Source organism: Eubalaena glacialis, chromosome 5 (genome assembly GCF_028564815.1).
Source record: "Eubalaena glacialis isolate mEubGla1 chromosome 5, mEubGla1.1.hap2.+ XY, whole genome shotgun sequence".
Classification (NCBI taxonomy): domain Eukaryota; kingdom Metazoa; phylum Chordata; class Mammalia; order Artiodactyla; family Balaenidae; genus Eubalaena; species Eubalaena glacialis.
Window position 1 is genome coordinate 93368298 of NC_083720.1, and position 72089 is coordinate 93440386.

Here is a 72089-nt window from a genome sequence, read left to right on the forward strand (position 1 = left end):
ATGGAACAGGATAGAAAGCCCAGAGATAAGCCCACGCACATATGGTCACCTTATCTTTGATAAAGGAGGCAAGCATATACAGTGGAGAAAAGACAGCCTCTTCAATAAGTGGTGCTGGGAAAATTGGACAGGTACATGTAAAAGTATGAAATTAGAACACTCCCTAACACCATACACAAAAATAAACTCAAAATGGATTAAAGACCTAAGTGTAAGGCCAGACACTATCAAACTCTTAGAGGAAAACATAGGCAGAACACTGTATGACATAAGTCACAGCAAGATCCTTTTTGACCCAGGTCCTAGAGAAATGGAAATAAAAACACAAATAAACAAATGGGACCTAATGAAACTTAAAAGCTTTTGCACAGCAAAGGAAACCATAAACAAGACCAAAAGACAACCCTCAGAATGGGAGAAAATATTTGCAAATGAAGCAACAGACAAAGGATTAATCTCCAAGATTTACAAGCAGCTCATGCAGCTCAATAACAAAAAAACAAACAACCCAATCCAAAAATGGGCAGAAGACCTAAATAGACATTTCTCCAAAGAAGAGATACAGATTGCCAACAGACACATGAAAGAATGCTCAACATCATTAATCATTAGAGAAATGCAAATCAAAACTACAATGAGGTATCATCTCACACCGGTCAGAATGGCCATCATCAAAAAATCTAGAAACAATAAATGCTGGAGAGGGTGTGGAGAAAAGGGAACACTCTTGCACTGTTGGTGGGAATGTAAATTGATACAGCCACTATGGAGAACAGTATGGAGGTTCCTTAAAAAACTAAAAATAGAACTACCATATGACCCAGCAATCCCACTACTGGGCATATACCCTGAGAAAACCATAATTCAGAAAGAGTCATGTACCAAAATATTCATTGCAGCTCTGTTTACAATAGCCAGGACATGGAAGCAACCTAGGTGTCCATCATCGGATGAATGGATAAAGAAGATGTGGCACATATATACAATGGAATATTACTCAGCCATAAAAAGAAATGAAATGGAGGTGTTTGTAATGAGGTGGATGGAGTTAGAGTCTGTCATACAGAGTGAAGTAAGTCAGAAAGAGAAAAACAAATACAGTATGCTAACACATATATATGGAATCTAAGGGAAAAAAAAAAAAAAGAGGTCATGAAGAACCTAGTGGCAAGATGGGAATAAAGACACAGACCTACTAGAGAATGGACTTGAGGATATGGGGAGGGGGAGGGGTGAGATGTGACAGGGTGAGAGAGTGTCATGGACATATATACACTACCAAATGTAAAATAGATAACTAGTGGGAAGCAGCCGCATAGCACAGGGAGATCAGCTCGGTGCTTTGTGACCACCTAGAGGGGTGGGATAGGGAGGGTGGGAGGGAGGGAGATGCAAGAGGGAAGAGATATGGCAACATATGTATATGTGTAACTGATTCACTTTGTTGTAAAGCAGAAGCTAGCACACCATTGTAAAGCAATTATACTTCAATAAAGATGTTTAAAAAAAAAAAAAAAAAAAAAGTACTCTGAAAAGTATTGTTGCCATGGAGATAGATTCCTATCATATCTATCTTTTCAACTAAAGCCTGACTGGAATATTTTTAGCCGTGGAGAGTAAAGTCTGTTTATTAAAAGTTGTTAATAATTTGTGCAAACAAGTTTCTGTGGGTTTAAAGCAACTGTGAATCACACGTATCCATGTTGGCTAGAATTTATTTTTCACATCTGAGCTTCTAGATCTTTTCGCTGCGTGAGTTGTTTCCTTGCAGAGCTAATTACTAAAGGAAGCAAGACAGGGTGAGAAGAGAGAGTCAAGCCAAGTGAGAAAAAAAGGAAAAAAAAAAAAGACAGGTTAAGCATTTTTCTTGGGATCAGAGAAATTTCAAACCCTGTTTTTTTCCCCTTCTCTGAGAAAAACTAATTTCACTGTCTTAAGAGAGATGCTTAAGAAAAGAACTGGGTTTCTCAGCAAATCATGACTGGTACCCAGTCCTGCAGCTGTAAAGGGGGCCTTGGACCAGCTCGGTGGTTTCCATGATGCACCTGGAAGAGTTTGGGGGGCTCCAAGCACAGGCCTTAGAGGCAACCTGGGGTCTCCACCCCCCAGCTTTTATTTGTTATATGCATTAACCCACATAAGAGTTTGCTAGAAAGAAGTAGGATTTGGGGCAGGGCGTTATTGTTTAAGAATTGAAAAACGGGACTGGTTAATGGTGGCTTTAATAATAAGGTGTATTGTATTGATGTATTGCCCCATCAATACTTTATATCAACATTCATCACTTCTAGTCCTCACAACAGCTTTGCTGGGGAGACAATTATTATTTCCTTCCTATAGAGGAGATCAACGACCACACACACAGTCCCTCTCCCTTCTCATCTTTTAGTCAAAATGTCACAAGCCATAGGTAAGTGAATTACAAGGAAGCCACCTCCATGACCAGCACTTCTATTTTCCCACATAGTTTCAATATTTTTCTCAATTCCAAACTTCTTATGTATTTGCTGCTTCTCTCTCTCAGGAAACTTAGGATACAGAGAACGAGTCCCTAGATTAACTCCCCTCACTAAAGGTAAATCAGTGACGTAAGACAAACCCTGCATACACAGACTCTCCCATTTACTCAACATTCGTTCTTTCCAAAAAGCCTTCTGCAGAGCAGGTACTGGAGATACAGCAGCAATCAAAACCGGGGCAAGCCCTGTTCTCGCGGGGTTTCTGATCTGTGCCCCTGGAGCACTAGCCCCAGTCTTTTCAACATCACATCAAGAGCCTTAATGCTGACTTCCAAGAGCAAAAATGGTCACTTCCAAAGGTCTCCACCATGCTCTCCTCAGCAGGCCCTTTGGTTCTCCTTGCAAAGGGTTGCAACTGTCGTGACACTTATTGAGCCATTGTTTGTGTGGTTCAGTCACCAAACAGCCTTGCCCTCCAAAACAGAGTTCAGAAGCAAAACGGAGGTTTGAAGTCATTGGATTTGTCAAATCTTGGGAAGGGGACATAGGAACCGTGACAGTGACAACGTTTCTTAGAACCTCCCCCCATCTCCCAGCTGCTTCTCTCACTTCCTGTGTGCCGCGCTTCTCTTACCAACGCTCCCTGGAAAACTCCTACCTCAGTTCAATCCCATCTCATCCCACTTCTCCTGTCCTATGTCCTCTGGATTCTTTATCACAAAGCCCAAACTACCAGCTTAGCAAGGCAAGAACCTCCCCGGAGACAGGAGAGGCAGGCAAGAGAGAGAGAAATGTCAGGCACATCCATGAATTAATCACGTCACCACACCATGATTGTACAGACGATTCCTGCCCATCTGCCTTAGTGGGACACATTCTGGAGAGAAGCATTTCCATCAGTCTCATCTATATTTTTTTCCTCCTGGGTAATAGACAGATAGATATATAGATATCTATATATATATCTATATCTATATGATATGTATGGATATAATATATATAGATATTTATCTATTTATATATTCCAGGAGGAGAAACATATGTTTATATTTAATATATTTTATCAAATATATTAATAATAATAATATAATTATCTATAGTTATATTTAAATACCCAAAATGTTTCTCTATATATCTACATCTAGGTCTATATTGCTCTGTATCTCTATATCTAGATCTCTCTCTATATATATATAAAAATATAGATATACAGAAATTTATAAAATATGTAGAAATAGATATATATATAGAAAGAGAGAGAAATATGTATCTATAAACATAGATATATAAAGAATCTACTTCCAAATGTTATTCAAAGATCACTCCTTACACACACCCACACACACAGACACACAGCTCTGGTAAACAACCATGACATGAGATACCACCTCTTGAGATGCCATCTCTTTTCCAGCTTAAAGGCATCATCTGCCAGCTCTGCGGTGCTGAGCACTTCATTTATGAAATGGCCTCAGTACATCATAAAATAACAGTTAAAACGTGAATGGCCTGAAAGCTCTTCCCCAGTTCTAACGACAAAGAATTCTGAAAGCCACGTCAAAGTTCCAGGATGGAAAGAAATTTTTTTTTAAGATAAATTAATTCACTCTGGGCCCTATTTGTTAGAGATGGTCCAGATATGACAGATCCATAGTTGTGGCACCTTTAAATCTGGAAGGGTTATTAACAATATTGAAACCAGTCCCCTCAACTTACAGATAAGGAAACAGAAGACAAGAGAAGTAAAGGGCCTTCCTCAAGGTCACACTACTAGTAAGGGGAAAGCCAACACTCAAATCTAGTCCAGTGATCTTTAAACAACCATAAAATGTTACCTCGCAGCTCCAGGCTCATCTAGAATTAGTGTCACCTTTAGTGACAAGGTGGTCTTTCTTTGGCTAGTTGGTTGCATCTTATGAAGCATCCTAAAAAGGATATGAATAGTGTCTCATTATGCATAATAGGCAACATTGCCTAAATTAATTGAACAAAGGTTTTCCCCAGTAACATGTCTATCATGAGACCTTGCCCACCCCCTTCACTTTCCAAGTCTGGATCCTTCTATATCTAGGTGCCTGGATCATAGTAGAAGCCAACTTTACTGATTGTACTCAGATTCAGCTTGGCTAAGCCAAGAGCTAAGTGTCAGTTTTAATACTGGGAGGGAGGTCCAAGAGGGAGGGGATATATGTATACATACAGCTGATTCACTTCATTGTACAGCAGAAACTAACACAATATTGTAGAGCAATTATACTCCAAGAACAAAAATTGTTTTTAATTTAAAAAAATTTTTTTAAATAAATAAATGTAGCTTAAACAACAGACCTTCAAATGGGAAACATGATATTGTATAGCGTCTACTTTTGTAACTCACAAAAGCTATAATCTTGAAGTTCGAATGCAATTGTACCTTGATGTAAAAAATTGAAAACAGAAAGATTAGTCCAAAATTGTCTATTTCACTAAAATTTACTTAAACCAATTACTTTCAATTGTGTCTGTCTTAATGGAACATAGGAAAACAATTTTTAGACCTAGCCCCACCACCAATAATCATGTGACTTGGGACAATCCAATCCTCTATGGTCCCACTTTCTTTTCTGTACATGAAGGGAAAAGAAGACTAGAGTTGATGATCTCTCAGTTCCCTTCTAGCCCTAAAATGCTATGTCTTGAGGTCCTTAACCCTCCATACTCTGCAGGGGGAAAAAAGTGAGACTTCGTATGTACTCAAACGCTTAAATGTAAAACCTAACTCTGAGCATAAATCCTGAGGATATGAGTGTTTGTCCTATGATAAATGTGTTGTAAATTCCTGAAATCTATACCCCTCTTATCACAAACAGTAGGTAAGTTATATGTGTTCAAATAGTATAAGCCACCAGAAAAGAAGAAATAATGTGTGTAGCGAAACAGCTACCTGCCTTCAGGAAAGAGCATGGCAAACGCTCTTCCTCCACTGCTAGGCTCACTGACTCTCAAGGAAAAGCCCTCAGAGGCTCCATCAGCATCTCCTGAAGTTCTTGCTAACATGCAGAATCCTTACATCCCCCGTCCTTCACCTAAAAATCAAAATGGTGGCTACAGTGGGGAGCAGGGGAGGTTGTGTTAGCTCAAGTAGCCATAATAAAATATCACATACCAGGTGGCTTAAACAACAGAAATCTATTTTCTCACAGTTCTGAATGCTGGGAAGTCCATGATCAAAGCGCCAGCCAATTTGGTTTCTGGTGAGAGACAGCTCTCTTCCCAGCTTGCAGATGGCTGCCTTCTCACTGTGTCCTCACATGACCTTTCCTTGATTTGTGCATGTAGACAGAGATCTCTCTCTCTTTTCCTCTTCTTATAAAACTACCAATCCTATCAGACTAGGAACACATCTTATGACTGCATTTACCCTTAATTAGTTACCTCCTGAAAGCCCTATCTCCAAATACAGTCTGGGTCGAAGTTGAGGCTTCAACATACGAATTTGTGGAGGACATAATTAAGTCCAGTTCACAGCGAGGAAGAGTCTGCAGTTTTAACAAATTCTCCAGATTATTCTTTTGCACACTAACATTTGAGAACCACTGGCTAGGCTCCAAGAAGAATTATCTTACCTTCAAACTGCAAAATTTGAGATCACCTATCCTTTCTTATTTTCAGATCATGATGAATAAAGGAAGCGAAACGAGAAAGGAGAGAGACAGAGGCGAAGAGAGACAGAGGCAAAGGCAGGACAGAAATAGAAAGAGAACACACCAAGTTAAAATGAGATTTAGCTAGAGCTTGTCATTCAAAAACTTATGAACAAACTAAAGACCCCACAATGATGAGGATAGGTCAAGCGGTCACAGGTGTCAAATGAAAGAGCTTCCACGGCCAAACCTAGAACAATTTAAGCAACAAAATAAGCAGTAGTGTTAGATTATAACCCAAAGTATGAAATAAATATCCATGAATCCATCCTAATATAAATGATTAAATAATTTAAAAAATGAATTAATAGGGGGAGAATAGACAAATATCTCATGCAGAAGAATTTCAAATAATTTATGTAGATACTCCACCCTCAAGTTAGTGGAGCATAGCTTCTCACCCCTTACGTGTAGAATACACATAATGACTTCCTTCCAAAGACTATATTATGGAAAACGTGAAAAAAGGAGTAACTTAACATGAGGAAACCTGGGAAAACATTACCTCAGCCAGATGATCAAGGTCAACATCAGCAGTGATAAGTTATGTTGATGGTATGTACCATGGATGCGATGTGATGAAAATGGTACTTTACTTCTGTGTTTTTCGTCTGACAACACATGATCCCAGTCTAATCATGAGAAAAATATCAGACATATCCCAGCTGAGGGACATTCTACAAAATACCTTATTCCTCAAGACTTCCCAGTTCAAAAACAAGGAAAGGCTGAAAAACTGTCACAACCAAGAGAAGCCTAAGGAAACTTGATGATACAATATAATGTGATATCCTGGATGGGAACTTAGGACAAAGAAACAAAAAGAACACTAAGCAAAAGCTAAGGAAATCTGAATCAAACATGGATTTTAGTTTATAGTAATATATTAATATTGGTTCATTAATCATAACAGTCATACCATACTAATATAAGATGTTAATAATAGGAGAAACTGAGTGTGGAGTAAATGAGAATTCTCTGTTCCATCTTCACAATTTCTCTGTGAATCTTTATTTCATTCTAAAAAATAAAGTTTATTTTTAAAAGTGACTTAAATGAATCAGACTCTAAATGTGAAGAAATTTTAAGAATATTTTAATTTATTAATTTTTACCTAATTCTTAAAGAACTCTTTCAATAAGAATAAAGTAAGAATTCTACATCAAAAGGGAAAGTTAAAAAGCTTATGAGTAACTGTAATGCCTCTTCAACCTCAAAAGCAGAAAAGGATAATAAATTGCAAAAATCAGATAAAAGTATTTCCTTTATAGTAGATGCCATATTGCAAGTGTATTTAAAATTAGCAAGGCATAACTTTTATTTCCTTGACATTTGTCTTCCAAAGAGTTGACAGTGCTTGAGTGTCTATTAAAAACTGATTCATGTGAAATTTTTATCAAACCAAATTTACTGTGAAATTACTGCCCAGATAAGACTTTATTTTGATCTTATTGAGTTATTTCCTTATTATTGAGCCCTTAGTTAGAGCTTCCAAATATAGCAAATGCCTGAGAAAGTAAATTTTAAAATTACAATTACAATACACTAATGGAATTACATATTGTCTTCCTTTGCCCCGTTACGGCACACAATAGGCATCTAGTAAAAAATCGATTGAAAGAATGAAATTACTTCTTATTGCTTCATTCAGTACACTAAGTTTGTCTCTTGACTATCTCACGGGTGTGATCATCAGTTGGTTTGTTAGCTTAGATTTCTTCTAAATGCATCATCTCACAGCATAATCCTCACTGGAATACCTGATTATTATAGATAGAGATCTCTGTGCATTCTGGATTAGCATAGTTTTGTGTGTGTGTGTGTTCGTTAAATCCAGAAGTTGGAGAGAAAAGCTGCTACAGCATGTAAATTTCCCTGCATTGTCTTACAACTGCTACTCACTTAATGTTACATTATTAAAGATAGAAATGGAACTCCCTCCTCTCTACTGTCTATCCGTGCAAATCCAACCAACATCAGTGAGCTTTTGCTGCATAGCAAACCAACTCAAAGCTTAATGATTGAATACAACAACCATTTCATTTAGCTCATGATTCTGTGGGTTATCGGAGCTCAGTGAGGACTTTCTTCACATCAAATTTTATCCTACAGGAAGTTAATCCAGGCTTTTTCACATGGAGGATTCCCAAACAAGAAAGAGCAAATTTAATGAACAAGAATTTCTGAAGCCTCTGTTTTCTAGCGCCCCATTGGCCAAAGCAAGTCCCATAGGTAAATCTATATGTAAGGGTGGAGAACAGATCCCACCTCTTGATAGAAGGAACTGCTGAATAGTGTGGCCATTTTGTTTTCATCTACCACAGTCCATTCCCAATGCAAAATACACTGAACTCCCCATAACTGTTCCCAAAGTCTGATCCAACGCGCTATCAGTCTCAGGATCTAATACCTTGCAATTTGTATCCTGTTCAAATGTAGATGAAATTCTGGAGTGTGGCATCTTGGGTGCACATTTCCCTCATTCAGAGACCTTTAAACTTACAAGAAGATAACTGCTTTTGACACACTTAACATGCAATGAAAACACAGGTACAAAATAACCATAACAGGACTCTCTTTCAAAAATGGAAGAAACAGGACAACACGGCAGTCACTTTTCCATAGCAAATCTGAAATCCAGCTGAGTGTACATCGTCAGATATCCCTCCTGTGGGGAAAAGGAATGATCCCTGGTTAGAAGGCAACTCTGCTCCCAGGGAGTGCTTACTTTGTCCATTGTTTATGTCTCTTGTTTCCAGTCCCTACACCCTTTCCTCCATCACTTGAGATGTCCTTCATTCTCCACATGAAATTATACATTTGCAACTAAGCAGATTTCTCAGACTGCTTCCTTCCTACTTATAAAAATTTTTTTATAATTTTTTTATTTTGAACTATCTCTGTCCATTTTAGTCCAAATTTGCCTAGTATAGGGTTTCAGCAAAGACTACTAGAAGAAACAATGTTTACATTGAGACTTGAAGAATGATGAGAATTTTATCCAGCAAAGGAGAGGGTGAGCAGTAAAAGGAGAATATTATAAGCAAAAGAAATAATTTCTGCCTGTGAATCATAGGACCACAGGCAAGTTCCTTGAGCTCAGATTCTGAACCTAATCCCTTCTCTGCACCTAGGTAATAGTACCGATACCATAGAGTTCTTATAGGTATAAGAACAAATAGGAACAAATTAGATTTTATTTGTAAAGTGCTTAATACTGTATCTAGGAAATTAGTAAGTACTAGTAAGTACTTCATAAATATTTTCTAGTGATGATAACAGTCTGGAGCCAGACTCCCTGCGTTAGATCCTGGATTTGCCACTTAACTAGGTGTGTGATCTTGGGCAAGACATTCACCTTGTGTCCTTCAGCTTCCTCTGCCGGAAAAGACTAAGTACTTGTGCGTAAGGGTGTTGGGAGCATTCCATGAGTTCCTATGTGAAGCATTAGAACAATTCCTGACACATAATATGTACTATATGAATGTTAGCTTATATTAGGAATAAAGAAACCCTGCAAGAGTCCAATTAGGCATTTAGAAATCATTCTATGACTTATAAGAAAACTGAGACTAGAAAAGTATAAGTACCTGCCCGAGTTCATTTAGCTAACAAATTCCATGGTCTGAAACTCAAACATGCAATTTCTGGTTCCAGCCTCACCCCATAATGCTTCCCTAAGCTCCAATAAAAATTGCCTTCATGGAACCTCAAGAAACAGCCTTTGGCTACTTGACATAGTAATATTACCATTGGTAATATTATCCCTTGGTCTTTTCCGTGAAGATGAATTTCCTGAGAAGTTTCTGAGCTGTGGAGAAATAGGTAGGAATTCTCGTCACTCTGAATGACTTGCGTCAGAATACTTCAACCATAGCACTAAGCAAATTATGCTTATTAACAGGAAAGGAGTCTCAGATTTGAATACGAACAATAAGATGTGCAGAGAAAAATGCACTGGTCCTTGAAGCACTCTTCATCTTTTAAAAACAAAATGAGAGCATTTCAACTTACAGAATAAATTGTCAAGATACCCTAGGTAATTAGAGTCTCCAGTGTCAAAATGCTGATGGGAAAATATCACCACAAAGCTGAGATGCACACCCAGGTCTATCTGACTCCAAATCCCTTTTCTTGTCCACCACACCACTACCACCAACGTATGCTGCCACCAGAAGTCATTTGCAATTGCTCTTTTATGAGCTCCTGGGAAGGGGAAAAAGGAGGTAGAGGAAGGGCTGGTGAAAAAGCACTAAACTGCACAGAAACTAAAGGTTCAGGGATGGCTTTAGGATTCACCTGGTATATCTCTGAAAGGGAACAATGGTTTACACTTTCATAGACCAAAGAATTTTGTTTTTGAAAAACAATGTCACTGGGGCCAAACAAATCCTTAATATTCAACCTTATCTCTCTATTTTCTTTTGGTTTGGTTTCCGTGGCAACCTATATTTATTGGGCAATTCTGTGTGTATTTGCTGAAGGCAGGTGATTGCTTTTGCTCAGCTTAGTGGGGAAAACAGTCTAGAGAGAGGTCATTTAGAAGGAAGAATCTTATTTTGTGGGAACTCTTAGTCTTTAAAAATAACAGTTAATTTCTTAAACTTTGTGGTAGGCATTATCTGAAAGATGAGTGAAATTAAAATTGATTATAAGAAGAAGCGGAGGAGGAGGAAGAAGGGGAGAGAGAGAAAAAGAGAGAGTAGATGAGAGGGAGGATGTGAGGGAAGGAGGAAGGGAATAAACACAAGCGTGGTGTGGGGATAGTCTCTGAGGACCCTAGCTAAATTCTAGCCATTTCCACTGCTTGCCTTCATACTCCGAGGGTGTTTTGTCTCCTCTCTCCATCTCTCTCATCCTTCTGCACCCTGCCTTCTACCCCTGTCACTGCAGTGAAGCGGAAGAGAGAGGCTGGCAGGCTTGCAAGGAAGCCATGTGCCAAAGCCACCACCGCCACCTGGATGTCAGCTCCACAGATCTAGAAACACTACTTTCCCACATCACGTGCCTCCAATTCTCTGTCTCTCTGTCCGGAGGCTTTCTCCAACATAGCAGAGGATTTCTCTACCTGTGAGCAGGACAACCCAAAAGTATAGGGCATTTAACCCTCAACCAGTGAGGGGCAGATGTCTGTAAATAGAAAGTCCATCTTGACACAAGCCTTGGTGGGACACTTCTGAGGGGCATTCCACATGGTTCCTCAGTGGATCCAAGTGGGATTAATCCCATTGTCCACAGCAGCAATTCTCTCACTAACATGCCCTTCTGGAGCTTCTCATGCTTCTCTGCCTCATTTTCCCCTCTTGTTCACTTGTATATCCTGGAACTATTTCCCAAATAAATAGCTGTTCCCATGTGCTCATCTCAAAGTCTGCTTTCATGTGAAGGGAAAATAAAACACTAGGGTATCCCTGTCTTGACATTAGCTTTCTGTGAAATAGTATTAATAATTCAATTCAATTAATAGTAGTAATTATAATATTAATAATTAAAGCCAAAGAAAGTTGATGTTTTTGAGGGTTGCCACTGCCCCCGACGCCCCATTCTGAGTTCCATCAGGGAAACGGAACCTCCCTAGGTTTCCGTGTAGAAGGGTTCTAACACCCAGCATATGACAAATCATCATCCAGCTTGGATCACAGAGCTTCAAAATATTTTATTATTCTGCACACATCGCACAAGAATAATTACACTTTCTGTAGCAGGCAACACTGAGTTCTGTGTTTGTGAAGAATTCTGTTTCCTTGACTTCTTTTAAATAAGCTGAAGAAAGAGATAAAGGAAAACACCTACTGAAGTACCCCTGTTGTGCTTTTTTTCTGGTGACTTAAACCTGAGTAAGTATAAGAAAAAAAATGGAGGAAAATGTCTTTAAAAATATGTTTGGCTAACATTTCTTTTATAATACAAGTACTGATTGTAATTGTTGCTTAAACATTCCTAGGTATCCACATTTTGAAATTTCCAATAGCATAAACATAATTTATCTCTTGGAATTAATTGCTGATACAGTTTTTGGAGTTGTATCGTTTATTTAGTTTCCTAATGTAGAATTTCAGAGTACTTCAGACACCAATAGCCGACAGGTCCTGAGGACGAGTGAGCTTACAGAAGTGCCAACTAGATGTTATTATAAGATACACATTCTCAGGGTCCAGTAACACTAGCAAACAGACAAGAATAGACTATTCGCACGTTATGTTCCGGCATCAACGCTCAGCTGCCAAAGTTGATCACATGGGAACAGGTTTTCTTTGCAGAAAAAAATGCCTCGAAGCATAGAAAATTCTTTGAAGAAGAACAGATGCCCAAATATAGCACCCATATTCATCAACCATAACAAAAAAATGTATAAACCAAGATTCCTACACCAAAGAAACATAGTTATACTCTTTTTTGCTGACAGTCATTATTAAAATATGTAAATTATTTGGCGGTCAAAAGAAATCTGCTCTTCCTACCATATACTGAGTTCTGTGAATGCTCATCTTGAGTTTCATGCTGCAAGACAGTGGTATAGGTTGAAAGTCTAATGACAATGTCCTCTGGATAACATAAATTCTTGGATAAGCCTTGTTTTAAATTCAATGCTATGAAAGATTATATACACTACAACATAAGCTGGTGACCATGAGGTCACTATTTGTCCACCGATGAGGTCCCAGAACTAAGGTACTTGGCACTTAGTAGGTACTTAATAAATATTTTTGAATGAATGAATGACAGCAATGCCCCAATATATTTAAGCTCTCATAATAGAGTATTGCAAAATATACTAAAACGAAGGTCTCATTAAAGCCATAGTTTGGTCTTAAAACCATGAGCGCTGAAATATGTCCTGGACTTCCTTCACAGAATTTTGCACAAACCAGGGCCTTATCCAAATAGCAAGTTATTTGACCCAGAACAATTTACTCTACTCTCTATGTAACCTGCCTACTGCATGGGCAATAATACAGAGTGGAAAACGTAAAAGCCCAAATAATCCACTTCAGGAAAGAAAAGAAAAGCTCTCCTCCATCTCAGCCCATCGCTTAAGAATATAACAGTATTGGAATCAGGAACATCTCACCTCACAGCTCACATGCCCATATATTTTACCCTGTCATGCAAAGGACATTCTAGAACAAGGTACAAAGCCTTGATTCCAACCCTTCTCACATTCCCTTGTAGCAACACCCACTAGCCCCTCCACTGCTAGAGCTTTCCAAGAAATTCTGTAGAATTTGACAAGGATCCAAGAAATACCTGGCTTTACCCAGGATTTGGGCAGAGACCTTTCTTTCTCAGAGCCAGTCAGCGGATGTAATTTCCTTCAGGAGCCTTCCCTGATTTCTTCTAAGCTGGCTAAGTCACCCTCCTCTCTGAGATCTTAACATAATGTTTCATAAAGGATGCCATTTCTGCTTTAAGAAACTGTTGTCCACAACCTCATGATGCACCAGAGTTGGTCAGGATCTTGGTTCCAGGTTACAGAAATCCAAATAGAACTAGCTTAAGCCAAATGAGGAATTTATTATAAAGATACTAACAGGTCTCATGGAGGCTGCACACAGGAATGGAATGAATCTAAACTTTGAGAATGCACGGGGTACGAACTCAGACTATCGGGAAACTCACCTCTCACCTCTGTTCTTTTCTCACCAGCTTCTTTCGCTTTTCTCGTCCACACGGAGCAAAACATGACTGCCAATAGTGTCAAAATGCACGTCTGTATATCCCATGAACCCAAAGAAGAGTAACTTTATTTCAAGTTCCCAGTTTCCCTGGGAATGACTCCAATCGGCCCAATTTCATCAAGTGCCCGCCTTAGACCAACCAAACGCAGCTGGAGGTGGGAGCTGAGGTTAGAAAATACGGCCAGGCTGGTGCGCAGACAATCTCATAGGTGTCTACCACACTTCCAAATTCTTTAGTTTCGAAGGAAAACACGTGGTCAGAGTAGACTATTTCAAACGTATTAATGATAGTTGCTATAATATATAAGTTTTTTTAAGGCAATAATGTTCAAATTTATTTCTATTAATAATTCATGGTAACAATAGAAAATTCCTAAGTAAACATATCTGCTTTGTTTTAAAAATAAATTTATTTTATTACATGATAATACTGACAGTTTACATAAACAAGGTCATTTAACGTATGCAAAACAATTATAAAATACATTTTGAAAAGATACGAAAATCTCTGAAGTACTTTCTTGGTAGTTCGGTCTACCAAATTTCAAGAGACACCATTAATATTTTAGCATCAAAAGAAAATTCCCAAGCTTGAATTGTCTTGACAGAATCCACTGGTCAACCAACCTCTGTTTGTGTGTTTCAAGCACTCTTAGTATCAAGGAAGACTGAGAAAGAGAAAGAGCATGAAGGAGCTCAGAGGAGGCTTTTGAAAATAAAGTGTATCCAACACGGATTGGTTGAAACTGATCCTATTTCAAGAATGGTCACTCTCAGGAGAAAAAACGGATTTAGAAAATTATCCGTTGTTTCAGTTAGCTCTCATTGATATTTGAGCTATTTCTGTGTTATACATAAGCACAGCCTCAGTCTCACTTGAAACATGACATGTGATAAAAGGTAATATACAACTTCACCTTTTCTCTGAATTCTCTGATTCACTTTGGGTATGGAGTCTACACTGCAAAGTAAAATTTACAAAGATTCTGGAAAAGCTGCTTTGCTGACAGGCACAACAGCCAAAGTGTAGCAATTTGAGGACATCTCATCAGTTTTTATAAATGATCCACCCAGCCGATGTAGGAAATTCCATATTCTATGGAATATTGGCTCAATGTGCATTCTGCTTTTTCAGGCTTAAAAAGAATCTTTATTAACTGTAATCTGGAGTTGAAGGAGCATTTGGCAAGATGATCCCAAGTTATATATGACTATGGTCATAATTTGATTGCACCAAAATTCACCTGAGAGCAATCACGGGTATTGTTTTCTTAGAAGAACAAATGAGGATATGGTCACAGCCAGTGTCTGCTTGGGCTCTGCTGTACTGTCACTGACCATTTACCCGGGGATACATAGCCTCTTCCAGTGCTATTATCTATCCTTTAGCAAGCATAGACACTTATCTGGGGCTTAAAGACTGTCAGGCATTTACTTCCCATCTCTGCTCATTACCTTAGCTATGGGGCAAATCTGTTTGCTTTAGAAATGTAAGAATGTATGCATATCACTGAGAATTTATAAAGGAGCGAAGAAGCATAATGAAAGTCAAGATTACGGAAAGCATGATGGTAACAATAACGTATATCCAGGACTCTGCATTCTGAGTTTCTGCAGGAAAATGCACCAGTGTCTCAGAGTCATGGCAAAACACAGTTTAGTGTTAAGTCTTGGGTTATATTGTGAGTTAGGTTGCAACAACTCCAATGAAAAAAAATGATGGTTAACAGCACAAACTTTGAACTTGGGTAAATCTTGGTTCCAGTTTCAGCTCTACCTATTCCTAACTGTAAAACTGGGTTAGATTATTTAACTTCTTAGGGCTTGTTTCTATACATGAGAAATAAGGATCATAGATTCTTAAAAGAATTAAGGAAATAATGTATTTCAAACTCTTAGCACATAGTAAGTTTTGGATAAATGGTAGCTTTATTATTAATTCAATTCCTCAGATCTAAACTCCTTCCTACTCTTCTTTTTTGTTTAACTAGTAATCCCAGTGACAAAACTTAAGTGGAAGTTTATTAAAATTTCCCTTCTTAACTGGGTGCTTTTCCCAAATACTATATAATAATAAAATTACGTATTATTATTATAAAAACAATAGTAAACAACACAAATTAACATTACAAACAAAAAGTAAATACATTATTTAAAATTCATTTTGCTAGCTGTTTTCCTGAGACACAGTCTGTCCATTTTCAAATGAGTAAGGTATTTTGTAGCTTGCCACCAGCCTGGAGGTACCTTCATAGACTGCAGGAAAAAGGAAAAAGAGAGCAAGCCATTGAAAGGAAATGTACTACGTAATTACAAAAAATATCTAGAGCCAGCATTTTTGTTTTCAATTCATTCGTGTCATTCTGGTAATAAGTTAGGAGAATATTATAATTTCTTGATAAGCATTTACTATACCCTATTAATCTGCTGGGAGTTCCTGGGAAAGGAGATTCTTTGTACTGTGGGGCGAGCTATAGAAAGTCACCTTTCTCGCTTGCTGGATGGGAACAAGAAAGCATGTGGCCTTGATTGCTACTGGCCTCTTCTATGACCTAAGAGGAATTAGCCAAAGATGAAGCCAACTCTTCAACTGGTGAACAGAAAGACAGAAATAATTGTTCTGTGCATGGGAACTCTGGTACCAGGAAGTGTGAATACTACCTTCCCTCTGGACTGCCGGTGCATGCGATCCAATACATTTCCTTTATTTTAAACCAGTTTGGCTGTGCTTGATGCCTTACAGACAAAACTACCCTGTCTGACTGAGCTAGTTATGCTCCGTTTGCCCCCCTGAGTCTTCCTCTGCTCTGCTCTGCGCTCCGGGGGGGGGGCTGACCTACAGATTGCATCACAAGGGCTCCCTTGCCCTCTGGATTATCACTGAGTTTGGCTAGTGGGAGGCACCTGCCAAAGATCTGAAGGCAAGAGGAGAGAAGGTTTGGGGGCATTTTTCTCCACTTCCTGCGTCCTTCATTGTTTAGGTGCCGGCTGTGGCTATTTCCATCCACAGCTACAGCTCCTGCCTGCTGGGGTCTTCCAGCACAGCCAGCTTCTCAATGCCAAGGTAACTCTTCCCCAGCATTACAGCCTCCTGCAATTGCCAGACTCTGGGAGCCTCAACGTTCCTATGGGCGCCCTCATCCCTGCCCTCCCAGCCCTTTCATCGAAATGTCCTTATTGGATCATCCGAGAGGATTTGTGATTCCTGCTGGAATCCCAAATGATAGAATATTTAAAAGAGCTTAGAACAGTGCTTGGCATGTGGTAAATGCTCAATAAATGCAGTTATTAAAATATTGCTTTTGCTATTTCCTTTCAATGTGAGATGTCTAAACGAAAATTCTTCTTGTGATATATTGGAAAAATATATCAAATATCTTGTAATATTTTATAAGAATATAAAATAACGACCACAGCCATGCAGAACTAGAAAGCAGACTGATCTTAGTACATTAGAAAAAGTATAGAAAAGTCCACACTCTATCTCTGTGGTAGAGTGGCATCCAAAAGAAAGATATGAGAAAGTCTTTTATTTGGCTTCAGATTCTATGAAAAAAAAAAGTCAATTTATTTTTAGATGTTTTTAAACATAATCAAAGTCCAAACAATGATTTACTTGATGCAGTTAAGCCCTACTTCACCAGGTAAATGTCACCTGTTCCCCATCTACCAAGTTTATCACACTTACCATTAAGCAATACTAGTCTCTTGAATGTCATCATTTATAGGAGTTATATCTTTACCCAGGGTTTCCATTTCTTCTTCCTTCTTTATTCTTTCTCGATGTTTCCGAAGAGGACTTGGAAAACAAAGTGTTAGAAATTAGTGCGGTCCTATTAGTTAATGCAATCACAAAATTAATCAAGAGAGCCTATGATCTTATTTCTAGACTGTTAAAAATGTATAGGTTCCTTTTTAAAAAAAAAAATTTAGGTTCTCTCTTTATCCATCCCTTTCTCCAGGCTCACATGATAGCTACAATAGCATCAGTGTGGATAGGGTATAGTTATAGGTACATAGGAAGAATATGGTACCTAATTGTTGATAGATCTTGGTGAGCGCAAGAAAATCTTTCAGGCCAAGTCATTTTACAAAATAGACTGATAAGCATTATTTAATGTGTAAATGAGAAATAGTACAAAATGGAAACAGACATAAGAAAACCAAGAGAGTGAGGGTAGCCTCTGGATATGTTAATTAAGTTTCTAGATATACTAATTAAGAAGTGTGTTAGATATTCTGGGCTGCAGTCCAGTTTTCTTACAGTAAAATTAATGTAATAAAATAGGGCATTTCCCAGCTCTGCCCCAAACTTGGCCTTATAAAAACTCTTTTTTGCCATAAAGTAGGTAAAATCTTAAAAAATACCTTTCAATTTTATAGCTAGGAGGAATCCTACAGATTATTTGGTTTAATCCTCTGTCTTACAGAAAATAAAATTAAAGTTTAAAGAGGTTAAGAAATTTGTCCAAGGTCTCAAAGATGTTTAATGACAGAGCTGGGACAAAAATCACTCTAGACTGCCGATAGCTATGCTAATGCCTTTCTACCCAGAATGTTCTAAAGAAAGGAATCATGCCACACCCTCCTCTAATAAGTACCACAACCCGAGGGTAAATGTAACAATTTAGGAGGCTTCTCAAGACAAGAAGGTAGCATTTTAGAAAATGCCTTTTTAGCATGCTCTGTGGGAGTCCTGGCCTGATAAAAAATTTGATGAGTTTCCAAAACTAACTTAAGAATTATACCAAGCCATTCTGTCTCAGAGAAAAAACAAGGTTTTTCTTAATTACCAAAGATGAGGTATATAATGAAAAGTAAAGACAGGAGGAAAGTGCAGTCATCTTTCATAAATAAAATTCATTATTTTAATGTGACCAAGAAAAAAATATTTTTGTTTGTTTCCATCTTTCAAAGTTGTGTCACGGTACAGTTTAAGAAAATAAAAGTATTGTTTAGCCTATTAATAAACCCACATAAAATATGATGGACTTTAGGACTAAATAATGGACTTCCTAAATTGAGATATAACTGATATATAGCATTGTATTTATTTCAGGTATGACTTGATATTTGGTTATATTACAAAACGATCACCACAATAAGTTTAGTTAACATCCATCACCACACAGAGTTACAAAAGTTTTCTTTCTTGTGATGAGAATTTTAAGATCTCCTCTCTAAGCAACTCTCAAATATACAATACTATATTATTAACTATAGTCACCATTAGTACATTACATCCCCAGGGCCTATTTATCTTACAACTAGAAGTCTGTACATTTAGGTCACCTTCATTCATTTTGCCCACCTCCTTTTTTTTTAATTAGGAGATTTATAAAAATTTTATTTTAAATTACAATAATTATGCTCAGAAAATGACAAAAATTATATGTCCTGTGTTTATTATAAATGCTTCTAAATAAATGATGGCAAACTGTGAAAAGTGATTTAAATCAAAGCAAAAAGGAAAGAGAAAAGGTAGGAAGGAGGGAAGGAAGGAAAGAAGATAGGAAAGATAAAAGTTTTCAGATTCCCTTAAAATTAAATTTAAAAGTACTTACTGACAGCATGTGCAGACACCGACCACCAAAATGATAAAAATTACCATAACTGCTATCAAACAAATCACCAAAATCTGCCCTCTATCTCCTCTTAGGTAAAACAAGTCAACTCTCTCACATCTCGCCCCAGCGTAGCCTTCATCACAGCTATAAAAGTGAAACAAGAAGAAGGCAACAAGGTCAAAAGTGAAAGACTTTTAAGAATCTTTACTGTTTCCTTTTTGAAGAAACTAACACTGTATTCATTACTTGGAATTAATAAAGGGTGTAGTTCCTTAAAAAATGTTAAGTTGTACAACCACTGTGTTCATGAGAAATTTCATTCTTTGCTGAAAACCTGTCATCCCTTGAACATCATTAATAATATGCCTAATATCAATAAACAGGGATGATAACAATTTACTAAGATCTGTCTTGAAAGGAAGGGGGTGATAAAATTCCCTACACAGCACTCCCAAGTGTTTAAATACCCCCAGGACAGGGAATTCGAAAAGCCCCAGGATTTCCCATTTCATCATAGGACAATACAAAGCGTTTCAGTGTGCCCAAATTCTCCTATTATAAATTATTTTTAAAGTATATGGTTTTATATGATCAAACATGGAACACATAGAAAGCTCCATAAATGTTATTCTACAGGATTTCTCTCCCCCCAACTCCTAGCCCCTGGCCTCTCTTTTTAACTTCCATGCATCCGTTCTGGTTCTACTGCTTTCAGGAGTAGCAGCTAGGTAACACTCTTCCCTTCACCACCTCCCCAACTGCATTGCCTCAAAATACAATAGGTCTCCTCCTCTCTAGTTCCTTTATCTGACCCTCTGAGGCCACATATTCAGAACTGTAAACCATTCCCTCCACTCTCCTCTAAATGCCCCTTTTTCCTATGGCCCTAGTAAAGTGCCGTGACCAGAAATCAACAGACTCTCCAAATGACACTATTTCCCCTCTCATTCTTCCAACTCCATCAACACAGTCCTGAATTCACCTCAACTTAGCAAATGACCCACGTCAGAAGGTGCAGATACAGAGCCATCTGACCGAGCCGAGATTTGTCCAAGCAACACTCAACCCCTTAAAGCTCAGTGATTTAGGGACCATCCATAGTATTCTCTGAATTGTGTAAGATGCGTAAAAGATGACTAAGAAGTTTGTCTGAGGCTATTTTAAAACCAAAATTATATGTTGTAACATCAACACCTTTGCACTAACAAATATTCTTCCTTTTTCTTCTCCTCAGACTCATTCAAAACACAAAGAGATACTGGTCATATACATAATTATTGAAATCTCAGAAAGATGAAGCTCTACTTCTTACAAAGATTCCTGTGCAACCTCATTTTGTGTTTGTTTGTTTGTTTGTTTTACGAAAGGATCTATTGCCAGGCCACTCCAGAGTTTATGTTTGATAAGAGCTAAGGCAGTTAATTCCCACAAAGCTTTATTTCTCAAGTAAGGAGATCCCTTACTGGCAATATTGTAGCTGACACAATGCTTAAAAAAAAAAAGCCTCGCTCAGTCACAACCTCAATTGAAAGGTGAGGCTCAATGCAAGCAAAGGAGAAAAAACACCTAATGCCATCTATTGCAAAATGACCCCAGGATGTATGAGGGAAAATTGCTTCCTGCAAGATAGCTAGGCTCTTCATTGCAAGGTCAAAATAACAGGAAGAGAGCTTAGAAATATCTTGAAATATCAAAAATCTTTTGCACATGGGACTGGAACTGGGGGGGAAAAATCACTTTTAATTGCATGTGTGGGAGGGAGGTCTTTAGTTTTTTTTTTTTTTAAGGTTATAATTAAAATCTACAAATAGAGTATCTTCCAGTTAGCAGAAATGTTTCTCTAACAAATTTACTAAATACAGCATTTTTAAACAATAACTGTGCCCATAAAATACATAGCAATTACTTGCTGCTCTTTTAGAAAGTTTTTCTAATTATAAGCTCTGGGTTCAGTTGCTTACCCATGCTTTAAATGAATTTCTCAGTAAGCAGTCCTTCCTGTAAGTTATAACCCAATGAAGCCATGTAGCTGGTCAGACCCTTACACAGCCAGTTACAGTGGCTCTCATATTGTTTCACTGCTCATCAAATTAATAACATATCAGCTGATGGTCATTTCAATGGGAAAGAGGCAAAGGGTGAAAGATGCTAGTAGAAGTTTAATAAATGCTGAGCAAATGAATAAATGAGTTTTTATTTAATAAACATCTTATAAATTAAAATTAAAAATAACATTTAAAGATGCTATGACCCTTGAGGACTCTGAAAAATCAGGATTTGGGATCGCTATTCTGAAATAATCACCAGACACTGTTCTAAGAGATGTATAAGTATTAACTCAATTGATCCTTATAACAACCTTTGAAGTAGGTGCTATTATTAACCCCATTTGACAGGTGGAGAAACTGAGGTAAAGAGAAAATAAGTGAGTGGGGTTGGATTCAAATGCAGGAAGTCTGGCTCCCAGTTCATGTGCCCACCCACATGTAACACTGCCTAAATGAATTGTGCCATGTAAATAAATCAAAGTTATGTACCTGGAAACAAACCATCTCCATTCCAAGAAAATACTGAGAAGACTAAGAAGGGACTTGAGATATTTGAAACACACTTTGGTTTTTTATGTCAAGATAGGAGTCCACAAACTCCTATGATCCCAAGCAAAAGGAGATATTTCTGGTTTCCCAAGATAGCGTAACCACCAATGACAAGACAGCTTTGCTTGATCTGTGCTACACCAAGTCACCTAAAAGGTCAGGCCTAGGATGTATACCTCCCATTCACTTGAATGGTACAATTTATGGAACATTTACTCTGTGCTGGGTATCACAATAAGTACTTTTGCTGATGTATTATTTTGCTTAATTTTCAACACTTGAAAGGAAGATATTATCTTCTTTTATAGATGATAAAATACTCAGGGGCTTCTCTGGTGGCGCAGTGGTTAAGAATACACCTGCCAATGCAGGGCACACGGGTTCGAGACCTGGTCCGGGAAGATCCAACATGCCGTGGACCAACTAAGCCCGTGTGCCACAACTACAGAGCCTGCGCTCTAGAGCCTGCGTGCCACAACTACTGAGCCCGCATGCCACAACTACTGAAGCCCGTGCGCCTAGAGCCCGTGCTCGGCAACAAGAGAAGCCAACGCAATGAGAAGCCCGCGCACTGCAACAAAGAGTAGCCCCCGCTCGCAGCAACTGAAGAAAGCCCGTACGCAGGAACCAAGACCCAACGCGGCCAAAAATAAATGTAAATAAAATAAATAAATTTCTTTTTTAAAAAAACACACTCAGAAAAGGTGACTGACCCATTGTTAATGCTGCTTATAACTGGCGGAAACAAAATCTTGACTTAGGCCTGTCTTACTCCAAACCCTGAGTCCTGATTCGTGCGCTCTTCCTCCTCCCCTTGATTTTTGTATCATTCCACCACTAAGAACGTGTTCCTGGTTCAGATTAAGGTCTTGGTTTCAACATCTAGCACAGCACTAGATGAACCATGACAGAGGGACTTGTTCATTTATTCATCAGACATTTCTTTTGTACCTAGTAAATTCTAGGCACTGTGCTTGGCACTGGAATATGAAAATGAATAAGCCATCATCCCTGGCCTCTAGGAGCTCACAGCCACAGAAGGGCTGTCCAGAGAAATCAGCAGTGATGCTCCGGGGAAAAAAGCTTTCATAGAAGTGTGACTGAATCACAGAGGAAGGACATCGAACTCAAATCAACGCAGGGGTCCAGGAGGCGCTGATGTTTGAATTGTATCTTAAAGTGTCAGTAAGAATAAACTTTCCAGACTATGAGAAGAGCTTGTCTAATAAGCCATGCAAAGGAATGGAGGATTATGGAGGAACATTGGGGAATGTGGTGAGAGACATGGCTAGAAAGTCAAGCCAGGATCAGAGGAGCTAGGGAGAAAATGGGTTTTAACCTCTGACTGAGGGGGACAGGCTGTGTATTGATCTCAGGCAGGTAGATTACACCCTGTGGTTTTCATTCTAGAAGGCAGCAATATTAAAGAACAGTACATCTACAGACATAGGGACCAGTTAAAGAAATGTACTGGGTTAAAGGGCATTAATCTTTTAAAACTTCATTATATTCTCCCAAGTCAGTGAGCAATTAAATGAATTTTTTAAAAAAATCAACTCCTGGACTTCCCTGGTAGTGCAGTGGTTAAGAATCTGCCTGCCAATGCAGGGGACACGGGTTCGAGCCCTGGTCTGGGAAGATCCCACATGCCGTGGAGCAACTAAGCCCTGCACCACAACTACTGGGCCTGTGCTCTAGAGCCTTTGAGCCACAACTACTGAGCCTGTGCGCCTAGAGCCCATGCTCTGCAACAAGAGAAGCCATGGCAGTGAGAAGCCCGCACACCACAACGAAGAGTAGCCCCCGCGAGCCACAACTAGACAAAGCCCGCACGCAGCAACGAAGACCCAACGCAGCTCTATCTTTCCCAACACATGCACAAGCACATTTTCCTTATTTCCTTACATTAGTTTTTTTTCTTATTCCCCTCGAAGTATTATCTGTGTATATTGATTTTTTAATTAAATTTAATTATAATCAAACTTTGAAGAAGTCCATGACTCTTCAATGTTCCACTATATCAGGGCTTGGAATCACTGTTCTGAGACACTTGTGAAAAAACAAAAAAAAGAATACTGGGGCAACTACACAGAAGAACATCAGCGTTCTATGACTTTAGGTCAAAAATATACTTAAGAAATCATCTTGCTCCTCTACGAGGTAGGGTCTCAGACAGCACTTTAGAGAGACATCTTTAGAAGAAAATAAATATTTAAGATATGCAAAAAATTTGTTTGTGCCTGAGTAAAATTAAACTTGGACTCAATCTACCGAGAGTTGGAAAGAGAACTTTCCTCCCAGTTCCCTGCTGTACTAAACAGGCTTTGTGAATCTCTAAAAATAGGACTGATTTCCATGCACTTAATTGACACCTGCAAAAGTAGCTTGTAATTTGGCAGAAATTCCTTCATATTTACATTCACTACGAACCACCTAACACATGCCAGAAGACTGTGTTTGCATTCGAGTGCAATAAACCCCTGGGAGTTTATTTGAGCTGAAAAGCATCCTTAACACTGGACAGAAACAGTTTTGCTTGCGCAAGGCAGCAGAAGACACAGCCCTGCCTGGAAGGCGATCTGGACTCTTCGCACGCTCATATTTCAGCAGGAAAGTGTGCGTCAGTTTCTCCATAAGTAGCTGTCCAACGGGGCCCCTAAACAAGTGGCGCAGGGAGGGGAGGGGGTAGGACCAGGGGGAACTGCATCCCGACAGATGGCTGGATTAGCTCAGACTTTCCAGTCCTGTCACCACCCCCCCAAACCGGCACCAGTCTGTACCCCTTTGCTTGTCGGCTCAGCGCTTCACTTACACGCAGGAGGGCGTCTGCTCGGCCACCACGAAGCGACATCTCCCTTTAATGCAGTAATGCTTGTACTGCTTGGGGCACCGAGAGAAGTGGCCTCTTCGCTTTGGTTGTGTGGTCGTAGCTGAAGAATGAGAAATGATTCAATAAATCAACTCACTTTAAATACACATTTGTACGTAGAATCATATTCCTACCTGTGCTGCCAGTTTTTCTGTGGAATATACTCCAATCTCTCATTTCTCCTTCTCCCCACACTGGCATATGTCAGACTTTTGTGACCCGAAACTAGCCCTAGAGATTGGCTAATGGGGATTGTGACAGGAACGTTTCATATTTTAACTAAGATTTCTGTCCAAACTACCTCTCAGAAACGTTGGTGTTGTTTAAAGGGTAAAGCATAACTGTGGTAAGAGAGGAGGCTCTTCTTTCCGTGAAGATTGTCAGAGACATGGGGCTGATGGCATTGAAAAGAGAGAAGGGTATTTTCCTTTCTTTTTTTTTTTTTAATTAATTAATTTATTTATTTATTTTTGGCTGTGTTGGGTCTTCGTTGCTGCACACAGGCTTTCTCTAGTTGTGGCGAGCGGGGGCTACTCTTCGTTGCGGTGTGCAGGCTTCTCATTGCGGTGTCTTCTCTTGTTGCGGAGCACGAGCTCTAGGCACACAGGCTTCAGTAGTTGTGGCACGTGGGCTCCATAGTTGTGGCTCACGGGCTCTAGAGCGCAGGCTCAGTAGTTGTGTGTGGCGTACGGGCTTAGTTGCTCCGTGGCATGTGGGATCTTCCCGGACCAGAGCTCGAACCCGTGTCCCCTGCATTGGCAGGCGGATTCTTAACCACTGCGCCACCAGGGAAGTCCTCTTTTTCTTTTTTTAACTTAAACACAGCACTTAGTGCCAGATGCTGGTCTGTATGCTTTATATAGAGAGTCATCCCTCGGTATCTGAGGGGGATCGGTTCCAGAACCCCAGGTGACAGCAAAATCCGCAGATGCTCAAGTCCCTTGTGTTAAATGGCATTTACAGTCGGTCCTCGGTATCCCCCAGCCGGGATTCGTGGTTGGTTGACTCTGCGGATGCAGAACCCGCAGATTCGGAGGGAGGGCTGTATTTACTCATTTCATACTCAAAAGAGGCTTGTGAGGGAAGCACTGTTCTAAGTGCTATTTATGGATGAGCAAAGCACAGCTCAAAGAGGCTAAATCACTTTCCCAGATCATGCAGCTAATATGTGGCAGAACTGGGGCTCAAACCCAGGCAGTCCTGTCCCAGAGTCCATGCTCCTGCCTGCTCCGCTCTGGTGCTCTGTCAGGCAGGTAGCTGTCATCTGCTCTCAGCCTGCGGCACCCAGAAGTCCTGCTTTTCTGAATGGGAGATTATCCCTCTCATCTGACCCCTGGAGGGTTTCTCTTGCCCTGAAGGAGGAAAACACTGTAAGCTTCATAACCAGGATTTCACTCCTACACTGACTTCCTTGTCTTACCTTTTAGAATCTTAATTGCCTAATTTTTCAAAGTGGGAGCCAGGGGGTGTAATATGGAGCGATTTCTCCATCGTTTACATGTAGAAAGTTTCAAGAAACAAGGATTGTCAAGAGAAACAGTAAAGAAATACTAACTAGCTGTTGCATGTGTTGATTCACAACAGACACCTGCCCACACCCAGAGGAAACTGCTAACTAGCCAGCTCCAGCCCAGGGTCGGCCTTTCCATAGTCATGGTATGACCGACAGCTTGCAGGACTCAGACACCTGTGGAACCAGAAAGCCTACAGTGGTCACTTCAGAGGGCATTTCACACTAGGCTTGGTATGGCACCTGGCACCCCAATGACATTACACAATCCCTTTATAAATAGCAGTGACTACTAAACTTCTTAATTAATATTATGAAATGAGTATATATACATATATATATACACCCATATACATATACATACATAAAAAAAATTGCCCAGGGTCACCAGAGAGGATAATTACAAAGGACTCTGGATGATCTATACACAGCAAATTTCTGTGATGCCAGGTCACAGAGTTTCAGAGGGTGACAGAATATTGTTGAGGCACTGGCTGACCTGGTTTTGGTTGGTGACTTGATTACCAGCTATGCTGACTGCCTGTACGTGCCAGACATTTGCTCCCATGCATGCCAATCAATGGGACTCTTATTGAAATTTCTCCCAGAAGTAACTGCAAAATGTCTCAAAGGCAAAGATCTGTGTATTTTGGCAAATAAATTGATCGAATGAAGGTCAGCTTCCATCCATCAAGTACTTCCTCTTTCCATAGCCCTGTAGTAGGCATTGGAAAACATCAAAGAAATAAGGGATATCCTATCTAACGATCTACATTGGTACAATAGAACAAATTTAAGTCAATAAAAAGCAAGAAATGAGTAAAAACAACCCTAGTAACCATGGAAACATGGAAACACTGGAAAAAATACTGGCTTAGGAGGAAGGAAATTAGTGTTTCATTTTCAGCTCTGCCTTTCATGAGCCCTATGGGTCCAGGCAAGCTAATTAAGCTGTCTGAGCCTCAGTTTCATCATCTGGAAATTGAAGATGATGACATCTACCTTAAAGGGCTGTTGAGAGGCTCAAATAAAAAATACATGTGGAAATTCCTAGCAAAGTACCTGGGACAATAAAGTCCTCGGTAAACGAGTTGATCCTAGAATCTTGAAAATCTTGACAATTCTAAGAGAAATCTTGTGCCAGTACAAAGAGGGCTTATCTAATTAAAGAAAATTTCTAGGAAATGTAGGCTTTTTTAGGAGGAGGTGAGCAAGCAGCTGAGTTGTGGAGAAGGTCAAGAGCGAAAGCTCAGGGTCGGGAGTATGCCAGCCTTATGCAGTAGGTGGGTGGTAGGTTTAATGGATATGGAAGAGACCTGAAGGAGAGCAGCCAAGGATGGCTGTGAGTGGAAGTCAGAGACCACAAATGTCAGTGGGCTGAAGTGTTTACCCTTGAAATACAAGTTGGGAGAGAGCTGAAGAGGTTCTTATGGATTAAATTACATGAAATATGTAAAAACTAAACTGTGAAGTATTTTATCAATGTATTAGACAGGAAAGTGCCAAGGGGGAAAAGAGGAATCCAAGGCATATCCGAGCCATGCACACATACATGATATAGGCCTGGGGCAGGGAAATGGAGGGCAAGGAGATGAATTTAAGAATAGATAATCAACAAGGACCTACTGTATAGCACAGGGAACTCTACTCAATACTCTGTAATAACCTGTATGGGAAAAGAATCTGAAAAAGAATAGATATATGTATAACTGAATCACTTTGCTGTACAACTGAAACTAACACAACACTGTAAATCAACTATACTACCATAAAGAAGCAGTAAGACTTACTGACAGATCTCTTTGCTCCAGAAAGGTCTTTTCTACTTTGCAAAGCACACCTGACTTTAAATATAAGCCATATGGCTCTGTATCCTGAACTTTACTAATTCCTCTGGCTGTCACGCCCCTTTAAACATAGCCAGTCTTTTAATAAACACCATACAGAGCAAGATACCAGAGAGCGCCTTAACCAGCAGCTGCTGGACGCAGTGATTTGATCAGCCATGGTTCATCCAAGCAACACAAATCCATGCCAGGGAAATGTTTGCCAGGCCCTGTTTTGATTGCTCACAGAGTTCTCTCCTTTGCAAATAAGCATGCCCTTAAATATTCCCAGCATTATTTGGATTTAAAAACCCTTCCATGCCACCAAGCAGAAAATGTCCTGTGATTTCTCTCTGGAACTTTAAAACCTGGAAGAAAAATTAATCACACATACAGCGTCCCCCCCAAAAAAAAACCCAAATGGGGGGCTTCCCTGGTGGCGCAGTGGTTGAGAATCTGCCTGCCAATGCAGGGGACACGGGTTCGAGCTCTGGTCTGGGAAGATCCCACATGCCGCGGAGCAACTAGGCCCGTGAGCCACATTTACTGAGCCCGCGCGTCTGGAGCCTGTGCTCCGCAACAAGAGAGGCCGCGATAGTGAGAGGCCCACGCACCGCGATGAAGAGTGGCCCCCCCTTGCCACAATTAGAGAAAGCCCTCGCACAGAAACGAAGACCCAACACAGCCATAAATAAATAAATAAATAAATAAAAATTAAAAAAAAAAACAACAAAACCCAAATGGGATCCTCTCTCTTTCTCATGGTAATGAGAAGGCTTATCAGCATTCTCCCTTTTGAAATGCACCTAAAATTCCAGTTGCTTTCATCTAATATTCATCAAGGTCACATTATCTGAAAATTGAATAGCTGTGAAATCTAACATTTTCTGATTATTATGAGACCTGATGACATAGGGCAGGGGATGGCAAAATCTACCCTTCCATTCCAGAGATGTTTACCAAGAAAAAGGAAAAGTTAATCTTATGATAAAAGAATGATTAGTCCCATATATTGTGTTTCTCTTTTGAGAAGTAAATGGTATGGTCTTGAAAATGTCACAGCCGTGAAGATTTCCCTGATACTGTGGGTGGTGGAACTTAACTGATCTTTTTCCCTCCCACCTTACTCTTTTCCAACCCACATTCCTCAAACCAAAACCTTCCTGTGGGAGTGAGTTTGTCCCACAAAATTGCTGGAGAAAATTACATGTACCAAAGGACCAGATCGCAACACAATCTTATAAACAGATGGGCACCACAGGTAACATATCGTAAACTCTTCATGACACTGTATTTCAAAGATTCTACAACCAATTAAATAAGAAACCACCAGGGCTACTGCAGGTCAGTGATGTCAAAATTTGATTCTAAGAGTTAGTAAAAGGGATCAGGAAAAAGAATAGCTTTCACTGATAGTATGGGCAGATAGATAGGAAGTGGTCACCTTCTTAGGGTCATATGAATAATTAGATGACATGTGATGGATTCCCTTGGGCCAAACTAAAGTGGAGGAATACAGCAGACACCCAAATAACCTAGTTTAAATATGGAATTTTCCTCAGTTTGATGGATGCTTTGATTGAACAGTGTGATTCCTTAGTCTTTCTGTACATGATTCTTAACCTCAAGCCAAAACAGGCTTTGTGATGCCTTTGTGATTAAAACTCTTCACAATTGATACATTAGGTTTACTTTTCAGAAAACCTTCCCTTATTTATTCCAATAATGCTCATGAAAAATCTATTTAATGATTTTGCAAATGATATTAATATCAGCAACTCTTCTGAAATCAACTCTAAGGGTAATATACAATTACTATGACAATGCTTTTTTGGTAAATCTCATTACAATGTTTATAACCTCTTCTATCTCTACCTTTAGTTAGATACATAGTTCAATCTCTGTGTAAGAGATTTAAAAAGGGATACTAAATTTTGAGATAGAAGTCCCACAAGTGTTACCTAGGAGAGAGAGGAAGGAAAACAAATACCTATAAAATCATCTTCTCACACAGATATCTGACCTAAAAAATAGGGGGAACAACCAGTGCACAGGAGAGTTCAAGTGGTCTCAGCAGAGTCTGGAGAAACGTTGCCTCCTATTCTATAAAGTACAGCCTGAGGCTTTAATATTCTAAGCATCTTCCCAATAAGAGTTTCTTCATTTTACAACCTTCTTAAGCCAAGAGGGGAGGAAGAAAGTTTTATATTTTTTAAGTTAATTTTCCTTCTTATCTTGCCAACTATCTCTGTGGGACAGGGGAATGTAAATTCATGATGCTCTTGAAAAAGTGCAAAATTGGAAAATTTATTGTAATTGAGGATTCCCATTCGTCTTACATTCAATGCCGTTTCCTGTAAAAATGTGAATTGGTCTGTTTCTCCAGGAAAAGAAAAATAAATCTCACAGATGTACTTATTACCCTCCTGGGCTACTAGGATACGCTTACACGGGGGGCCAATCAGGTCTGATCAGCATGTTTTTTAACCAGAAGGACTGTGCCAACCATTTCTGAGCTTACAGGAGTGAACCTTCACTTAGAGTTGCCCTTTTCATTCCAGCCCTTTAAAGGAAGAAAAAAGAATCCAGTGTTGAGATTTGAGTGTATTTCATGTATCTAAAATTATTCATGGCTAGGAGACAAAGAAGAATCGACAGGGAAAAAATTGTATTTCCTTTTGTTTTTCAAGAGTGCATGTGAGAAAAAAAAAAAAAAAGAATGCATGGGATACCTCCTTTGCTCATTCTCCCCTGCTGGTTTGACCTCAGCTCCCCTAACCTCTAAATTTTGCCATGCATTGAGGCTCAATACTTTCTCATCTCTTCTCCTCTCTCCTCTTAAAGTTTCAGTTCTATAAGATAAATTGTAAGATAAATAATTTCTAGAGATCTACTATACAACATCAGTTGCCATAATTAATAATATTGTACTGTACACTTAAAATTTTGTTAAAAGGGCGGATCCCATGTTAAATGTTTTTACTACAATAAAAGAATTTAAAAATACATTTAGGAGGAGGATAAGGAAGATTTTTTAACACTGTCAATCATCAGGTTATGGAATAATCTCCCAAAGGAAATGTGAAAATGCTGTCATTTAAGACATTTGAAACCAGACTGAAGAAAAGCACACAAACACATAAAGTTGGCTTTGTCCTTCTCACTACATGGGTGACAAGACCCGCACAAGCATGACCTAAGACAGCGATGGACTCCACAGACTGTGGGCACGTGCCAGACCACCCACTAGCGGGAGGGAAAAAAAGATGAAGGTTGGGCTGGAACTGATGACTCACATCAGGATGACTTGCTCAGAGTGTTCCTGGCTCAGTTACAACATTCCCAGGGTGCTAGGAAAGGAGCACTTACACCACGTCACCATACTCCCAGCTCAGAGAAGTTTCCAGGGAATACAAGAGGCTCTTCTCCACTCTGCCCTACTTTTGCAATTGGCCTTGTGTTGTGTTTTGTTTTGTTTTAAAATAAGAAACAGCTCCTGTAGAACACCAGACCATGCAATTTATAAAGGACAGACAGACCTTAGACCAGGAGTCAGCCAACTATGGCCCAAAAGCCAAATCTGGCCCACAGCCTGTTTCTCTAAATAAAGTTTTATTGGAAGACATCCAAGGCCATTCATTGGCATAGGTCTATGGCTGCTTTCATAGTTCAATGGCAGAGCAGAATAGTTGCAACAAAGACCGCATGACCCACGAAACCTAAATTCTTATTCTCTGACTCTTTACTAAGGCTGATCCCTACCTCAGACGACTAACTTTGAGAATACTAATTCAGGAACCTCCAAGGTAAAATATGTTTTAAAATTGTTGCCTTCTTCCCTTCTTTTAAGTTATAAAATAGAAAAAAAAATTTTTTTAATTTGAATAGAATATGCCAGCTTTCTATGAATCTAGTCCAAGACATCACATGCTAAAGGCTGAAGCACGTACACATCTACGATGCCCAAAATAGTATAATGATGAATGGAAGCACTAGAATGAGAAAGACCTGAGCGTGAATCCCAGATTTGTGATATATCAGCTGTGTGACCTTTGGCAAGTTACGTATTCTTTCTAGCTTCACCTTGAAATAAAGTAAAAAATATTATCCAGCTCATAGGGTTCTTGCAAGGAGTGAATGAATTACTGTATGTAAAGCCCAGAACCTGGTACATTAACATGTGCTCAAAAAACTACCGAGTTTTATGATTACTATATTATCAACAACTTAAAATTTAGGGGGGTCAAGTTTCTGAGGTTGAATATAAGGCTGATAAAAACAAATGCATCTCTTGTTATGCATTACCTGGGCAGTTTTCTCCACGATCTCCACAGAGAAGGCCATCATTTTCAGGACTCCTGGTTGAATTCCCATCTGCCACAACACAGTGGAGGATCGCTAGACCTTCAATTTTAAAACAGAACCAAAACAAACATGAAAACTTGTTCAATGAAAATGTGCTCAATGTGAAAGATTCTATCAAAGTCATGACGATTTATGAAAATAACAAGGCTGTGGCTCCCATTTCCAAGTCATTCTCCCGCAGCAAGGGAGGGCTACACAGGCCAGCGTGTCTCATTTTTTAAGCTCAGGGCTCAAGACAGAATTTTCAAGCCAGCATCACTTACATCTGACAAGCCCTGGCCCCTTAAATGAGGAGACTTGACCATAGTTGTGATGGAGGCTTATCCTACAAGCAGAAGAACAGAGGGAGTTCTCAGCCAGCGGATGAATACACTGATGAATTTCCAGGGAGAAGGGATGATGAACTTGTGTAGCAATGTCTTTTCTCCATGCCACACGGACCCAGTGTTTTTCAGGTATAAACTGTTGAGTGTGCTTCTTTCTGGGGAGATGCGAACTAGATATTCAATTCATAGGAATTATTTAAAAATTTCAAACTCCTCCAGCTAAGTACCTCTGTCTCTGACAAGGACAGTCTTCACAGAAAGGCATGGGGAAGAGAGGAACACTGTGTTGAGGTTAGGACAGCTTGGAATACAAAGTGTAGTCCCTGCGTGGGTCCTGATTCAAACAAAGCAACAGTAAAAATCACTTATGAGATAATTAAGGAAATCTGACATTGTCTGGACATTAGAAAATATTAAGAAATTGTTATAGTTTCAAGTGTGATAACGATATTGTGGTTTGGATATAAAAAACAGAGTCCATATCTCTTAGAGATATGTATTTAAATACTTATTAAAGAAATTAATGTATCTCTGATTTGCTTTAAAATAATCCAACCAGGGAAGAGGGCTGTGAGGTAGTGAGGGAAAGGCATAGATGAAACATATTGGTAACTGTTGAAGCCGGGTGGTAGGTATATCAAGGGTCACTCTGCTGTTCTCTCTACTTTTATATATATTTTTAAATATCTATAATAAGAAGTTGGAGAGGGGAGGGCAGTGGAGGAGAGATAAGAAGGCTTGGTAGTTAACTTTTCCTGAGTTCACAACCTGCTTTTGCCACTTTACAGCCATGCACATTGGGCAAGTTTTATAACCTCTCAGTTTCCTCATCAGCAAAGTGGAGATGATTATTATCTCATCTTCAGAGCATTGTGAGGATTCATCCAGGTAAGTGTGCAAAGCACTTAATACACTGCTGGCACATAATCGATGTTCAATTAAATTCTCATTATTATGTAACTGGTAGGAACAGAGTAACTTGCCCACTGGTTGTATTGACATTTATACATCTAGCCAAGGTTCTAAACTATACATGTCCTCCAGTACAATTCAGTTCAACAAATATCCACGAGCACCCAGAAACACACAGGTGGATAGGACATGCTCTGCCCTCAAACTGCTCCAAAGCTACTAAGGCAGGTAATCAGCCAACCAAGTAACCAAAACACAAAGTGATAGTATTGAACCAGAGAACAATAGTATCCAGAAAGGTCAAAGGCCAAAAGGTCTTCAAAAAGAGTCTTTCAAAACAGAAATTCTTTTCTGTCTCTGTTGAATTAGAAAAAAAAATTTTTTTTTAAAAGAGGTGGTAACTAGCGTTGGAAACAGTGAAGAGAAATAGCAACTCATATCCATTGGGGATGGGTAAATTAGTATTACATTTCTGGAGGACAATTTAGCACTATGCGTGCTAAAAGCTTAAAATTGTACATGCACTTAAATCCAGTAATTTCATTTCTAGTACTTTTTCCTAAGGAAATAATTTAACATACATAAAAAGATTTCACTACAAAATTTCTCCATGTGACATTGGTTATAAAAAATTAGAAATTACCTAAATATCTAACAATAGAGAATTGATTAAATATATGGAATACTTCCATGCAATAAAATGCTATTCAGCCATAAAAAATGATTTTCAAACATTTCAAAATATTCCTCAGTAAGAGAAGCAGGCTACAGAATAGTGATGTAGTGGGATCTGAGTGTTTGCATCTGTTTGTGATAAGTATAAAAATATCCATACAGATAAATAGCCAAAAAAGCTGGGTAAGTAAGTAGGTAGAGAGTTGCCCACAATGGTTAGAAGAAGACTTTTTCCTTAATTTTCTTTATTTGCACTTTCTTATTTTTCTACCTGAATATTCTGTTTGTTGCAACAAGAAAAAAGGAGTAGCTCAAAATTTTTTTAAAAACCCAACAATTTGGCCACCAAATTTCCAGATTTTTCCTATCTTTTATCCCAATACCTGGCCCCCTCCTATCACACTTAGAACAAACCAGAAACAATCATTTACGACTTCTCAAGCACAGAAATTGTATATTAATCAGTTTGGTAATCCTGGAATCTAACACAGAATACAATGGATATTCAACAAATGTTGAAAGATTGACCAATCTTAGGTCAATCTATAAACAAACAAACAAACTAAACAATCAATTTCTAGTGGAAAATTTTAACCATCTTCTCTTTTACTATAAAAACAGGTTTAAATCATTTTTAAATTCCCATACATGGGCTTTCTTCATGGGCAGATTCAAGAGGCATTAATTCTGCAGTTGATCTGTTCTGATGATGGAAATTGAAAAATAAACTAAATCTCATAAAGATTCAACATCTGCAAACTGAAGATGACAGTATCTCTGCCTCAGGGGTATTGTAAAAACTAAGTTGAGTAACATAAAAAAAGGCACACACAGGGCTTGGCACATAGTATACAATTTTTAGTCTTCTACTCCTTCCCACTATCGCTTATGATTTAACACATCGTTCTTTATTTCCACGTAACAGAGGAAGTCCTGATTCCATTGAAACCCTGCCCGGCCCTCCGAACATTCCGGCAGGCTGAGCCCAGGCTCTCTTCTGCTAAGGCTCACTCCACATGCTGGCATCAACTGGCAAAGGAATTCCACTGGGTAGAGCCCCTGCGGAGGACCCCTTGCGGTAGAGACATTCTCAGGCCAACCAGACACCAAGCTCAAGGCTCTGGGACAGGGTACACAGTTCCTCCTACTCCCACCTAATAATCTTCATCAGCTGGTGGTCATGAACCAAATCAAGCCTGAGCCTGAAGAACCATTTACTTAGTCTGCATAGTTTTTAAAAATTGAATCATGACAGTTCATATCAAGCCTGGATTTTCCTGCTTCTATTTAAAAAGCAGAAGGTCTGGCAACACAGATCTGAAACACCTTCATGGCAACAGCTGGCTAGAGCCTAGTAGCACGTGACCCCTTTAAATGCCACAGACCCCATCATGCTTGCTGCGTTCATTTATTTTAACTGCGTAGATCCTGACAGGCATTTGAGTGAGTGATCTGTATGGAGCGACTCAGAAATCGGAGAAATGCTCATAAAACCATCCACCCAGCATTGAAGGCTGCTTCAAAGACAAAGGCCACTCCTCTTCCATCCGTAATTCAACAGATATTTATTAAACATTTTGTGTTTGGCACTGGTGCACAACACTGAAGGTTCAAAGATAACATATTATCACTAACCTCAAGGAGCTCATATTTTGGCAAGGAAGATAGACACACAAATCTATAAGGTATAGTGTGATGAGTACAAAAGAGGTAATACAGGAATAACATAGAGTGGAGAATCAACTCTGCCTAGCAGCAAAGACTCACTGAGAAGATGGGAATTATGGTGAGTTTTTAATGAGTAATAAATGATTTTTTAAAACATCAATTGATAACTTCTAGAAAATGAAAATTGTGTAAGCAAGATAACATAATTATAGTACATTATTTGTTTCAGCAGTGGACAATATTTATATGGTAATAATAATGTAAATACTGATAATTTAACAAAATTTGTCATAAAATCAGGACCAGTAATTAGCCAACACAGACCATGTGGGGAAAGTGGCTGTGATTAATCATAATCTGTGCTGTGCTAGTTCTTAAGTGTTTTGAGTATCACCCCTATAGTAACTATACTAGAATTAGAAGAGAATCTCAATAGGTAAAAGTCTAAACCTGACAAGTCAAGAAATAGCATTATAAGCATACTGTTTAGCAATACAGAGATAAACACAGAAGAGGCACCTCAAGGGGTCAAAAGTGGTTGATTCTAGGCAGGTGAAGAGGCAGGAAGGCAGGTACGAAGATCTGCTATTCGTCGTTCTAAACTTTTTAGTACTATTCGATTTTTAAAAATCTGCGTCTATTTATTACTTTATTAAAAACAAAATTAATTTTTAAGAAAAGGATAAATAAAATTGTAATGAACCAGGGCATTCTAAATAAAAGGGACAACTTATAAAAAGACATGGCATGAGTAACTTGTCTAGTTCGCTTGGAGGGTGATTGGGGGCTTGTGATGGAAGAGGAGACTGGAGGGCTGGTAGGTCACAAATGGCCTAAGAGCCATGTTAGTTACTTTGAGTTCTGTTATGTCGCTAAAATGGGGTCATTGAAAAGTCTTAAGTGAGAAGCAACGTGATCATCTTCTTTTCTTTCAGTTTGAAAAGGTTGCTTTAATACAAATACAGGTGATTCAGACATACCTAAATGAGGTGGTGGCACACAAATCTGTATGGAGAAGAAGAAATGAATGCAAGAGATAGTCACAAAGTGAAATACAAAAAAAGACTTGGTGACTAATGGGCTAGAGTGGGAGATAAGGAAAAGGGAGTCTAGGATGACTCCGGAGTTTGTAACTAGAGTGAATGTCTGGATTGTGGTACCAATCACAAATATAAGGTATACAAGAAGACAAACAGGTTGAGGATTACTGTAGACTGAATTTCTTGTTGAAACCTAACCCCTAATGGGATGTGACGGGCCTTTGGGAGGTGATTAGGTTGTGAGGGTGGAGACCTCGTGTATGGGATCAGGACCCTTGTAAAAGACACCTCACAGAGCTCCCTTGCCCCTTCTGCCATGTGAGGACACAGCAGAAAGACGGCTGTCTATGAACCAGGAAGCAGGCTCTCCCCAGACATTGAATCTATTAGAGCCTTCATCTGGAACTTATCAGCCTCCAGAACTGTGAAAAATAAATATTTGTTGTTTACAAGCCACCCAGTCTATGTTATTTTATTATAGCAGCCCAAACTGACTAAGACAGGCATGGACAAAAATTCAGTTTTAGACACTCTGAATTTGAGATGACTGTGTCTCATTTAGAGACAGTAAATGGATATTAGATCTGGAGCTGTGGAGTGAAGTCATAGCTACGGGTTCTACATTTAGGAGTTATGAGAAATAAACTGGTATTTAATGCCACACATATTGATCTGTTAGAAAGAGCCATGTGAAAAGAGAAAGCTGATTATGGATAGAATACTGAAAAAAATCAATATAATAGAGGGGTAGAAAGAGAAGAGTCCTCAAGGGATCAAGAAGAGCCACAGAACTAAGAAGAGAGGTTTTCTAGAAGCATTTGGTCAACTGTATAAAAACTGATGGAGAATTAAAGATAAGAACTGAAATATATGCATTAGATCTGACAACCAAAAAGCACTAGCAATATCTTGCTAAAGAAATAGTAATGGCGTGAAAGCTGTGCAAATAATTGTAGATTACTCTTCACAGATGTTGAACTGAGAAAGGGAGGGGGGTTAAGATTAGTCAATATGTACAGAAAAAAAGAGTTATTTTGCTTTTGTTTTATTATGAAAGATAATTGACAGGAAGATGCCAAAGGTACAGGAGAGAGGCAAAGGATGAATTAACAGCAGAGCAGAGAGGTTGGAAAGTTTAGCCCAAAAGGCAGGGCCACTTCTGCAATTGCGATGTAGTCCTTTGCAGTCAAAGTTAGTAATTCTGGCAAGTATAACTCTATTTTGAGTGAATGGAAAGTCTTTGGAAAATAAGAGCTTAAATGTATTTTATATTCAATACATCTGATCTCATTGCTCAAGGAAATCCAAGTTCTGGTTAAAATGAGTGGGAAACATCTAATGTGTTTCTCAACTTCCACATTACTGGCATTTGGACTGGATAATTCTTTGCTGTGGGATGCTGTGCATTGTACCATGACCAGCAGTATCCCTGGCTTTTACCCACAAAATGCCAGTAGCATCCCCGCGGCTTCCTCCACCTACCACTGAGATGTCACAATCAAAACTGTCCCCAGACCTTGCCAAATGTTTCCTTGGGGGAGAAATTACATTGGTTGAGAACCATTGCAATTCTCTCCAAACTGTTTTAATAGTTTTTATCCAAAACATAGCTTTCATTTTTAATATATTCCTTTAATCTAAGTCAATTGCATAGCCTCAAAGGCTCAAATTTTGACTTCTTAAAAAATTTCTCAGGCAAAATACCATTATCTTATGGAAAGATCACCAAACTCAGTCATTAATTCACCATGTGACCTTGAGCTAATTAACACACTATCCTGACCTTTTTCCTCAAGAAAAATTAGGATCATAGGTTCCCTGCCTATTCCATAATCTAGTTCACAAAAATCAAGTAAAATAATATAGCAAAAGAATTTTTAAAGGAAGATACATTATTAAAATTATCTTTATCAGAGAACCTATTGTTCTCTGGAAACCATAATATGGAACTTAGAAACGGAAAACATAAGATCTTCATTCAAAAGAGTCAAAAATTATATTAAATTTCAAAATTAGTAAGAACCTTAGAGGTATTCAAATCTCCTACCAACCCTCAGCTCCCCTAAAAACATCGCCTGGGAGAGTTCACCTTTAAAATTTCAGCACAGAGACTTCACTCCCTTCTAAGGCATCACATTTCAATGAGACCATTCATCCATTCTTTCACTCACAATCATTCATTCATTCAAAAAATTAAGCACCTATTTCTAAAGCTCTATAAATGCTTCTTTATGTTGAACTGGTTTTTGCCTTCCCATAATTTTACTCTGCTCATTGGAATCACCTAGACTAAGTCTAATCTCTCTTTCTCGTGACTGATCCTCGTATATTTGAAGCCAGAGATCAAGTCTTCCTGAAAGGATTTCTCTTCCTCAGGCTAAACATCCTGGTTCCTCCAACCGTATTTTACCTGACATCATCAAGACCTCTCATAAGCCTTGACATCCTCCTTCAAAACAAGGTTAAAATACAGCGCCATTTTACATGGTTTGGCAAAGACAGAATAAAGTGGGGCTCTCAGCTCTCACATTGTGGGCACCATATTCCTGATAATGCAGCTCCATAGCATATCAGCCCTTTTTAACTATTCCATTAAATACAGGGGTTTTATTCTGCTTAGAATAAAAAGAAGCTCTTAAACCATTTATGCTGCCGGAAAGCTGTGTATTGATGGCTTTTTTGTTCTTTTTGTTTTTGCTCTGTTTTGTTTCATTTTAATTTTAACCTGAGAAATGATTTTGTATTGTCCGTTTTAAATGTTATTGTGTTAAATTTTACCTGTCATCCAAATATTTCACAATCTCTTTGTTTTCTTATTCTTTCATTCCGCCTATTATCCATGCCTCCCTGCTGCACATGACCTGCAGAATTCTCAGATGCATTCAAGCAATAAAAACAAAATAAAACAAAATAATGTTAAATTAGCTGCATTTGCTAAGTGACTGGATATTGAGTCCCTATTTCTGGGGTTGCTTTTTAAATACCAAATCCACTCATAAAATTAAAGACAAAAAGGAAAAGAAACCCAATTCTACTTTAGTGAGTCAAAGCTCCATTTAGTTTTATGCGCTTTGAGATTCTCAAATTAAAAATTACAGACTGTATTAAAAGTATTATCCCCATCAGCCATCTTGGAGAATGAAGTCATTGGGAACAATACAAGCATTCAAAGAGACACAGCTTGACAAGGAACATGACCCTCTGTCTCAAAGTTACTGCTAACGCTGAGGTAAGTCATACACCAGCTGGGTCAACTATTTAAAAAGATCAAATGTGACCAACCTAAACAGTCATATACGTTGTATTTGCCTCATCTCTGAGCTGAACTTTCCATTTTTAGAGCCAAGTACATTTTATATTTTTTAAATAAACATAACATTATCACAAAATGTCCATACATCTGTATTCTGATAACTTAGGATATCTTCTTTGATACCCTAACTTCTACTTGTGTTTACTAAATCCAGTGATTTCCTATGACATCACATCAATCTTATTTTAGGAATCAAACCACACTCCATGTCCCATTAGACAATTCAACTGTAAATCAACGGAGAATGTGTCAATTTATGAATATAAGCAGAAATTAGAAGAATGTTTCACAGTCAGATCTCTGATATTTCATTTATGTGAGAGGGAAGCAGTACAGATTAATAGGAAAAAGATATTTGAAGTCAAATGGGCTGTATTTGAATCCTGAATGTACCTTTTAATCACCAGCTTTGTGATAAGATTAAGTTACTCAGCATTGAACTTCAGGGTCCCCATCTGTAAACTGAGGCCCATAATATATAACTTACATGGTAACGATTTAACTATCTGTTTAAAGAAAGTGCAAAAAGTAAATTATGAATTATTAACCCCAGTAATGTCTGGCACAAGATAGGCACTCAACAAAATAGCAGCTCTAAGAGAACAGAAGTAAAAAAAGAATTCTTATTACTCTAGTAAAATATAGATTCTCAACTCTCATTAATGAATATTGACAAATTTCTACATTTATGATGTGATTTGACTTGTGTATAAAATATGCTTATGAAACAAACTACAAAAGATAAATACACATACATATTATACTTCTATAGTGCACTTATACATATGTGTTCAATGAGGAAAATCTGTATGTTGGTCTTTCCACATGCTGCTTTTTTCCAGTGTTTTTAAAAAGATATTTGACGTTAATGCACCTCAACTGATTAATAGAAATATGTCATCTTCTGCATGTATGATTCTTTGTATTTTCAGCACAGTTCTGCCATTATGCAGCATGGTGTTTATGTCAGATGGGAGTTAATGATTCAGTTGGTTAGTTAAGTGATTCAGTGATACAAATATAACAGATAAAGTCAGATCTTAGATGATACTATTTAACAGTCAAATAGATTATATTTGATTAGAAATCTAATTTTAATTTCTGAAAAATAAAGTTAACAAAATTTTAAAATTTAAATCAACGTCGGGAGTAAAAACTATAAGCATCTGGGGAATTTCCCAATGTATCTTTATTGTCAAAAAGAAAAACAGAATCTTGAGTATGCATACTATACACAAAAAGTATTTTCTACGTCCAAAAAGAGGACATGTCTAAAATGGAGTTGAAAAAAATACATTAAGTGGTGGAAATGCTGTTTAACATATTGAGCTTATGGGTGGCTGAGTAAAAACGTGTGAAATAGATTAAGTTTGACATTGATGTTCTCCTTCATCTTTTTTTAACTCCTTTTCTGTCTTTTTTTGTTGTTGTCTTTTCCCCTCCTATAAACAAGTATCCTCTTACTGCTTTAACATTTCCCCTAATAGAACATAATTTCTTTACAGATTTCCCTTTCTAAATGTATTTGCTTTCAAAGCAGACCTGCAAGGAGAGAAATTGCTTAGCTCAATAGAAATACTCTAGAATCAAGTGCCTCAACCTGGGTCTTCTGGAAAGCAGAGCCTGAGACACAGATTAAGGGGTTATCACTTTATTGGGGAGATACAAGCTCTGGGCCATGAGAATGAGAAAAAGGGAAGCAAGCAGAGAAGGAGGCAAAGCAATGCAATGTGTGTACCCATCATGCTGGGTGCAGCTCCAGAGTGCGCCACAAAGACACTGAAATGAGTGACACATTCACTCATCCATGGGCCATGTAAAAGGCTCAGAAAGGAACTGCGTCTTGAAGTAGCTCACAGAAGAAAGAATGAAGGAGGAATTTCTCTGCCCCAGTCACTTCCATCACCCATTTTCTTTTGGACAAAATTTTCCCCACTGGGTGCTGCCTCCCCCAATCTCTGGTCCCTTGGTGAGTGAGAGGCCAGAACACATGACCTGGGACATGGCCTCGAAGTCCCAAAAGAGGGTCAAGCTGGTATGAGTGGAGAGCTGATCAAGGGACAAGGGAGGTAGTTGAAAGGCCCTTAAGAAGTGCACGATTTTGTGTCCCAGTACAGTGAGGATTGGGGGCATCAGGACACCTCGGGGGAGCCTTGATCCAGGACAAGGAGAGATTTTTCTAAGGTCTCTCAAATCACACCACCTGGAGGACTGCCTATTCTATAAAACTGAAAGACAGGCTTCCAGATTTTCAGAGCCAGGAGGGGAGGCCAAGACAAGGGTAGAGAAAAAATAAGAGAGTCTTCACAAATAGTTTATGTCCATTCAAAATCAGGAGAGTAGAATATGACCTCCTTCCTCCTCCTCCAAAAAAAATTCTATTCCAAATGGTAGAAACAATATCTTGGTGTTTAAGAAGGGCTTAGAATGATGGATAACATTTTTTTTAACTCATAAAAGAACTCCACACTCTTATATTTTTAAAGCCCAGAGAGGGAAGTAACTTAATAACCTGTCATACATAAACTAACTCATACATCTGAAAGCTGTCAACACCATGATAATGCCTTTGCCAGTAAATCAACCTTTTTTATTTTTGCCATGACCGTTATTAAGTCTGTGACAACAATGACTAAATTGAATGGGAACCCTATAGCAACCTAGAGCTAGTTTCTTAGAAATCATCAGTTGTCAAAACTTGACGTTTTGAATTCTATCGCTTTATGATAAGGCCGGACCAGACAGTCAGACATTGTAGTGCTTTAAATGAAAAGCTCTGGGATAACTGAATTTCCATAATAGTTCAAAGAGAGGAGGCAAAAGGAACCATGGAAAAAGAACAATTTGTTATCGAGGAGGATTATCTGAGTGCAAAGTGAGGAGGAATAGTGGAGTTGGCTTCTGGATCCAGCGATAACACAGCCTCTGACCCATGAGGAAACAGTCATCAAACTTTAATAATGGTAAAGAAAAGAACATAGGGTGTCAGAGTAGACACTCTCCCAACCTGAAAAAGCCCCAGAATTTAGGCCCTTAAAATGTTAGGATAACTCAAGCCAACTTAACATTAACCCATTATTATCTTTATTGATCAAACCATTTGCAGAGACCAGAAACATCAATCAATCAGTCAATCAATATCAGACAGTATAATTGCCAGGTATAAAGAAAATAAATTCTAATAGAATTCCAAAAAGAGGCAATGTTAAGCTGAAGAAATTATAGGGACAACTCTCACAAAAGAAGTTGGAAACTAAACTGGACCGAAGGCAATGACGTAGAAATGAGCTGAGTGTGTTTGGGGGGACAATAAGTAAAGATGTCCAGCTGGAGTGAAGAATTATACAGAGAAGTATCAAGAAACAAGGGCCTTCTTGATGTGTGTGGTGTGACTGTGAAATAATTCAATTGATTTTCTTGTGTGACCTATGAAAATGACTCATTAAGAAATAGTCACACCACGTTTCCAGTTGAAACTTCAATGTCTGTTCACCACATCCTGAATAAAGCAGCTGACTAATCTAGAAATCAAGAAGTATTTAATAGTGGTGAATGCTGTTGGGTAGAAATCGTTAAGAAAGAACGGGGTGCATTTCTTTTGCTACCCTTCTGCGAAGGCAAATGGAAAGTGTATCGTTTCACCTGGCATCTAAATCACATTTTGTTCTTCTTACTCTCTATTACAGGATAATTATCATTTATCTAACAACAAGTAGAGAATCTTCTCACAGAAGTTTCTTATCATAGGATGTTAGAAATCTGCAATGTTAGAAATTTGTCTCCTGAAATAATAACATTTGAAATTTTTGTCAATATAATTTATCAATTATAGTTATGCTAGGGTTTTTCCCTGCCTCAACAGGATCCCAGGTCATAATTATTATCTTAATAGATGGTAAAATATAAAGAGTGCAGCGTCTTTAAGGCAAAAACTGAGCCTGGGGCAAGGGATTGATACTATGTCCCAAGATGTCCTCTCATCACATCATATGAGGGGTACATGATATCTACATGGCATTATTGGTGATGTTAACCTTGATATTTCTATTCAGGAAAAGATATGGTGTAATACAGTTTGGGCCGGGCGGGAGTGAAGTCACTCAAGTGATTTTCTTTTTCAAAATTCTTTACCATTAGCTCCCCAGGTCTCCATCTGTCCTGCGTCTTCTCCTTGCAGAGAAGTCAGCTGACAGTACCAACCTCCAAAGTACCCCCAAAGTGAAGTAACATTATAGTAGCATCTATAATTCATGGAGTCATAAGAACCTTTGGTGGTCATTTGGTCCAACTCCTACCTCACTAGGAATCACCTCTACACAGCTTCCCATGAATGCAATCCAGACCACAGACATGCCCAGGCATGGGAAGATCACCACATCCCAAGGCAGCTGATTCCATTTTTTCAGAGCTCTACTTGGGAGAAAATTTCCTAAATTAATGTGAGAGCTGTCTTCCAGGAATGTTAGTTCATTAATCCAAGTTGTATACTCTGAACTACACAGAGGAAACCTTTGTTGGGTCAACTTTTCAACTATTTGAAATTGACTCTCATAACCAAAACTTTCTCTTTTCTACCCACCACCCTGACCTCTATCCTTCTATCCTTTCAGTTGTGTGTGTGTGTGTGTGTGTGTGTGTGTGTGTGTATGTGTGTGTGTGTCTTTGGCTTCCCCATCAATCTCCTCTCTCTTGTCTTTCCAGAGCATCAGTGATTTCCTCAGAGCTCACTCACCAGTGACCTCCTCCTGGGCCTCAGCCTCCTCCATCTCCACAGTATTTGATATGGTTGATCTTCCCAAATCTTCCATCTAAAACTCACCCTCCTCTTGGCTTCTTGACTTATCCTTCCCTTTTCACTCAACTCTGCCAGTTACTTTTCTGACTCCCACACCATATATGGGTGCCATCAACACGCTACTTTCAGTCCTTTTTTCTTCCGATCACTTTTATTGTGGTAAAATATATACAACATAAAACTTACTATCTTAACCATTTTTAAATAAACCATTCAATGATATTAAGTACATTTATATTGTTGTACAACCATAACCACCTGATCTCCAGAATTCTTTTTATCTCACAAAACTGAAACTCTATACCCACTAACTCCCCATTTCCTGCTCCCCCAATCCCTGGCAACCACCATTCTACTTTCTATCTATGATTATGCCTTGGTTTTCTTTTTCATAATGCCATTTGATCTCACAAAATACCCATAGACTTAGTGTTGGAACAAATATGTACTGAGGGTTTACTGTGTGCTAGGCACTGTGCTAGAGCCTGAAATTATAATCAGCTAAATGATTCATTTATATTTTCAGCCCTATTTTCTAACCAGATGATTGTCCAAACTGGCTGGCCATTAAAATTTCCTGTAGAGCCTTTTTTGTAATAATTTTTTTTTATTTTGTAATAATTTTAGATTTACAGAAAAGTTGCAAAGTACACAGCATTCCTGTACACCCCTCACCCACTTTCATTTCCTCTAATATTATCATCTTTCACTACTGTGGTACATTTATCAAAATTAAGAACCAGCATTGGTAGATTACTATTGACTAAACTCAAGACTTCATTCTGACTTCATCAATTTTCCATTAATGTCCTTTTTATGTGTCAAAACTCTTAGGAATTTGGCATCTTTGATGACATTTACCCTGACCACTTGGTTAAGGTAGTGTTCACCAGATTTTTGCACCGTAAAGTTATTTATTTTTTTTCCTTTTCATACTCTATTCTCTGGAAGCAAGTCACCAAATCCAGATCCTACACTCAAAGAGGTCAAGGAATTAAGCTCTACCTCCTAGAGGGGGGAGTATCCACCTCTATTATTTGCAGTTATTCCACAAGGAAAATTTGTTTCTTCTCCTGGAAAGTCTTTAAAAATTTAGATTCATAGGGACATGTCAACCAGACTTTAGTAGGTCTGGGGAGAGGTCTAATAATCTGTACTTTTTGCTTTTCTTGGAAGAACAATCAGACCTGGGGTCCACTGCTCTAATTTGAAGTCAACATCCATATTTCCAAATGCTCATAAGACTTCTGAATGTCTCAAAAGCAGTTCACATCCCTACCAGAAAAAGGAAGTTCTCTTTCACATATGGCACCATAAATTCTTGTTCTCTCCCAGGTTAACAGTGTTGGAAACAGCTTTAATTCTTTTTTTGTTACTTAGACAAGTCATTACGTCATATAAATTGTTGCTTAGAAATATTTATTGAATTTATTCCTTTCCCTCCATTGCCTGGTCCAGGCTTTCTGGGCTAGGTAAAACCAATCTTAAAACCACTGCACTCCCTGTATAATTCCCCTATTGAAAATATCACAGTAGCTACCCATTATCCATTATTATTGCACTCCCGAGAAGGAGTCCTTCTAACATGAGTTAGGGACAAAATGATGCCCTTAATGGTAGAGAATGGAGCTGTCACAGAATAAAGTGAGGTCTTCTGTGAGAAGAATAAAGTTCATTCCCATTTAGTTTCCTCTAAGTGTTATGTGGTCATGAGCCAGTTCCCTGAATCTGTCCTCTTGGATAAGTCTCTTTCTCCAGGTGACACTGCTACTCTAAGATGGGTGTGGGGCTACCCCCTGGTTATGAGCCACCTCCAGCCTTAGAAAACCTAGCTGTACATCGTTAGGAACCTTGAAGCAAACCACTCAGGTCAGCCTCTGATCTGTACTTAGCTCTTCACCAAGCTATAGGGCCTCCAGTAAAAATGGAGTCTAGACATTCCCACAGAATTAAAACAGGTTCCTCAGGTAGGAGACCATATAATATTTTAAAATAAGGTCTTGACATATAATTAAAAGCATAAATGTATGTAAATTACAAAACCTCCTAGCTCCAGTTCCTTGGAAATCCTGCAAAGATGTCACTGCATTGAGAATTCAGGATCCTGGGGGAGGGTGTAGGTTACGCTGCCTGTGGGGTAAGGGTGTTGGTGGCCAGCGATGAGTTGCTTTCTCCAGCAAACGCTTCAGGACCAAAGAGCCGAAGGCATGACAACCAGGACACTCATCGGCAAAAAAAAAAAAAAAAAAAAAATTTAAAAATTCAGGATCCTGCCTAATGTCCTCATTCTGAAAAACAAGTCCTTATTCAGTCAATATTTCCCTCAATACCACACAAAATCAACTCTTTGTTCTATGCTTTGAGTCTGCTCACTCTCTGCTGCACCAAAAAAAAGAAAACAAGTAATTAATTTATCCACCTTCTAATTTTTCTCCCAATTTTTTCCTCTACCACCATCGTGGAAAAACTAACTCAATTCCCTGTTTCCTTGGTGATATTTTTTTCACAATCACTTCAGCCCATAATAAATTCTCCTTCTCTGAGATGTTTAGCCTGTACTAGGTAATTTAAACTCTGTTAAGTATTGAACTACTTACTATACGATGTTTCATTTCTGATGAACATTTATACCCAATATAATACAAACTCTTTTTGGAAAGACAGCGACTTGGACAGCTCTCCTTAATACTAAACACAGTATTAGACACACTTTATAATAGTATTAGACACACTTTAAAATAGTACAAATACTTAGTTATGTCTTCCTCATTATTACATGTTTTAGAAATAAAGACTGTACTTCCCAACAACCGACCCAACACTATGCCACAGTGGTTCGGGATAAATTCTTGCTTTTGGATAAGTTCCCGTTTTGCCGATAGTGGTAGTCAATATCTCAATGTCATGAGCAAATCTCATTCTACCAGGTCAGCCTACTCCGGAATAGGAGGTACAGCCGCCATCTCAGTGAGGAACTGTCTAAAATAAGTCATTGTTAGCAAATTCGAAGACATTAAAGATGGAATATAAACAGATGCTGGAAAACAGTTCTAGTTTCTGATTGTGGCAGCTAGGAAAGCACGCGCATGCGCACATGCTGAAATTACAAGGTTTACGTCAAGATCTTTGCGACGCGCTATGAGAAGCTACGGGTCTAGGAGAACTTCCTGGCCTGTGTGCATTCAGATTTATTCTTTGAACAAATATATATTGAGCACCTACTATGCATAATAATCCTCTAGGCACTGGGAATATAGCTGTGAACAAATCAGACAAAAATCCCTACCATCGTGGTACTTACATTCTAATGGAACTGTTTAAAGAACTGTTGAAAGCATGGTTATGATTTCTATTTTTTTTTTTTTCCTTTGCTTGCTTCCAGTGGTGAATATTACAGCAATTTCCTTTGATCAAAGTACAAACACACTCCAGCTGGCTTAAATGAACACAATGATTCTATTTCTCCTTTTTAGACATACCTATGAAATACTTTAAAAGTTATCTACATATTCACAAAGTTAAGAATATTAATAAATATTGAGTATTTTCTAGCCAACTATTCTACTAAAATCTTTTCCTGCATTATCCCATTTTATCCTCAAAACACTCCTGTGTCCCTAGATGATAGGTACTATTATCATTATTATCATTCTATACATAAGAAAATGCAGCACAGGGAGATTAAGTAACTTTCTCAATGTTACAAGACAATTATTACGGAAAAACTGAATATTTATGCATGGCTGTCTGCTCCTCAAAATCTAAAAAAAATTATTTTGTCATTAGAAAACTTTTCTAAAACAACTTGTTTATTTTCCATTTGTCTGACATTTAGAAATGAATTTTGACATTGCATCATCATTCATTCTTCCAAAATGACAGTTTATTTCTTTTTAGTTAAGGCAATTATTTGTATAACCCCAATAAATGAGACAACCCCATTTTGATGAGATTAAAAGTATTAAAATTATCTTGTAAATATTTCATTTTTCTCTGCTAGTGAAGGCTCACTTTTTATCTGATTCACCTTAAGATGTTGGGTTTTGGTATCAGTGCCAGGAAAGTGCTGGAAAGCTTTTCACTGCATAAAACTAGGATCAAAATTGGCAGTTGAAGAAGAATCTATAGACTTTTTTTTAGAAACAGATAAGCACTTTGCTTTTACAGTGGCATTTCTTACATTTGTTCCTTCCTATCAAAGCCAGCCAAAATAGAACTCTTGAGAATTTTTATCTATTGCCTATTTCATAACTAATGGGAGCAGGAATTTGAGAAATAAAGGCAAGGGAAAGTTTTTCCACCAGTTGGTAGACCCTAATTACATTTCAGAAGTACCCAGAATTTAAAAATCCAAATTTTTTTAAATTAATGATTTCTTCTGTGCTTTCCAATTATCCATTATAATAGCTCATGTTAATCCAGAACTTAACTATGTTCCAGGCACAGTTTAAGTGCTTTATGTAGTCACTCTCTTAGTCCACATAATACTCTTGGTTCTATTGCTGTCAGCTTTTACAGATGAGGAAACTGAGGCCAAGAGGGTTTAAGAGATTTGTCCAAGATTAAGGAGTTGGTAAATTGCAGCAGCAGGGGAGTCACACCTAGATGGTCTGGCTCAGAGCCTACACTCTTGACTACAACATCACGTTGACGCAGGATATGCTCTCTTTACTCCTCAGGAATAGGCCTACAGGTCCAATCAGGGGGAATGTAAAGCAAGGTCACCTCTCTCCGTTTGCCCTAAGGAGTGTGCCCTAAGTGTCATAGTGTTGCAAGCAGTCCAGGAAAGTGCAGGAGTCACCCACAGGTTCAGGTTCATTTAAGGATAGGGTCAGAGTAGGATGGCCACAGTGATTCTAGGCACAGACCAAAGGAAAACACCTGGTCTGATCAATGCCAACTGTTCACTACCAGCTGGGATGGCCTGGGCCTGGGATATGAGTAGGCAGGTATCCTGGCTGGGATGAAGAGCCAAGAGTCCAAGAACATGAGGTATAGCCAGAGCCTGGGGTGCCACAGATGTATGGGTAGGCAGCAGAGAAAGCAAAGATGGTAGGAGACTGCTAGAATGAACTTAAATGCTTTTAAAATAAGTCAGGAGAACTGGGTTCCTCTTAAATACAGTGATATGTCCTTGTACTATACTTTAGTGTCCTATCGCCCACTGTCTCCCCCATTCAGCAACAAATATTTATCTACTATGATCCAGGCACTGTCACTTCATCCTCGTTGTTCAGGCTCATAAAGCCAGAACCTTAGACAAGTTACTTAATGCCTCTATGCCTCATATCCTTGTCTACAAATGGGAATAATCCATTATGTCTAGCTTGTGTGTTCAGTGGATAGTGTTATATGGGGGAAACAAGTTATTACACTCCTAGAATAATGCCCAGCATGCATACTACATAACTGCTCTGCTATTATTTTTGGTGTAAAGATCAATGAGGTAATGGTATGAAAATGCTCTTTCAATTGTGAGGGTCCCCAGAATGTAAAGAGTTATTATGGTGAGATTCCATACCCAAGGTTAAACAGATATCTGAATGCATAGTAGCATCTTGTGTCAGTCACCCTATGAGACTGGACCAGTCAAATGTCAGAAACTCAGCAGGAAGGTGGTCATGAACAAGTCGAGTCTGGGTCTCCTAAAACGGCCTCATTCAGCTCTGATGACAATTTCCTGTCCTTATTACTGGGCTTTCTGCACTAGGGGCAGAGGTAAGCCTTCCTCTCCTACTCTGGACAGGCCTGGACGGTGTGGTTCACAGTACTTAGATCTAACCATCAAGGAATCCAGACAATTGATAGCTGTGAAATATTTACACATAACATTAGCCAGAGAAGTCCTCAACACTAAGTCAGACTGCATTCAGCCTCCCAGCAAACCTATCTCAACTTCTACAGGCGCCACCAAAGGTTTTCTATATATTTAATACTAAGCAGAAACCCGTGAACATAACAACTTGGTTACTCCCAGCTAATGAAACACATGTGCATTAGAAGAAATTCTAATCAATTAAGAGAGCAAATCACCTCACACCTCACAGAATTCAAAGGGCATTTTTTAATGAACCATTGGAGAATGCCCTGAGTCCAATGCTTTTCCCTCCCCGCTTGAAACACCTATTTGAAAAGCCTATATTTTTGACTGATGAGATCTGCCCTTGAACCAAATATATGAGGGATAGGTAGCATTACCGAACACGAGAAACAGAAGTAGACTTACTACTTGCCAAACAAAAGTCCATCTGTGAAAGGATCTCTATCAAGACGGGAAGCAAGTCCCAAGTAAGAAGAGATGAAGAAACACTACCTTCTACATCATCTCTGAGTAGTGGGCATGTTTTGCCAACAAGAAATAGAACTGTTTTCTTTACTGAAACTGCTGTTCCTTTAATGCCTGGGCATTGTCACACACAGCCACTTGCATTCACTCATTCATTTAACTAATATGTTTTCAGCTCCCACTATGTGCCAGGAACTCTTTATACATCTCAACATCTCAAACATAAGGCTAATGGAATGAGTAAATCCATGGTTTTGCAAAGAGAAAAATGCTATATTAGTAACTCATCCTGTTATACAACCAACTGAGGCACTTTGAAATAAGAAGGCTGAACACAAACATTGTTATACATTTTGTCACTGTTTCAGAATCACTGCTTCTGGTCTACAGGTCAGGTAAATAATATACTACATATCCTCAAAAAAATGTAAAGAATGAATAAAAGTACTTCTTCGCTATTTGACTTGATCTTGCTGATAATCAAAGTAGGTTACTATCCAACTGATGTAAATTAAGATTAAATACCCAATCTCTCTCCAACCATCTAAAAAATCTCCTCATTTCTTTAAAATCTAGCAATTATAGATTCATTTGGGCTACCAAGATCCCTTTTTTAAGACACAGATATGGCTGGGCAAACTGCAGTCATTAGCAGTACAAAGCATAGCCATTTTAATCAGATGACTTTCCTCTTAAATTTTACTTTGGGGGACTCTTGACCAACTGGAATATGGATTCTTTGTGGATCCAGGGGTTTGTCTGCAGTTTTAGAAGTGTATCAGGATCGTGGCTTAAGCCTAAACTGCATGCAGCCCAGATTCTGGCTTATTTGGACCCTCCTGGGAAGGCACTAATTCTAGCGGAGAAGTTGACAAGCATGGTTCATGGATTAGAAGGGTGACTCGGACTACAGCTTGGTGCTGTTTCTCTGACTGTCCCCTCAGCCTCCTAGTGACATTCATGCCTCCTAGTGACATTCATGAGTTGATTACTATCAGAGGGTGAGAAAAAAACAAGATGAGGCTTTCCCGCTGGGCTCTCCGTGGATTTCAGGAGCACAGGGTACTGGGGTGAGCAGTCTCTACAGAGATGGGGCAGTGCCAGGGGCATGGACAGACACATGGACTCTCTGTCCTGGGCACCTTTGACCTCAGCACAGATAGTTGCAGGCCAAGCATCAGCAGGGCCACCTTCAGTGGGGCACAACAAAGCTTGTCTGCATTATTGGGATCTTTCTTCCAGAATTATTTGGGAATTTCCACACAAAAACTGAGAATGGAGCAATAGCAAAATTTGATTTGTAACACTTGTTAATATGCAAGTGTGGCCTGTGAAACCTGGGATTTTTGAAGAGGAAAAAACTCCCAATGCCCTTCTAAGCCCAAAAGCATATCTGAAGAGGCAAATTCTAAAATCTTCACCATGTGGGGCTTCAGCTACTTCCTTTGTACAATGAGAATTTTCCCTGCTGCCACCTACTTGCTTTACAACTTGAAACCTAGATATTACATCATGAATACATTCATATTCTCAAGAAGTTAAAAAAACAACTTACATATATTAATGGTTTAGATTTTAATAAGGAGGGGAACATATTTTTGACCTTAAAACTCACTCATCTTTTTAAAAAGAAATGGTTTTTTCCCTTTTTCACTAATTATGATTTTAGCTTTAGTTTGTTATAGCAATTGGATGAGAGGGAGAAATTTAAAAACAGAATAAATAGGGAGTCCAATTTCTTCAAGATTAAAAAAAAACTTTAAACAAAGTTATTGCCCCTTTACCATATTTACCATATTTACCTAAGAAGGAAGCATCCAACCAAGCATTGTTTGGTTCTCTTTGTTAAGGTAAAGTTTACAGGAAACAAAGATCCATTACAAGTAAATGGAAGTTAAATATTATTGTAAATAAATTTTCTCTTAAATTCCCAGTAGAAATGTTCGTTAAAGATCAGCAGAATGTCAAGTTGGTAAGCACCTTAGTCTCATCTAAAGCAACTCGTTTATTTTATAAATGAGAAAAACAATGCCCAGAAAATTGTAACTTACAGACATCTCAAGTCACGGAACGGCAGAAGCTGGAACCAGGTCTCACTCAGGTCAGGCTGGAACCAGGTCTGCTCAGTGCCAGCTCTAAAGGCACTTTCACTGTGACATACACACACACACACATACACACGCGCGCACGCACACCTAGAACATCACACAGCCATTGCTCACATTCTTTTCGAGAAGTAAATAAGATAACATGTGACTTAAATTAGGAATGAGACTTAAAAGTTAAATAGGACCATTTAATGGAAACACTGATGTCAACAAATTACATCCTTTGGCATTTTGCAAGGAGTGGAGCCTCTTAGGGAGTCTAGAGACTGAATTCAATTCCCTAAACCAAACATTCAACAAGGCAGTTGCACACTTAGGTTACCCTGAGTTACAACAGCACTGGATTAAAATTCTGTTTTGTTTTTTTCATTTCTGCCTTTTGACAAGTTTTGAGAAAAAAATAAAGTACCGTGTGATAGTAAATAGGGAAGAATGTCCATCAACCTGAAATAGTCATTTCTACCATAACACTTCTGCTGGCACATCACCCTAATCTTGTCCTGTATTAGCTTGTGCCTGGATTATACCTGAGACAATCAGGTCCTCTGGCCCTCTCCCCTCCTCCCACACTGCACCCCACTGCCAGGTTTATCTCCTTAAATCATTGTTTGTATTATATCACTCTGTATTCAAGACCTATGATGGTGTGTGATTAACTGTTTATTGATTTATATCAAAATATTTTAATCTGGCTTTTTTGGCTCTTCATAATTTGTCTGCCTCTCATCAGTTCTGCTTTCTGGCAGGCTGACTGCCTGTATCTCTAGGAAATCAATCTCATTCCCATCACCAACCCTTTACTAAATGCTTTTACTGCCTTTCGGCCCCCTCTCTCCCCTACTACTGATATTTCAAATCCTACCAAGTTTCAATCCTACCCACTCAGGTCCTCCATGCAATCTCCCCACTGCTCCATCCCTCCCTGCTGAGCTCTCCTTTCTCCGGTTTCATGACTTTTTCTCCTATTGTTTCACATCTGTTAGTCCTGCATTCCCAACTTCAACATAACATCTTTTAGGGCAAGAATCATGTCTTAGGACTCTCTTGAGCCCTCCTCCCACCCTCATTCCCATATACTCTAGCATCTTGCTGACTGTAGCAGATTTTCAGTAAACACTTTGACAGTAGGACAGACGGGATAAAATGGAGGAAGAGAATGCCAGCTTCATCCAAGTGATGCTGGCAAAAGCATAGTACTGTCTCTAGGCCTAACTCTCAGGTCCATTGCCCTTCTTCAGGCTCCACATCACTCCATCGCTAAATTGTTTCTGACCTCTTCCTCTGCAGGGTTTGTAAATCAGTCCTTTCTCTCTAACCATGATCTAAGTCTGATCCACTTCTTACCAAGGTCATGACACCTTTAAGGCACCTCTCTTATTCCAAGGACACAGCCAAATGGAGGTTTCCATTTAGATCCCACCTCTTTTCCTCCATAAGAGAAAGCCTGGCCCTTTCCAGGCTGGCCCTTTCCAAGTGTCTTTCACATAGACACTTCAGCTGTGGAGACGCTCCTCCTCCCACATTGATGCCCCAAGCCCAGATGTCCCTACTCCTCATCCCAGCTAGGACTACAAAATATTGCCAGTTTCCCTTCCCTCTGCCTGCACCCCGCACAAATGACCATGATGCAGAGGGGATGTCTTGCAGTAGTAGGATTTTCCCACTTAAGTATCTACCTGCTACCTTCCCATACTAGAGGGTGAGGGGAACCTTGCTTCCAGCAGTATAAACTTGCCCCAGCATCCGAAGTTCCAGCTCTCTCTCTGCCAGCACTGACTCCCAAGGAGGTGAGGAGAGCCTCCCGGGAGGGCCAGGCATCCTACCGCTTCTCCCACGGGCCACTCTTCCCTCACACCAGGTGACCGACCACACCCAGTAGTCCTTAACCTAACCACCCAAGTTTCACCTTCAAAGTGAAGAAAAGTTTTCTCTCTGCAACTTCTCCTTAAAATAGGAAATAATATATTCCAAGTAAAGCATCTATGTGTTTCATCAATAGTGCCCTCAGGAAAATATGTCATCTCCCTTTCCTTTTGTTTCCCTATCAGGAACAGGAGATCCAGGTCTCAAATGTTGAATCTTTTTTCCCTCCTCCTGGCTCCTCCCAACTTCGCCGGCAAGAAAGGGGTGGAATAATTCACTTTCGGGCCTTCCTCAGCTCTCGTCTCTCCGGGGTCGTCCCCTTCCTCTCTCTAGCACGCGCCCAGGGTGCCCAGGCAAATTGCTCTCCACCTTGCTCCGCACTCCCGGCGGCCTGCATCTCAAGCCAAGGAGTTCCCTTTCCTCTTCTTCCCAGGGGATGTCTTTGCGGTCTAGTCTCCGGGGCTCCCGCTTTGGTGGATTTTCAAAAATCGCCCACCTGCCACACCTCCTCGCTCGCGGGCACCGCGCTGCAACGCCCAAGAGCACCTGCGCCCCGGCCCTCCGCTCTGCGCCCGCCCACGGGATCCCTTCCGCCCTCGGACCGCCCCCTGCGCCCAGGGCCGCCGCAACAGGTGCAGCCCCAGGTGCCCAAGTGCCGGATCCTTAACCTCGTGCTACCCCAGTCGTCCAAGTTCTTCGACCCGGCCCTGCCAACCCCAGGGCCCCCTCGGGTCCAAATGCCAGCGCGGAAAGCTCGCCCTCCCTGCGACTCCACCCTAGACTTTCCTCCTGGGTCTCCAGCGCCCAGTGCGGCCACTTACCCAGGGCGAGGGCCAGGAGCAGTGGCAGGGAGCTGGCGCCGCTGCCCGGGGCGGCCCGGGCCATCAACCCCGCTGCCGGGCCCAGCAGCCCCGAGACGAGTCTCCCGCCTCCTCCTGCGCCCCCTTCCCGGGCCACGGGCGCCCGACGGGGTGCCTGGAAACGAATCCCGGAGCTAGCAGGAAGCGAAACTACTCCCCAGGCTGGCACCCGGCTACCGGGCGGGCGAACACTACCCCAGGCGGGCGGCCGACAGGCTACGCGAGTGTCGCCGGGAAGAGGGAGCCTCCTATTTATCCGCGCTCTTTCTGCACACACCCCATCGACGAGGCGCAGGACTTCGTCGTGGTGGCCTCCACGCCGTTCCCACCCAAGTTACCCCACACCCACACTCCGGGACACTTGCGGGCTGCCCTCGGGCCAGCTCACCCACTCCCCCTGCTGGGTCGCACCTGACGGTTCATTTCCCTCCCCTTGGGGAGTCGAGGAGGTGGGGAGAGAGCGGAGAGAGAGCGCGTGGAGGGGTCCGAGGTGCGGGGCCTGCGGGCCGCCGTGGAGCAAGCCGGCTCTCAACTCCCTCCCCGAGCCCACTGAGCGAGAACGGCAGACCCGGACTGCTCTGGAATTCCAGCTCCCCTTATTTCAGCCAATTGCTGGTGTCCTGGAGGGACCAGAGCCAACACTCACTGTGGTTAACCTCAGGCATTTGACAATTTCCAAGCTTCTCTTTTCCATATATAATTTGTTGAATATCTGGGAGTGTGGACTCACCAAGAGCTACTTTAAGAATGTCACTTATATTTTTTATTTCTCCATTTACTCGTCTACCCATTGTATTTTCATTTAGTTATTTAATTCATCAACTCTGTTGGATCTATAAGAATAAGGAGAATGCTTTTTGCCTGGGGCTTGCCAAGCACTATCTCTACCTCAACACACCTCTTCTTTGAGGAGACGTGAAATCTGATGGTTCTGCACCAAGCATTTCCTGGAACACAAAGGCATCCTCACAGCGTTCAAAGACAGAAAGCAGCATCCAATTTTACCTTACATGATTAATATGTTTGTCTCCAAAATAACTAAAGGGTACAGCAGTTTTCGTACTGATCTGTATTCCTCTTGCGTGATCAATATGTGTAATCATGCCTCCTCAGTACAGAAGTTGTATTTCTATAGCACCCGAAAGTCCAATAAACATTCATTTACATAAGAAATGCAGTTCAGATGTCTTCCCCTTCCTCCCCATTGTTTAAATTAAACAAATTATTATGTGCTTTTCTTCGACAAGTGACATTTCATTTCAAAACCAATTCACATTATTTTAGTGCGCCAGGCAACCAATATATCCAGAGGAATAAAAATCAGTTGGTAATTTCCAGAATCCCATTCTAGCACCCACATGACAGCTCATAAAGCATCTATGAGAAGACAGACATGAGATTTAGAGAATTCAAGGTTGTGAGATAGACAGTTACTGCACCCCAGATAAAAAGGGCAAGAGCACACGAAGCCAAGGGGATTTGACATCATCTCCCTCCTTTCCATCTCCATCCTTCCCTTTTCCTTTCTGATATTGTCTCCTTCCCTCAGGATCAGGGCCCTAGGTGAAGGCGTCTTTCACTCTGAGACGGCACCCTAGCCAACAACTGTCCTGGTATCCTCAACAGAACATTACTATTTTATTTTCCTTCTCCATAAATATTAATAAAAAATAAAGCAAACCTAAGCAAAAAATACGAGATGTTTGTCGAATAGTGTAAAGTGCCAAGACTTGGTATAAATGTTCACCATTCATGCCATTCAAGGGGTAAATTAACTGTTTCAGGCCACCGGAGTATGAAATAGGGCACTTGAATACATTAAATAAGCCGGATAAATTAATAACCTTCCCTAAGTGCTTTATTTACAGCCAGAAGTAAAATAAGTACTCCAGAGAATATGTCTTCCAAATTTCCTGGCACCGAAGGTTCAATCTCTTCAAGATCAAGCAACCTTCTCTTTCCTTTCTTTCTTCCTACCCTCCTTACTGCCTACGTTCCTTCCTTCTTTCTCTCCCTTCTTCTCTTCCTCCTCCTTCTTTTTTCTCACTCTCAATTCATTCACTAAGGGGGAGAGTCAATCTGGGTTCCAACCACTAACTTTGGAAGAGTAGGAGGCAAGAATTGACTTTCATGAGGCCTCATTCGTGTAACTGAGGTGTGTCTCAATGCTTTAGATTATAAACTGAGCTGTTACTGAGATGAATGGGTCAAATCTATAACAGAGTCACAAGGTAGAACTTATATTCCCAGAATCCCCAAGCCAAGGATTACTTGAATGGTGTCTTTCCTGTGCCAGATTTAGGCTGATATAACCAGCCCTCCTGAACCTGGTATGAGGCTTAAGTGGATGCCTTTGGAGGCCTTTAAGCATCAATGTTTTCTCTTCTCACACAGAGCAGCCTCCAGCAGGGACACTCCTCCCCCTCCACTGGACAGGACAAAATAAGCTTGTGGTTATTTGTGGGGCACAACACCTAAACAGACACACATGTGGTGGTAGAAAGGAAAATTCTGGAATGTATCCATTCAAGGTCAGCATGTAATCTCCAAATTATGACTTTAAGGTATTCAGTAGCATAGGAAGATTTCCTAGTAGTCAGTAACATTATTTAATTCAATAAGAGTAGATGAATAAAAAGAAATATGAATGGTGAATATAATGTTTTTATAGTAATGATAAACATTATGCATTGTAGATTATTAAAAATTAGTAGTATATATAGAGGGTTTTCAAATGTTCTTAAAACTATTGAATTAGTCTCTATGGAAAACCAGTGAAAAATCAATGCTCAAAAGCTGTATTCAGGTGATTTTGCTTTACACCCTAGTTTTTCTGGGGAAAGGGGATTATTAGTGTCTTTTTTTTTCTTACATGTTTTATCATACCTTCTTCTTCAATCCTTCAGGTATCCATTTTTTATACATATGCCTCAAATCTCTTTGACTTGCTATCTTTTTTCAATGGCAGCTTTATATTGATAGAAGTTTAGTAAATCTCAAATATAATCACCTATGTGATATCTTTCAGTTTCAGCTCTCTGTTATGACCTTTTCCTGTGACCATATTCATACGTACTTGATAAAGGTACTTCTGATTTTTTTAAAAATCTGGGCTTTCGTGCAGGCCCTAGTTGTGGACTAAGTAGGCAAGCACTTAAGTGGCATAATTTTAATGTTGTAATACGGCCAGGCCCTAGACATCCCTCCCTAACACACCTGGCACAGTGGCTTCATCCCTTCCTACATGGTCATAGTTTCCCATCAGTGTCGACACTCCTCCATGTGGGACCACAGAGTAGTATACTACGTACAATTGGTTCTGGAGTTTTTTTAGTCTGTTCAAATTGGACTTTGTCACTGAATGCCTGGATCACAAATTACTCATCTCTCTGAGCCTCGGTTTTCTCATCTATAAAATGTGATGGTAATGATTGGCACAGTTTTTATGATTCACAATGATATATATCTCTAAGGCAAAAATCTGGCATATTAGAAACTATTCAGTGTATTATGGCTATTATATTATTTTACAATCTATTTATAGGTTACATAAGGGAAAAGAGTAGGGACTAGCTTCCTTCATTAACCCTTTCTTACTAATATTCCTAGTGGAGGGAAGGAAAGAGCACAGAACAAATCTCTGATGGGAGGGCTTCCCCGGTGGCGCATTGGTTAAGAATACGCCTACCAATGCAGGCGACACGGGTTCGAGCCCTGGTCCGGGAAAATCCCACATGCCGTGGAGCAACTAAGCCCGTGCGCCACAACTACTGAGCCTGCTCTCTAGAGCCCGCAAGCCACAACTACTGAGCCCTCGTGCCACAATTGCTGAAGCCCGCGCGCCTAGAGCCTGTGCTCCACAGCAAGAGAAGCCACCACAATGAGAAGCCTGCGCACCACAACGAAGAGTAGCCCCCGCTCGCCGCAACTAGAGAAAGCCCGCGCGCAGCAACGAAGACCTAACGCAGCCAAAAACCAATAAATAAAATAATAAATTTATTTTTAAAAAAATCTCTGATGGGAAAGTAACAGTGAGCCTAAAATTCCATGAATTTGGGCACTGTCTGTGCCTCTGGCAATCCCTTAGACCCCTCTGACCTTCTTTCATCTGGTGGCTTCAAACTTATCCCAGGATTTGGTGCAACTGTAGCAATCATTGGAACAGAACATCAGAAAGAAGCAGAGTTGTTGGAAGAGGAGGTGGCAACACCTCTGAGGGAATCTCAGGTCCTGAGGGCAGACCTTAGGAAGCATAGTAGAAAGCATTAGGGGTAAAAAAAGGAAGGGGGATAGAGAAATAGAAGTAATGTTATTACGGGAAAACTTGCAAACAACCTGCCAGTGAGAGAATATTCTCCTAACCCATACAATGGCAAAACTGTCACCCGCGCAATTTTTTTCTGCTCTTGTCCCTGTATTCTAGTTCATCAAACGTACTGAATACCTACCTTGCACCATGCATTGTATTAGGTGCTGGTATTACCCAAATGAACACATCTGAGATGAGAACATTTTGCCTGTAGCATCTTTCACCCCACTGTGGACACACTTATTGTGGACAAAGTGAGTGTTCCTGTCCCCTCCCCACTATCCCATAAGTCCCCCTCACAGGTAGGGGAGGAATTTTTTCAGTTAAGTTTACATGAGTTCCTCAATCCACTGCCAGAATAATAGTAACAGTGAACACTTATTGATGCTTATTGTGTAGCAGGCACCATTCTCAACACTTACGTACACTAACTTTTTAAATGCTCACCAAATATAATGTGAATTATGTATCATTGTTATTCTCATTTCACAATGAGGACATTGAAACACGGAAGTTAAATAAGTTGCCCAAAGTCACGTAGCTGATATATGGCAGAGCTATGCTGTGTATGCTCAAGTTCTGAATCCTGGGCACACTCTTCAAATCCAATGACCTAGTAGTAAATCGTTGCCATTGACTTTGTGCAGCTCAAATAGTCATAGCGAGTGTAGTCAATCCTCTGGCCACCTGCTGGAAGTCTCATTTGGGAACAACAGTGTATCTAATGAGTTCTTCACTTGACTTCCTGAAAAATTGCTTCTCTTCAAAATATAGAGGAAGAGATGAGGGGATTGCTGCATTGGACTGTAATTCTAACTCACAAGGTGAGATTGGCTGTAAAGTTAAAAACAAAATAAAACATAGGAGATAAATGACTATGCAACCCTAGAATTAGTTCTGGCCACGTAGGGGGAAGACTGGAATCAGCTACGTAGCATCAGCTGAAAGAAGGCATCACAGAGAAAAACAGGCATGCTAAGAGGGCTTGAGAAGCTAAAAAGTGTGAATTTTCAACAGAGTTTAAAACTCTCAAAAAAAAAACGTGATTCCTATTATGTAATTATTAACAATTTCAGTTAAAAATTAGCTAAAATCTGGAGAGGAAGTCACATATTCATGTGCAGACAAGAGTGACTATCACAGACCTGTGAAAAAAGCCTCTGAAGAGGTTGAGATATCCGAAAATGACTTGGGACCACAGAGCTCTAATTATGTTCATAATGAAAATATCAAAATGGGGCATGGCCAATTGCTCTGTGCCAATGGTGCAACAAACATGAATCACACACACACACACACATTTTTTTTACTTTTATTGTGATTTAATTTTTTTCTTCCAAGCAGAACAAAAGAGAAAAAAAAGAGCATCTGAGGAGGTATCAAAACCCAAGATGAGTGCAGAATTTCCTTGTTTTTTAAGGCTGACCAGTATTTCATTGTATATACACAGCACATCCTCTTTATCCATTCATTTGTCTATGGATATTTAGGTTGTTCCCATATCTTGGCTATTGTGAATAGTTACACAGTAGGAGTGCTAATATCTCTTCAAGATCCTGATTTCAATTCTTTGGCATACATACCTAGAAGTGGGATTGCTGGATCATATGGTAGTTCCAGTTTTAACTTTTTGCAGAAACTTTGTACTGTTTCCCATAGTAGCAGCACCATTTTACATTCCCATCTCCAGTGTGCAGGGGTTCTAATTTCTCCTCATCCTCACTAACAACTGTTGTCTTTGTTTTATAATAACCATCTAGCAAGTGAATTCTGCAATATGTGACAACATGGATGAATCTTGAGGACATTATAATAAATGAAATAAGCCAGTCCCAGAAAGAAAAATATTGCATGATTCCATTTATATGAGGTATCTAAAATAGTCAGGTTCATAGACTCCGAGAGTGGAGCAGTGGTTTCCAGGGGCTGGGCAGACAGAGAAAAGAGAAATTACTAATCACCTGGCATAAAGTTTCAGTTAAGCAAGATGAATAAGCTCTAAAGATCTGCTGTCCATTGCACCCAGAGTCAACAATAATGTCATGGACACTAACAATTTTGTTAGGAGGGTAGATCTCACGTGTTTTATTCTTACCACAATAAAACAAAATGTAAAAATAAAAAACCCAAGAAGAATGTAGACATCTTACGAGAGTTTGCAAATCCTTTGATGAATTCAAGTGTTTTGATTCATATGAGTAATATTCCAAGACACTGGGGAGGAGGTGGAGCTACTAGTAATCTATGTGAAATCAATCCCAAAAGACTGAAGATAAGGAAATATATTTTTAGTGTTCCCCAAAAGGAAGAACGTATAGCTCCTAAATGATAAGTTGCTAAACTTAACCAGACTGGTAAGGGTTCTTGCCTCTGTTTCACAAAATAACAGTTCTTTCTGGGTTGTTTAGCCTTAAGCAGAGAGGACAGAGGCAAGGAGCGGGGGAAGGAAGGTGGCTTGCATGATAGATTTCTTCAAATATTTGAAGAGTTGTCACATGGAAAATTAATTATATTCATACCGCTCAGTCCCAGTGGTTGCAACAAGGACCTAAGGGTTAGAGGCAGATGCATTTGGATTCAATATAAAGATCTGTCTAAAATTCTAATGAGAGAATAGATTCCCTGGGGAAATAATACATTCCCTGGCACTGGAAATGCACATGCTATGTACTGTAAAGGCAATTCCAATAATTTCATCTCATTCCTAACCTGGAGATGCTGAGATTCCAAGGCTAGATGACTTGAAACAGCCTTTTTCAACCATAAAATGCTAATACAACACTGCAAGTTTTCTTCCTTCAATACTGCTTTAAAGTAAACCAGAAGATCACTGAGAAACCAATTCTGCTCAAATCTGCCATGAAACTAGACATTTAAAAAATAATTTTGAAAACTAATTAACATACAAATGGCTAAGAATTCCACATATTCTAAACTATCTTCAAATTGCAACTTAATTTAAAATTTAATTTAAAACCAGTACTTTTAGTTTATGTTCCATAATATTTATGTGCTCACCGGCTCCCATAGAAATGAAAAATAAGTAATAAAATGTACTTATTACAAATCATGGTCTGTTGGTCTCACAAATGATACAGTTTAACAACTTCTGCATTTTTAGCCTATCAACATGTACAAGATTATGTCAATTATCAAATCATTTAAATGTGAGTTGCATAAGGTTAAATTTTGACACAGCTCAAATCACAATCTTTAAGCTATCTAGATTATATTTTTTAATGTATTCCTGAGGGCACAAAATGGAGATTTAACTTAGGGGTATGGACATAAATTGCATTTAAACAGAGTAAATATTCCCATGAACAAAGAAATTCCCATGAACAAAGTTAAAAAGAAGGATTCTTTTTAACTACAGTTGATGCCCCAAAAGATGAAGGCTGAGACTTGCAATGTAGTCTAGACTGAAAAGCTGTTATTGAGACTTCCAGCTGTGATGACAAATGACGTTTGTAAATCTTAATGACTTCTAACTGCTGTATCCCTTTCTTTGGGCAAACTGTCAAAATGGTAAATTCAACAGAAAAATTCCCTAGAGTGAGTAACTAACCTTAACCTTCTCCCTTTAAATGTTCATAATTTGAGATTTTAGTTTTTCATGATGTTCTTTTTTTTTTTTTTTAATTTTTATTTATTTATTTATTTATTTATGGCTGTGTTGGGTCTTCGTTTCTGTGCGAGGGCTTTCTCTAGTTGTGGCAAGTGGGGGCCACTCTTCATTGCGGTGCGCGGGCCTCTCATTATCGCGGCCTCTCTTGTTGCAGAGCACAGGCTCCAGACCCGCAGGCTCAGTAGTTGTGGCGCATGGGCCTAGTTGCTCCGCGGCATGTGGGATCTTCCCAGACCAGGGCTCGAACCCGTGTCCCCTGCATTGGCAGGCAGATTCTCAACCACTGCGCCACCAGGGAAGCCCCCATGATGTTCTTTTCATTTGTACTTTCTTCATCCTTAAAAAGCCTTGGAAGCATCCATTCTTATGGCTATCTCTTATTGTCTTTGTTTTATAAATAAGGCAAAAAGAAGTTTTATAACACAAGTCTCAGCATTAGAACTAGAATCAAGGACTTTTACAACTGAATCCAATACATAATCTAGCACACTATATCCTTCTGCCACCCTAGTGCAGACAACTTCATGAATAAAACCCATTTCAGGTCATTCCAGACTTGCAAATTGTCATTGCCTGTCATCCCACAGGTAAAATCGAAATTATGCCCCTCCTTTAGAAATTTACTTAGCAGAAGATGGTGTGGTAAAGAAATTAAAGCATTTATTATACAAACCTTCCCTCAACCCTCTCAATTTTTATGTTTCCACCATCTCTCTCCGTTTAAGGATATATTTACACTGCAGTTATTTTCAACTATCTCCTTTGTTATCATCTGAAATACTTTTCCCCATGAATCAAAATGATAGCTCTGCAAACAATCAATGTCTCTCATTGCTTTACAAAGAAAATGTTTCCAAAAGCACTTCTGCCCGGAGAAGAGATGCAAGCCGCCTGCACCGTCTTAATGGCCACTTATGCAATGCCCTGCTCAGAAAGAAGGAAATAAAATAACTAAAGATGGAAAAGACTATCTTTTCCCTGCCACTTCACCACCTGCTTTCCTGCTTCATTTCCAATGCTATTGCATTAACTCAGACCCTTATCATCTGGTACCTGGAATTATCTTCTGATTTCCCCAACCCCAGTATTATTTCTCTGCTTCAGTTCCCTCGTATGTAAAGTGGAGAATAATAATGAGTCCTCTTTCACTGGATGGTTGTGGAAAATAAATCAGTGGATACATAGAAAATGTTCAGACTAGTATCTGGCACATAGTAAGCACTGAATAAACGTTAAGTAAAATTTTACCCTTTACACTGCAAGACTGGTAATTCCACAATGAAAATCGGAATATATCCAGAATCTGCCCTTTCTTATCTCTTCCACTGTTACCATCTTAGTGCAAACCACCATCAGTTCTTGCCTAGATTATTATAAGAGCCTCCTTACCGGCCTTTCTGCTTCTGCTCTGGACTCTCTGTGCTTAGCTCAGTAGCTGAAAAATCCTTTTGATTTTTTTTTTTTTTTTTTACATCTTTATTAGAGTATAATTGCTTTACAATGGTGTGTCAGTTTCTGCTTTATAACAAAGTGAATCAGTTATACATATACATATATCCCCATATCTCCTCCCTCTTGCATCTCCCTCCCTCCCACCCTCCCTATCCCACCCTTCTAGGTGGTCACAAAGCACCGAGCTGATCTCCCTGTGCTATGCGGCTGCTTCTCACTAGTTATCTATTTTACGTTTGGTAGTGGATATACGTCCATGCCACTCTCTCTCTTTGTCCCAGCTTACCCTTCCCCCTCCATGTATCCTCAAGTACATTCTCTAGTAGGTCTGCATCTTTATTCCCGTCTTGCCCATAGGTTCTTCTGACCATTTTCTTTCTTTCTTTTTTTTTTTTTAAATTCCATATATATGTGTTAGCATACAGTATTTGTTTCTCTCTTTATGACTTACTTCACTCTGTATGACAGTATCTAGGTCCATCCACCTCACTACAAATAACTAAGTTTCATTCCTTTTTATGGCTGAGTAATATTCTATTGTATATATGTGCTATATCTTCTTTATCCATGCATCTGTTGATGGACACTTAGGTTGCTTCCAGGTCCTGGCTATTGTAAATAGAGCTGCAATGAACATTTTGGTACATGACTCTTTTTGAATTATGGTTTTCTCAGGGTATATGCCCAGTAGTGGGATTGCTGGGTCGTATGGTAGTTCTATTTTTAGTTTTTTAAGGAACCTCCATATTGTTCTCCATTGTGGCTGTATCAATTTACATTCCCACCAACAGTGCAAGAGGGTTCCCTTTTCTCCACACCCTCTCCAGCATTTATTGTTTGTAGATTTTTTGATGATGGCCATTCTGACCGGTGTGAGATGATATCTCATTGTAATTTTGATTTGCATTTCTCTAATGATTAATGATGTTGAGCATTCTTTCATGTGTTTGTTGGCAATCTGTATATCTTCTTTGGAGAAATGTCTATTTAGGTCGTCTGCCCATATTTGGATTGGGTTGTTTTTTAGATATTGAGCTGCATGAGTTGCTTGTGTGTTTTGGAGATTAATCCTTCGTCAGTTGCTTCATTTGCAAATATTTTCTCCCATTCTGAAGGTTGTCTTTTCATCTTGTTTATGGTTTCCTTTGCTGTGCAAAAGCTTTTAAGTTTCATTAGGTCCCATTTGTTTATTTTTGTTTTTATTTCCATTTCTCTAGGAGGTGGGTCAGAAAGGATCTTGCTGTGATTTATGTCATAGAGTGTTCTGCCTATGTTTTCCTCTAAGAGTTTGATGGTGTCTGGCCTTACATTTAGGTCTTTAATCCATTTTGAGTTTATTTTTGTGTATGGTGTTAGGGAGTTTTCTAATTTCATTCTTTTACATGTAGCTGTCCAGATTTCCCAGCACCAATTATTGAAGAGGCTGTCTTTTCTCCACTGTATATTCTTGCCTCCTTTATCAAAAATAAGGTGACCATATGTGCATGGGTTTATCTCTGGGCTTTCTGTCCTGTTCCATTGATCTATATTTCTGTTTCTGTGCCAGTACCATACTGTCTTGATTACTGTAGCTTTGTAGTATAGTCTGAAGTCAGGGAGCCTGATTCCTCCAGCTCCATTTTTCTTTCTCAAGATTGCTTTGGTTATTCGGGGTCTTTTGTGTTTCCATACAAATTGTGAAATTTTTGGTTCTAGTTCTGTGAAAAATGCCACTGGTAGTTTGATAGGGATTGCATTGAACCTGTAGATTGCTTTGGGTAGTATAGTCATTTTCACAATGTTGATTCCTCCAATCCAAGAACATGGTATATCTCTCCACTTGTTTGTATCATCTTTAATTTCTTTCATCAGGTCTTATAATTTTCTGCATACAGGTCTTTTGTCTCCTTAGGTAGGTTTATTCCTAGATATTTTATTCTTTTTGCTGCAGTGGTAAATGGGAGTGTTTTCTTAATTTCACTTTCAGATTTTTCATCATTAGTGTATGGGAAGGCAAGAGATTTCTGTGCATTAATTTTGTATTCTGCTACTTAACCAAATTCATTGATTAGCTCTGGTAGTTTCTTGGTAGCATCTTTAGGATTCTCTATGTACAGTATCATGTCATCTGCAAACAGTGACAGCTTTACTTCTTCTTTTCCAATTTGGATTCCTTTTATTTCTTTTTCTTCTCTGATTGCTGTGGCTAAAACTTCCAAAACTATGTTGAATAGTAGTGGTGAGAGTGGGCAACATTGTCTTGTTCCTGATCTTAGTGGAAATGGTTTCAGTTTTTCACCATTGAGGACAATGTTGGCTGTGAGTTTGTCATATATGGCCTTTATTATGTAGAGGAAAGTTCCCTCTATGCCTACTTTCTGGAGGGTTTTTATCATAAATGGGTGTTGACTTTTGTCGAAAGCTTTCTCTGCATCTATTGAGATGATCATATGATTTTTCCCCTTCAATTTGTTAATATGATGTATCACGTTGATTGATTTGCGTATATTGAAGAATCCTTGCATTCCTGGGATAAACCCCACTTGATCATAGTGTATGATCCTTTTAATGTGCTGTTGGATTCTGTTTGCTAGTATTTTGTTGAGGAGTTTTGCATCTATGTTCATCAGTGATATTGTCCTGTAGTTTTCTTTCTTTGTGACATCTTTGTCTGGTTTTGGTATCAGAGTGATGTTGGCCTTGTAGAATGAGTTTGGGAGTGTTCCTCCCTCTGCTATATTTTGGAAGAGTTTGAGAAGGATAGGTGTTAGCTCTTCTCTAAATGTTTGATAGAATTCTCCTGTGAAGCCATCTGGTCCTGGGCTTTTGTTTGTTGGAAGATTTTTAATCACAGTTTCAATTTCAGTGGTTGTGATTGGTCTGTTCATATTTTCTATTTCTTCCTGGTTCAGTCTCAGAAGGTTGTGCATTTCTAACAATTTGTCCATTTCTTCCAGGTTGTCCATTTTATTGACATATAGCTGCTTGTAGTAATCTCACATGATCCTTTGTATTTCTGCAGTGTCAGTTGTTACTTCTCCTTTTTCATTTCTAATTCTATTAATTTGAGTCTTCTCCCTTTTTTTCTTGATGAGCCTCGCTAATGGTTTATCAATTTTGTTTATCTTCTCAAAGAACCAGCTTTTAGTTCTATTGATCTTTGCTATTGTTTCCTTCATTTCTTTTTCATTTATTTCTGATCTGATCTTTATGATTTCTTTCTTTCTGCTAACTTTGGGGTTTTTTTGTTCCTCTTTCTCTAATTGCTTTAGGTGTAAGGTTAGGTTGTATATTTGAGATGTTTCTTGTTTCTTGAGGTAGGATTGTATTGCTATAAACTTCCCTCTTAGAACTGCTTTGGCTGCTTCCCGTTGGTTTTGGGTCATTGTGTTTTCGTTGTCACTTGTTTCTAGGTATTTTTTTATTTCCTCTTTGATCGCTTCAGTGATCTCTTGGTTGTTTAGTAGTGTATTGTTTAGCTTCCATGTGTTTGTATTTTTTACATATTTTTTCCTGTAATTGATGTCTAGTTTCATAGCGTTGTGGTCGGAAAAGATACTTGATATGATTTCAATTTTCTTAAATTTACCAAGGCTTGATTTGTGACCCAAGATATGATCTATCCTGGAGAATGTTCCATGAGCAGTTGAGAAGAATGTGTATTCTGTTGTTTTTGGATGGAATGTCCTATAAATATCAATTAAGTCCATCTTGTCTAATGTATCATTTAAAGCTTGTGTTTCCTTATTTATTTTCATTTTGGATGATCTGTCCATTGGTGAAAGTGGGGTGTTAAAGTCCCCTACTATGATTGTGTTACTGTCGATTTCCCCTTTCATGGCTGTTAGTATTTGCCTTATGTATTGAGGTGCTCCTATATTGGGTGCATAAATATTTATGATTGTTATATCTTCTTCTTGGATTGATCCCTTGATCATTACGTAGTGTCCTACCTTGTCTCTTGTAATAGTCTTTGTTTTAAAGTCTATTTTGTCTGATATGAGAATTGCTACTCCAGCTTTCTTTTGATTTCCATTAGCATGGAATATCTTTTTCCATCCCCTCACTTTCAGTCTATATGTGTCCCTAGGTCTGAAGTGGGTCTCTTGTAGACAGCATATATACGGGTCTTGTTTTTGCATCCATTCAGCCAGTCTATGGCTTTTGGTTGGAGCATTTAATCCATTTACATTTAAGGTAATTATCGATATGTATGTTCCTATTACCCTTTTCTTAATTGTTTTGGGTTTATTATTTTAGGTCTTTTCGTTCGCTTGTGTTTCCTGCCTAGAGAAGTTCCTTTAGCATTTGTTGTAAAGCTGATTTGGTGGTGCTGAATTCTCCTAGCTTTTGCTTGTCTGTAAAGCTTTTAATTTCCCCGTCAAATCTGAATGAGATCCTTGCTGGGTAGAGTAATCTTGGTTGTAGGTTTTTCTCTTTCATCACTTTAAATATGTCCTGCTTCTCCCTTCTGGCTTGCAGAGTTTCTGCTGAAAGATCAGCTGTTAACCTTATGGGGATTCCCTTATGTTTTACTTGTTGTTTTTCCCTTGCTGCTTTTAATATTTGTTCCTTGTATTTAATTTTTGATAGGTTGATTAATATGTGTCTTGGAGTGTTTCTCCTTGGATTTATCCTGCATGGGACTCTCTGTGCTTCCTGGACTTCATTAACTATTTCCTTTCCCATATTAGAGAAGTTTTCAACTATAATCTCTTCAAATATTTTCTCAGTCCCTTTCTTTTTCTCTTCTTCTTCTGGGACCCGTATAATTCAAATGTTGGTGCATTTAATGTTGTCCCAGAGGTCTCTGAGACTGTCCTCAGTTCTTTTCATTCTTTTTTCTTTATTCTGCTCTGCAGTAGTTATTTCCACTATTTTATCTTCCAGGTCACTTATCCGTTCTTCTGCCTCAGTTATTCTGCTATTGATCCCTTCTAGAGAATTTTTAATTCCATTTATTGTGTTGTTCATCATTGTTTGTTTGCTCTTTAGTTCTTCTAGGTCCTTGTTAAACGTTTCTTGTATTTTCTCCATTCTATTTCCAAGATTTTGGATCATCTTTACTATCATTATTCTGAATTCTTTTTCAGGTAGACTGCCTATTTCTTCTTCATTTGTTAGGTCTGGTGGGTTTTTGCCTTGCTCCTTCATCTGCTGTGTTTCTCTGTCTTCTCATTTTGCTTAACTTACTGTGTTTGGGGTCTCCTTTTCACAGGCTGCAGGTTCGTAGTTTCCATTGTTTTTGGTGTCTGTCCCCAGTGGCTAAGGTTGGTTCAGTGGGTTGTGTAGGCTTCCTGGTGGAGGGGACTAGTGCCTGTGTTCTGGTGGATGAGGCTGGATCTTGTCTTTCTGGTGGGCAGGTCCACGTCTGGTTGTGTGTTTTGGGGTGTCTGTGGCCTTATTATGATTTTAGGCTGCCTCTGTGCTAATGGATGGGGTTGTGTTCCTGTCTTTTTAGTTGTTTGGCATAGGGTGTCCTGCACTGTAGCTTGCTGGTCGTTGAGGGGAGCTGGGTCTTGGCGTTGATATGGAGATCTCTGGGAGATTTTTGCTGTTTGATATTACGTGAAGCTGGGAGGTCTCTTGTGGACCAGTGTCCTGAACTTGGCTCTCCCACCTCAGAGGCACAGACCTGACGCCTGGCTGGAGCACCAAGAGCCTGTCCTCCACACGGCTCAGAATAAAAGGGAGAAAAAAAAGAAAGGAAGAAAGAAGAAGATAAAATAAAATAAAGTAAAATAAAATAAAGTTTTTAAAATAAAAAATAATTATTAAGAAAAACAATTTTTTGAGTAATAAAAAAAAAAAAGGACAGACAGAATCCTAGGACAAATGATAAAAGCAAAGCTATACAGACAAAATCACACACAGAAGCATACACATACACACTCACAAAAAGAGAAAAAGGGAAAAATATATATATATATCGTTGCTCCCAAAGTCCACCTCCTCAGTTTGGGATGATTCATCGTCTATTCAGGTATTCCACAGATGCAGGGTTCAACAAGTTGATTGTGGAGATTTAATCCGCTGCTCCTGAGGCTGCTGGGAGAAATTTCCCTTTCTCTTCTTTGTTCGCACAGCTCCCGGGGTTCAGCTTTGGATTTGGACCCGCCTCTGCTTGTAGGTCGCTTGAGGGCGTCTGTTCTTCTCTCAGACAGGACGGGGTTAAAGGAGCAGCTGATTCGGGGGCTCTGGCTCACTCAGGCCGGGGGGAGGGAGCGGTACGGATGCGGGGCAAGCCTGCGGCGGCAGAGGCCGGCGTGACGTTGCAGCAGCCTGAGGCACGCCGTGCGCTCTCCCGGGGAAGTTGTCCC

The 72089-nt window shown here is 39.4% G+C and overlaps 1 protein-coding gene across 1 annotated transcript; it reads right to left on the reverse strand.

Annotated features, from left to right (window-relative positions):
- Positions 1–16016: 16016 nt before the first annotated feature.
- On the reverse strand, positions 16017–57396 carry BTC (betacellulin). Its single transcript, XM_061191021.1, has 8 exons — positions 57300–57396; positions 56813–56950; positions 56363–56713; positions 32496–32594; positions 24798–24915; positions 19386–19532; positions 17510–17620; positions 16017–16077 (listed from the first exon to the last, which is right to left on the reverse strand). Exons 1-7 carry the CDS (start codon positions 57394–57396, stop codon positions 17512–17514), a joined length of 1059 nt encoding a protein of 352 aa, XP_061047004.1. The 3' UTR covers positions 16017–16077; positions 17510–17511.
- Positions 57397–72089: the final 14693 nt, after the last annotated feature.

Excerpts from the sequence above, each read along its gene's own strand:
- BTC (XM_061191021.1), bottom strand. The coding sequence starts at position 57,396 with ATGCTGCTTTCTGTCTTTGAACGCTGTGAGGATGCCTTTGTGTTCCAG. Across the intron at positions 56,951-57,299 it reads CACGTCTCCTCAAAGAAGAG|TGGGCTCGGGGAGGGAGTTG; the intron begins GTGTGTTGAGGT and ends GTTCTCGCTCAG. Across the intron at positions 32,595-56,362 it reads GCTCCTGGCCCTCGCCCTGG|GTCTAGCGATCCTCCACTGT; the intron begins GTAAGTGGCCGC and ends TTAAAATTGAAG.